The 70,323-nt window shown below is 43.6% G+C and overlaps 5 protein-coding genes and 1 long non-coding RNA gene across 11 annotated transcripts in view; 4 read left to right on the top strand and 2 right to left on the bottom strand.

Moving 5' to 3' along the window:
• Positions 1-8,467, top strand: part of LOC109873238 (neurexin-2) — a 451,394-nt gene extending 442,927 nt beyond the window's left edge. For all 3 annotated transcript variants that reach the window (XM_031807879.1, XM_031807878.1, XM_031807880.1), the window contains 2 exons: positions 1,318-1,402; positions 5,566-8,467. In XM_031807879.1, the coding sequence (XP_031663739.1) occupies positions 1,318-1,402; positions 5,566-6,392 (912 nt within the window). In that variant the 3' untranslated portion in view covers positions 6,393-8,467. The remainder of the gene's footprint in view (positions 1-1,317; positions 1,403-5,565) is intronic.
• Positions 8,468-17,729: 9,262 nt separating this feature from the next.
• On the top strand, positions 17,730-44,964 carry LOC109873374 (pecanex 3). Its single transcript, XM_020465023.2, has 33 exons — positions 17,730-19,759; positions 20,308-20,516; positions 20,713-20,818; positions 21,000-21,039; positions 21,176-21,271; positions 21,426-23,165; positions 23,448-23,577; positions 25,183-25,352; positions 25,588-25,645; positions 25,732-25,882; positions 28,914-29,071; positions 29,322-29,475; positions 29,659-29,691; positions 29,812-29,983; positions 30,089-30,199; positions 30,308-30,509; positions 33,644-33,749; positions 34,633-34,725; positions 34,844-34,994; positions 35,106-35,250; positions 35,408-35,585; positions 36,929-37,037; positions 37,310-37,439; positions 37,846-37,904; positions 37,999-38,214; positions 38,357-38,610; positions 38,718-38,948; positions 39,091-39,197; positions 39,323-39,470; positions 40,062-40,567; positions 40,770-40,945; positions 41,118-41,527; positions 43,162-44,964. The coding sequence occupies exons 1-33, from the start codon at positions 19,607-19,609 to the stop codon at positions 43,318-43,320; spliced, it is 6,861 nt and encodes a 2,286-aa protein (XP_020320612.1). The 5' UTR covers positions 17,730-19,606; the 3' UTR covers positions 43,321-44,964.
• A 1,705-nt stretch (positions 44,965-46,669) lies between these two features.
• zgc:165604 (immunoglobulin domain-containing protein) lies at positions 46,670-49,522 on the bottom strand. 2 transcript variants are annotated; one of them, XM_020464822.2, is made up of 6 exons: positions 49,355-49,522; positions 48,355-48,509; positions 48,048-48,246; positions 47,718-47,873; positions 47,291-47,401; positions 46,670-47,120 (listed from the first exon to the last, which is right to left on the bottom strand). In XM_020464822.2, exons 1-6 carry the CDS (start codon positions 49,416-49,418, stop codon positions 46,924-46,926), a joined length of 882 nt encoding a protein of 293 aa, XP_020320411.1. In that variant the 5' UTR covers positions 49,419-49,522; the 3' UTR covers positions 46,670-46,923. The 2 variants fall into 2 exon arrangements, with proteins under 2 accessions (XP_020320411.1, XP_020320410.1); XM_020464821.2 differs by having other exon boundaries at positions 47,291-47,413; positions 49,355-49,519.
• Positions 49,523-49,572: 50 nt separating this feature from the next.
• On the top strand, positions 49,573-53,589 carry LOC109873212 (protein FAM161A). 3 transcript variants are annotated; one of them, XM_031808454.1, is made up of 4 exons: positions 49,573-51,528; positions 51,690-52,661; positions 52,776-52,925; positions 53,346-53,589. In XM_031808454.1, the coding sequence occupies exons 1-4, from the start codon at positions 51,404-51,406 to the stop codon at positions 53,377-53,379; spliced, it is 1,281 nt and encodes a 426-aa protein (XP_031664314.1). In that variant the 5' UTR covers positions 49,573-51,403; the 3' UTR covers positions 53,380-53,589. The 3 variants fall into 3 exon arrangements, 2 of the variants coding, with proteins under 2 accessions (XP_031664314.1, XP_031664315.1); XR_004206040.1 differs by having other exon boundaries at positions 49,574-51,528; positions 52,776-53,096; XM_031808455.1 differs by having other exon boundaries at positions 49,577-50,229.
• A 6,992-nt stretch (positions 53,590-60,581) lies between these two features.
• LOC109872986 (equilibrative nucleoside transporter 2) lies at positions 60,582-66,967 on the bottom strand. Its single transcript, XM_020464440.2, has 13 exons — positions 66,838-66,967; positions 65,690-65,737; positions 63,608-63,689; positions 63,223-63,410; positions 62,958-63,097; positions 62,659-62,793; positions 62,250-62,347; positions 62,062-62,143; positions 61,663-61,826; positions 61,465-61,570; positions 61,287-61,372; positions 60,957-61,156; positions 60,582-60,782 (listed from the first exon to the last, which is right to left on the bottom strand). The coding sequence occupies exons 2-13, from the start codon at positions 65,719-65,721 to the stop codon at positions 60,671-60,673; spliced, it is 1,425 nt and encodes a 474-aa protein (XP_020320029.1). The 5' UTR covers positions 65,722-65,737; positions 66,838-66,967; the 3' UTR covers positions 60,582-60,670.
• LOC109872987 (uncharacterized) lies at positions 63,654-64,472 on the top strand. The gene is made up of 3 exons (XR_002252539.2): positions 63,654-63,767; positions 64,162-64,180; positions 64,423-64,472. It is a non-coding gene; the product is annotated as an uncharacterized LOC109872987 (long non-coding RNA).
• Positions 66,968-70,323: the final 3,356 nt, after the last annotated feature.

The raw sequence follows: 70,323 nt of genomic DNA, 5'->3' as shown, positions 1-70,323 counted from the left end.
ACATAGACCCTCCATTTTAGGGGACCAGAAGTATTGCTACAAATTCACTTATAATGTGTATTAAAGTAGTCATAAGTTTAGTATTTCGTCCCGTATTCTGAGCACGCAATGACTACATCAAGCTTGTAACTCTACAAACTTGTTGGTTGCAGTTTCTGTTTGTTTTGTTCGTGTTTCAGATTGTTTTCTGCCCAATAGAAATGAATGGTAAATAATGTCTTTTGTCATGTTGGAGTCACTTGTATTGTAAATGAGAATATAATATGTTTTCTATACACTTCTACATTCATGTGGATGCTACCATGGTTATAGGTAGTCATGAATGAATTGTGCATAATGATGAGGGAGAAAGTTACAGATGCACAAATATCGTACCCCCAAGACATGCTAACCTCTCACCATTATAATAACAGGGGAGGTTATAATTTTTTTTTTGGGGGGGGGGTATGATATTTATGCCTCTGTAACTTTCTCACTCCTTATTCACGATTCATTCAGGATTAGCCGTACAAATGGTAGCATCCACATGAATATAGAAGTGTTTATAAACATATTTTTTTCTTATTTACAATAAAAGTGACTCCAAAATGACACATGACATTATTTACCATGAATTTATTTTGGGCACAAAATAATTTGAAACACAAATCAAAACAAACAGCCAATGCATCCATTCACAAGCTTTATGTAGTTATTGCGTGCTATGAATATGGGACCAAATACTAAACGTTTTACTACTTTAATACACATATCAGTGAATTTGTCCAAATACCTTTGGTCCCATTTGGCTATGTACAAAAGGAGTTTGATAAAGATGAAGATGAAGATACCCTCATAAAATCTGACAGTCTGCGCTTTAACCTCATAGTCATTGTATCATTTCAAAACAGCAACAACAAAAAATGTCACTGTCCCAATACTTTTTGGAGCTCACTGTATATGATATTTATGTAGCTTCTGTATATGTCTGGGATATAAATGTATTGTCTAGGTACAGAAGGTAGTAGGAAAGAAAAAAAAATGGATGATTCTGTTTGAGCACAATCATTGCATCATGAAACTAGCACTGTGAAATTGAACCCTGGCCCATAATGAACTGTTTTTCTAATATTGACCTGGTGGAAACAGCAAGGAGTGCAATACTCCAGCCTGAGTTTTCCTGAACTATTCTCAAGTAATGAAGTCACTTGCAATGCTTTATTTTGCGGGGGTTTACTTTGTGTTATTGTTTTATTAATGTTCGACGTTGACAACGAAAGAGACTGAATACTGTATAGATAACAAAGCGCCAACGTTGTGTCCTCTTCTTCTCCTCAGTCTCAGAACTCAGATGACATCTTGGTGGCTTCTGCTGAGTGTCCCAGTGATGACGAGGACCTGGAGGAGTGTGAGCCTGGAACAGGTGAGTCTGACTGTCAGCCCTGGCCTGGGGTTCAGTGTCATACCAAGGCCCTAGGAGGGAATAGGACCTCCTAGGATCACCTACTGTCTTCCTACACTAGGGACCAATAGGCTAGTTTTAATGAGCTCATGGATAAAACCGAATGTAGCCTTGGTCTAGCCCTATCGCTACTTTCAAAGTTGTAATTTTGTCTGTTCTCATCGCTCGTCTTTTCCTCGGCTACTACCTCTGCTTTGAACTCGCTGTTAGGGGCGATTTCACTACTGCCACTAGCTAGTAAGATCTTATCTCAAGATGAGAAGATCTCATGCTATCCTTGTCCCATAAACAAAATAAGAAACAAACGGGGGGGGGGGGGGGGATAGCTGAGGCCATCATGTAGGTCTACATTTGGTTGTCGGAGGCAGTGTTCATCATATCAAGCTCATAGAAGGTTCTGGTGTTTGTGGATGACTGATCTTCCTATTCCTACAGCTATCACTGCTTCTGCTCCATATTTCACTACTGCCTGCCTGGCCCTGGCCAGTGTCAAAGACAAGCTGCAAAGACACAAATGTCCTGGCAGAGTCTGAAAGGCCATTATGGTGAAGGTCAGGAGTAGGGTTGGACAGATCTGTGGCACACCTGGCTCTGAGACAGACAGAGGCACATTTCTTCTTCTACGTTCTAGTCTTTCGCTCGCCAAATCGTGCAAAATGCTGCAGGGCTTCATTGTAGTCACATTCATTACTAGGGTTACTCATGAAATGTATTACGTGAACAGTTGAAGTCGGAAGTTTACATGCACTTAGGTTGGAGTCATTACAACTCGTTTTTCAACCACTCCACACATTTCTTGTTAACAAACTATCGTTTTGGCAAGTCGGTTAGGACATCTACTTTGTGCATGACACAAGTCATTTTTCCAACAGTTGTTTACAGACAGGTTATTTCACTTATAAGTCACTCTATCACAATTCCAGTGGGTCAGAAGTTTACATACACTAAGTCGACTGTACCTTTAAATAGCTTTGAAAATTCCAGAAAATGATGTCATGCTTTAGGCTTTAGGCTGATTGACATCATTTGAGTCAATTGGAGGTGTACCTGTGGATGTATTTCAAGGCCTACCTTCAAACTCAGTGTCTCTTTGCTTGACATCATGGGAAAATCAAAATAAATCAGCCAAGACCTCAGAAAAAAATTGGAGACCTCCACAAGTCTGGTTCATCCTTGGGAGACATTTCCAAATGCCTGAAGGTACCACGTTCATCTGTACGGAAGTATAAACACCATGGGACCACGCAGCCGTCATACCGCTCAGGAAGGAGACGCGTTCTGTCTCCTAGAGATGAATGTACTTTGGTGTGAAAAGTGCAAATCAATCCCAGAACAACAGCAAAGGACCTTGTGAAAATGCTGGAGGAAACCGGTACAAAAGTATCTATATCCACAGTAAAACAAGTCCTATATTGACATAACCTGAAAGGCCGCTCAGCAAGGAAGAAGCCACTGCTCCAAAACCGCCATATAAAAGCCAGACTATGGTTTGCAACTGCACAGGGGACAATGATCGTCCACTGGTCTGATGAAACAAAAATATAACTTTTTGGCCATAATGACCATCATTTTGTTTGGAGGAAAAAGGGGGATGCTTGCAAGCCAAAGAGCACCATCACAACCATGAAGAATGGGGGTGGCAGCATCATGTTGTGGGGGTGCTTTGCTGCAGGAGGGACTGGTGCACTTCACAAAATAGATGGCATCATGAAGCAGGAAAATTATGTGGATGTATTGAAGCAACATCTCAAGACATCAGTCATAAAATAATGTATATGTTGAAAGATAATCATAACATAATTCCACTCTGAAACCTTATAATTGTATGAAATTGATTAGAATCATAAAATTATGTTATGATGTGTGTAGTTTTAGTCAGAATTAGATTAAACAATGTATCTGTATAGTGGAAAATCACAGACTATCTGAGCAAGGCGTAGCTTAGGATTTGAACTTGTATGTGTGTGCCTGTAACGGCCGTTGGCGGTGGAAGAAGGTGAGGACCAATGCGCAGCGTGGTAAGTGTCCATATTTTTTATAAAGTAATAGAACACTGAACAAAAACAACAAAGTGAACGAACTAAACCAAAACAGTTATGTCTGGTGCAGATACAAACACTCAACAGAAAACAATCACCCACGAAACACAGGTGGGAAAAGGCTACCGAAGTATGATTCTCAATCAGAGACAACTAACGACACCTGCCTCTGATTGAGAACCATACCAGGCCAAACACAAAACACAACATAGAAAAACGAACATAGACTACCCACCCAACTCACGCCCTGACCATACTAAAACAAAGACATAACAAAAGAAGTAAGGTCAGAACGTGACAGTGCCGAAGAAATGGCATAGGGAGTACTTTTCAAGGTTACCCTAATCTCAGGGGAATGGAATTGTCGGCTGGGTAGTGATACACCGTGGTGAGAACTATGGAGAAGGATAAAACTCACCTACTGTTTGTGTGGAAGTATGTGCGCAGCTATAAAATTGATTTCTTTGTATAATGGACTTTAGAACGTTCTCTGAATAAACTGTACTAATCTTTTGCATAAGCTGAGTCTTTGCCTAATTATTACACACATAGTCTTTCAAACCTCTGGGATTGGTCAAAGCTATTGATTGATAGTTATTATCATTGGGATTGAAAATTCCCATGACAATCAGTTAAAGCTTGATTGCAAATGGGTCTTCCAAATGGACAATGACCCAAAGCATACTTCCAAAGTTGTGTCAAAATGGCTTAAGGACTACAAAGTCAAGGTATTGAAGTGGCCATCACAAAGTCCTGACCTCAATCCTGTAGATAATTTGTAGGCAGAACTGAAAATTGTGTGCGAGCAAGGAGGCTACCCAAAACGTTTGACCCAAGTTAAACAATTTAAAGGCAATGCTACCAAATACTAATTGAGTGTATGTAAACTTATGACCCACTGGGAATGTGATAAAAGAAATCAAATCTGAAATAAATCATTCTCTCTACTATTATTCTGGCATTTCACATTCTTTAAAATAAAGTGGTGATCCTAACTGACCTAAGACAGGGAATTTTTACTCTGATTAAATGTCCGGAAATGTATTTGGCTAAGGTGTATGCAAACTTCCGACTTCAACTGTACGAAACAAGAGGCTGCTGAAGGGAGGACGGCTCATAATAATGGCTGGAACAGAACAAATGAAATGGCATCAAACGCCTGGAAAAACATGTGTTTGATGTATTTGATACCATTCCAGGTATTCCGCTCCAGCCATTACCACGAGCCTGTCATCCCCAATTAAGGTGCCACCAACCTCCTGTGATGTACGAAGGGGTCGTATTTTCTTACTCGCCTGTGTGATAAAAGGCTTGTTTTCATGCAAATGTTTCAAGAGTTTCAAAAGCGACATTAGATCATGATAGACGATTGGCCTTACTTGTCGCTAGTTTGCCCTATAAGATGTCACAATTTATCCAGACAAATGGTCATTGTCATGAGCCTTCTTTCTCCACCTATCCTCTTGCCCCTCCCTGACACTCCCTTTTATCAATGACACTGTCAATAGAGGTGAATCGGGCCCTTGTCTTGTTTTCGTTGTCTTCCTAACCTTGATATTTGTCTCAATTTATTTTTGTCATTTTGTTGAGGTGGCTTGAGGAGGTGTGGTTATGTTCCTATCAACATCAAGGATGTTCAACCTCAGTAAACTAGCAAATATTGTTACTGGCATGCACACACCCATCTGCAACTGCAAATCAAATTATCAAGGATGAATGTCAATGTTATGCAGCTGTTTTTGAATTTCTTTTTCTCTTCATGCAAAAATCATGTGGCAATATGTTGATGTACGTAAGTGACCTTATCCCATGGTTTGCTGTCTTTTTTTTTTTTTATTAAGAGATGTCCAGAAATGTGATCTTGTAAGCAAATCCATATTATAGATAATACTGTATACTTAAATATCTTCCATATTAATTATCTTGCCCCTACATGGCGTAATATTACATGATTTAGAACATTGTAGCTATATAATGAGCACATTGTGTTTGTAATGTAATGAGCACAATTGTTCATTATTCGTGTCTGGGGTCTCCTAATGCTCCTCTAATGTGTGTCTCCTGCCCTCTCTTTTTCTTTTCTAGGAGGTGAATTAGTGTTGCCTATAATAACAGTGGATTCCCTTGAGCCCCCATCCATCGCCACCCGTTACCCTGCTATCCCCCCTCCTCCCACCTCCCTGTCCCCACTTGAGACCACCAAAGTGTCCCTGATGCTGTCCAACCCTCACCCTCCCTGCCCCCCGGATCAGGAGGACTGCGGTGACCCTGTGGAGGTCTCGGCCTTCGGTTCTGGGGAGATGACGGAATCAGATGATGAGGACTTTTACAAAAACTCCCCTCTGGTCACTGATAGGACAGTCCTGCATCCTCCTCCTCCCCCTGCCGTCGGTGAGGGCGGGGCACAGAAACCCCACAATCCCCGCCCCCTTCCTTATGCTCCCACCACCAACCCTGACCAGCTCCACATCCCTGCGGGCAAAATGAACACCCGTGACCAGGTGCTTCTGCCCCCTGCCCCTCCGTCATCCCGGTATACACCTGGACTAACTTACCCCCCCAATTTCCCCCATGTGCCCACAGCCGACCCTACAGCCCCCGGTGAGAAGGTCATGCACCCCGGCCTGGTGGATAGGATCGGAGAGTCCAGTAGCACCACAGGGATGGTGGTTGGCATTGTGGCAGCTGCTGCCCTCTGCATTCTCATCCTCCTCTACGCCATGTACAAGTACCGCAACCGTGATGAGGGCTCCTACCAGACGGACCAGGGACACAACTTCATCAGCAACCCAGTTTCCGAGGGCAACGGGGCCATGGTCAAGCTAGAGAAGACACCAAGCACAACCACGGCTGCAGTAGCTAAGACAGTAACCAAGGGCAAGAAGAACAAAGACAAAGAGTATTATGTCTAAGAGAGGGATGGATAGAGAAGGAGAGAACGAGAGAGATAGGCTAGAGCAGGGTTTCCCAACTCCAGTCCTCGAATACCCCAGAGAAGCACACCTGATTCAACTTGTCAACTAATCATCAAGCCCTCAATCAGTTGAATCAGGTGAGTTTCTCCAGGGCAGCAACAAAGATGTGTGCTGTTGGGGGTACTCTGGGACTGTTGGGGTACACTGGGATAGAGGAAAATCATGGAAAGGGGGTTCTCACAAAGAATTTCACTTCCACATTATCCTCTAGTTAAATATCCAAAGTGTAGGGTGTAATTGTTACATTTGTGGTACACAAAAAAAAAGAAAATCCAATTTGCGATCAGTATTTCCACAATTCCTGTTCAATTATGCTTTGAGAATTTGTATCACATACCAAATATTGTATTGGATAACATACCATTTCATACAGGATAAGAAGCATATCCATTTTGCTGTGTTTGTATATAGCACCAATATCTATCAACTGTATGGTTATGGTTCCCAGTGAAAACTCAGTTTAAACCATTGTACTATAGAACCAGGTTTGCATGAATGTCAGTTCATCATGCTCTATCTCAAGTCCCTATGTCTTTGTAATGAAGTCAGCGGTATCAGTGTGTACTGAAAGGTCATTATGGTAGATAAGGACAGAGCAACCCAGTAGAGTTTACTAGATTAAACTAAAGCCATACCCATATTTGGAGATTGGGTGACCCACCTTCTCTGCAGACTAGCCTACCCAATTTTGTGTTATCCCACGTAAAACGGCTTTCAACTCTGTCTATCTCTCTGGTTGTCCATGGTGCTATGTTAATGGTCCAATATCATTGAACCATGTTTCCTCTTGGGAAAATACAGGTTTTCAAAGGGAATACACCAGTTCACAGCAGAATTTAGCCAACAAACCCATACCATTGGATGGATGAGATGAGCTGGATTCTCTCATCTCTGTGTGAGAAGAGATCACCAAACCGACAGTGTCATTCATTCCATCCAGGAACAAGTTCCTCAAGCTTAACAAATCTCAAAAAGCAAAACGCTACTGTAGCAAAGACATTGCTCTGTAAACATATTTGTATGTATAGATGTCTTGGGTTTGAAAAAGCATTGCTTCTGTGTTTGTTGGAGTAGACGGGGGGGGGGGGGGGGGACAGACAGACATGAAAAAGATACTACATGTGAGAGATGTTCTGCCCCCACGGTTACCACTGTCAACACTCCAGCCAGATCCCCCTATGAGGAAAGTAGAGACAGTGAATATGAAAGGGAGCTGCAGGACACAGTCACTTTTGAATAACTTTTTCTGGTTGTTCCTGTGGGAGGGGGGGGGGACATGTCCAAGCTTGTGTCAAGAGGCTGGCTTTCGCTTTCCTTCTTCAAAATTGGCACACACAAAAAAAACTGGAAAGGCACAAACAGTAGAAAAATCTCTTTGAGAGATAAATACTGTGTTACCTTTGAAAGCAAACCAAACATGTATTCTGGTTTTTCTACCCATGAATAAAAGACTGTTCTGTGAGATGAACTATTGAAGGTTTGTGAATTGTATAGCTACTTCTCAGATACTTCTGTGTTTCTCTTGTTACCATTCCTGCAGTTCCGTTTAAAAAAAAAAAGTTTCCTTTTAATCCGATACAGATGAAAGGGAGCATTTTGTCTATGATGAGACACCATTGGGCTGACTACAGAGACACATTATAAGTATTTTATTTTTTTCAATGTTGAATAACATGACATTTCCATTAAGGACAGGTTAGTGATTGTATGTAAACGTATCAAGAGAAAACACAAAGGATGATGTGCACTCTTTTGATTCATTTCTTCATTTCATGTACATTGAAAAACCTGGCTATCTTTGTCTGTTGCCATTCTCTCTGTTGTATCATGTTTACATTTTCAATTCCTGTAATTTCATCTTGGTTTTTTTATGACGTGCCATTTAACATAAACTTCTCAGAGTATATCCCTGTCCTAACTCAATGATATTGTAAAGTGTTCCTGTGAAATTAACCTTAATATGTGTACAGTACATTGACAGAGGGGAAATACAATTGGTTATATACTTCGTATACTCCTGTGTTGTGTGGCTTTTTTATGGGTGCAAAAGGCCTCATCAAATGAATGGGTGGCACTTGAACTACTACACACAGCCAGTGGCGTCATTAGGCCGGGGCTTCCGGGGCTTCAACCCTGGATGTTTTTGGTCCAGTCCTGAACCTTTATATGGTCCAAAATTGTTATTTCATTTTTTGTTACATTTCAGTGTGATAAGTTTGCATAAACACACATCAATTGCGCTATTCAGGATCAAAAATAAAACAGAATGACACATTTTAATAACAAAAATAAACAATCCAATATACTGCACTAGGAAGAAGCCCCTGGAGTGACAGGGGTGATTGGTGGAGATTTCACAAAGCAGTGGACCACTCACATCCCTTGACCCCTCCCCTACAGCACCAGATAGATGTCAATGTCATCACTCAGCAAAATGCCTGTTACTCAGTCAGAGTCTGCATCATCTTTCTTTCGACAGAGGCAAAGAAATGCAAGCAGGTTGAGGATGCAGTGAATGGGGTGGAAAGGGCAAAACAGCTAGAAAGGCAAAGTGCATCAGCAGAGTTAGCCACAGGTTTGTGCAGGGTTGGTGGTAGCTAACTAGCTAGTCTCCCTCAGTATAAGGGTTGGCTAATGCTGATATGCTAGCGTTAGCGCTCGGCATCCTAAAGCCAGTCAGAGTTAATTAACAGTATATTTAGTGAATGGGCAAGCTTGGGATGTTTGATATAAGTCATGATATTAGGAAAAGTGTTTATTTCCAGTGAGCGTATTTAAATGGGTTTAGTTTCTGTAGCTAGCTTGGCTGGCTAGTTCGGTAGCTACTGGCTGGCTAGCTAGCTGAGACCGAAGAGATGAGACATTTTTTCTACCTGAAGCACATATCTTCTGACAGTGACACAGTGCCCCCCTGTGGACTGAAGCTGAAATGTAATACAACATTATATTTAACCCTGTTTAAAATGAGCAATGTTGAGGTGGTAGAACTGGCTAAATGAAATGAGTCGTAGAGGTCTTCCATTCGACAGTTAAACATGCTTGGCTTATGTTGGATATTTCCATATAAGGCCATGTAACTATTTGTAAAGAACCTGCCCATCATTAAATTGGTGAAATTATTTAATTGAACTTTTATTTTTATTACCCTTTTTATTCACCTAGGAAATTACTTTTTCTATTGTTGTTGCATTGTCGAGAGGTTAACCTGCAAGTAAGAATTTCCTTGCATTGTGTACTTCATGTATATCATGTGTGGGGGAGGGCAGCCAGAAAGAGAGGGAAAAAGATGGCCAGCTTGAAGGTGAACAAAACATTGTAAATACATAGGCCCTTAATCTATGTGTTCACAAATGTTATGTAGTCTAAAAAGCTCACATTGGCTGGTAGAACTGATTGAATTAAATGAATCATGGGGCCTCCCGGGTGGCGCAGTGGTTACGGGCTCTGTACTGCAGCGCCAGCTGTGCCACCAGAGACTCTGGGTTTGCGCCCAGACTTTGTCGTAACCGGTCGCGACCGGAGGTCCGTGGGGCGACACACAATTAGCGTCGTCCGGGTTAGGGAGGGCTTGGCCGTTAGGGATGTCCTTGTCTCATCGCGCACCAGCGACTCCTGTGGCGGGCCAGGCGCAGTGCGCACTAACCAAGGTTGCCAGGTGTTTCCTCCGACACATTGGTGCGGCTGGCTTCCGGGTTGGATACGCACTGTGTTAAGAAGCAGTGCGGCTTGGTTGGGTTGTGTATCGGAGGACGCATGACTTTCGTCTCAACCTTCGTCTCTCCCGAGCCCGTACGGGAGTTGTAGCGATGAGACAAGATAGTAGCTACCACGGAATTGGGGAGAAAAAGGGGTAAAAAAAATTATAAAATATTCAATGAATCATAGAGGTCTTATGAATTATTTCATTCTACAGGTCTGTTTTTGGCTCATGTCACTTTATATTCATATAACCTAGGGGCTATGTACTGTAGCTTCTTATCTGTCATGTTTGGAGTGGTGCTGCGCTGTTATGTGGACACTTGAATTTTTCTTTACAGTTGAGTTCCCTTGTCGTGTCAGTTTTTAAGTGACTTACAAGAGTAATTGCCCCTAAAAAACAACTTCTCATTTAGAAAAGAGACTATGTGGCATCAATATGAGTCAGAAACATTTATTCTACTGTCAAAATTGACTACAAAGTGTAAATAGGATCATTTTGATTATAAAGTTAGTCTTGTACGAAACTCAATTTTTTGAGACTTGTGGTCATAACTGCATCACAATGTAAATGAAGGTTGGGTTTGTTTCAAACCTGCCCACAGCTGGCAGCACACGAGTAATCATAAATTCGGAGTGCAGCTGTACGCTACCCAATCGTAATACATGTGGTAAATATGGGTTGGCTTTGGATATCCCTAGGGCCCTAGTTAGGGCCCATCGGTAAATTACACAATGTACATGGGACAATATATTAAAATTCCAATAGCTTAAAACCTCAAACCAACGATAAACTGTGGAAATGAATTTACAAATATTGAATGCATTTAATGAGAAAACTTAAAGGTGTCCAACATGAAAATAGTGTCTAATTTGCATTGTGTAATTTATTGTATAGCCCGGAGATAGGCTATCCAAAGTCTAAGTCAGGTCCCACACACCAGCCGACTGAAGCTAATTGGCGAAGTAATTTGGCTAAATCTTCCCAGTGGCTAAAGTACTTAAGTAAAAATACATTAAAGTACTACTTACTTACTACTTAAAGTAGTTTTTCCTTCACTACATTCCTAAAGAAAATAATGTACTTTTTACTCCATACATTTTCCCTGACACCCAAAAGTACTTGTTACATTTTAAATGCTTAGCAGGACAGAAAATTGTCCAATTCACACACTTCCCTGGTCATCCTTAATGCCTCTGATCTGGCGGACTCACAAAACACAAATGCTTTGTTTGTAAATTATGTCTGAGTGTTGGATTGTGTCCCTGGCTATCCATACATTTAAAAACAAGAAAATTGTGCCGTCTGCTTTGCTTAATAAAAGGAATTTTTAATTATTTGTACTTTTGATACTTGAGTATATTTTAGCAATGACATTACTTTTGATACTTATATTTAAAATCAAATACTTTTTGACTTTTACTCAAGTAGTATTTTACTGGGTTACTTTTACTTGAGGCCTTTTCTATTAAGGTATCTTTACTTTTACTCAAGTATGAAAATTGGGTACTTTTTTCACCACTGACTCTTCTCACCTGTGAACAGACTCATGAAACACCCACATCAAACCATACCCTGAAACCAACTCACATCTGAATTCAGTCATAGCCCCTAGCATTTCTTCATGAACCAAATCTAAAACAAGGCCACATCAGGAAGTGCAATCACCCTGTAAAACTAACAACATTGCACTTCTACCTTTTAGATGAGCCAAGGGGGAGGACAGATGAGAACAGCAGGCCAGTGGAACAGGCCAGTGGAGCATTTAGAACAGCAGCAGCCAGGGGCAAATGGTAGGGAAGAGGATCATTTAGATGACTCAGACACTGGCCCAAAACGAGTTCAGCTACCCCAGTATCCCCTTGACTGTTTTGGATTGCAAAACTAAAGAGACACTCCAGACAAGACACAGAGACAGCAACAGAAGAGTAGGATATGATGGAGCGAGATACACCAGTCAGACGCAAAGAGAGCAACAAAATAATAGATGATGGAGAGAGACACCAGACAAGACACAGAATGCAGAATGCAGAGGAGGGGTGAGCATGCAGACTGTATCACTTAAAGCTGCTTAATAGATTCAAATCACTGCACTGTGTGTGTGCGTGCGCGTGCGTATGTGTGTGTTTGTTTTTTACTATCCTTATGGAGAACAAATGGGGACATTTCGCCATTCCCCACAAGGAAAAGGGCTATTTTAGGCTTAGGGGTTAGGTTTAGGGTTAGGGTTACAATTATGGTTCGGGTTAAGGTTAGGTTAAGGGTTAGGGTTAGGGATAGGGTTAGGAAAAATAGGATTTTTAATGGGAATCAATTGTTTGGTCCCCACAAAAGTGTGTGTGAGAGAGGGAGAGAAAGAGAGGGTGTTTGGCTGATAAAAAAGGGCTTTATATAAATAAATACAATTTGATTGGGTACTGTGGGATTATTTAATCAGTTTGGCTCATTGGACAGGTCAGAGTCTATGTTTGAAGTTGTTCAGTGTTTTTTTTGCAATACACTAGATGTACTGTATGTGTTCCAGAGAAGAGAGTAGAAAGTGTTCCAGAGTAGAGAGACCCAAAGTAGCAACTGTAATTGAGTACTGGCAATGTGGGAAGGTTCAAGTTACCTGAACAATATCTAATCTCTCAATGTTCTAATCTCTCAATGATTATCTCAAAGTACACTGAATTCATGCTGTTAAATAATAATACAAATTGCCAGAGGGAAATGCCCCCGGACCCCCCTACTGGTTTTTGGCTAAGCCCCCACCCAGTGTCTTCAAATCCTACAAACACCCCCTGCACACAGCCACCATAATGACAGCATAAACATGACTTGGCATCTTCAGGGATACCTTCAAATGTCATGTGCATTCATTTAGTGGTAGGTATGCAATCTAATTTGTCTATCCAACTAGCTAAACTGAACTGTCACATGACAATGTAACATCCAGTGTCAAGTAAGTTGAGCCATTTCATAAACTTGCGTCAGCTTCTGGGTGACTAGCAGGTTAGTTCCAAGACTATTTTACCTTTGGAGGATGTCTTTCTATACAAACGAATACATGTACCACTGTGCAGATATAAGCCATAGCATCAGAGTTTCATCGCCTCTTCCACTGAATGGACTAAGGGCTGGGGTTAGGCCTATAGGGATGGAAGTGGGTTGCCTACTGCCGTGTCTGAATGCTTCAGAACTGTTATGTTTCGGAGTGGATCCATTTCACCTGCTTGTCAGGATGTAATTATAATGAACAAAATCAATCAGCACTAAATACTCACTGTACACCAGGACCAGTTGAGCCTGCTTCATGTCTGGATACTGTATTTATAAAGCTAGAGACACATCACAGCCAGTGGCATATTGGAATGGGAACAGTGCCATCTACAGTCCAAAGCTATAGGTTCATTGTCTCTGACTCGTTTCTCACGAGATCGCACATTTGCCAGTCTCCTCCAATCGTTTGTCTACTCCTTGAATTAAGACTTCTCAGTAAAGACAACCCCAGTTATCCCATTATCTATCTCTGCCTAATCAGTTATGATCAAATATAACCATTGATACCTCTTTTTTTTTGCTGCAACTGTGCAGACAGTACGTACAGACTACATTTCGGAGAACAACCAGATGACTTTACTGTCAATAATGGCATAAACCAACCAACATTGCACTTCTTAGCCTAGTAGACCTATTTCAAAGTTGAGTTTATTAGGATACCCATTAGCTACTGCACATGCTGCAGCTACTCTTCCTGGGGTCCACGTAAAACGTACAAATATATAACAAAGTGCAGAACAGTTATAGTCAAGAACAACATAAGTTATGACATTAAATAAAAATAAAAAATAAGAGTTATATATTGGAAAGACACCAAGAGACAACAAAAATACTATTTACACACTATTCATACTGTATATACATCCCTTGACTTATTCCACATTTTGTGTCACTGGCCTACAAACAATACCCCATAATGTCAAAGTGGAATTATGTTTTTAGACATTTTACTAATTAATTAAAAATGAAAAGCTGAAATGTCTTGAGTCAGTAAATATTTAGCTCCTTTGTTATGGCAAGCCTAAATAAGTTCAGCAGTAAAACTGTACTTAACAAGGAACATTATGAGTTGTGTGGACTCACTCTGTGTGCAAAAATGTTATTTTACTAGGCAAGTCAGTTAAGAACATATTCTTATTTTCAATGACGGCCTAGGAACAGTGGGTTAACTGCCTGTTCAGGGGCAGAACGACAGATTAGCACTTTGTCAGCTCAGGGGTTTGAACTTGCAACCTTCCAGTTACTAGTCCAACACTAATCACTAGGCTACGCTGAATGACTACCTCATCTCTGTACCCACACATACAATTATCTGTAAGGTCCCTCATTCGGGCAGTACATTTTTTTCTAAATGATTCAACCACAAAGACCAGGGAGGTTTTCCAATGCCTTGCAAAGAAGGGCCCCTATTGGTAGATGGGTAAAAAAGTATACATTGAATATCTATTTGAGCATGGTGATATTATTAATTACACTTTGGATGGTGTATCAATACACCCAGTCACTACAAAGATACGGGCATCCTTCCTAACTCAGTTGCAGGAGAGGAAGTTATCCACTTAGGGATTTCACCATGAGGACAATGGTGACTTTAAGAAAGTTTCAGTTTAATGGCTGTGATAGGAGAAAACTGAGGATGGATCAACAACATTGTAGTTACTCCACAATACTAACCTGCTGAGGACACTTGCTTCCATTCAGCCACAAGAGCATTAGTGAGGTCAGGCACTGATTTGGGGCGATTAGGCCTGGCTCGCAGTCCGCGTTTCAATTCATCCCAAAGGTGTTCGATGGAGCTGAAGTCATCTACACCAATCTCGACAAACCATTTCTGTATGGAATCTTGCTTTGTGCACAGGGGCATTGTCATGCTGAATCAGGATAGGGCCTTCCCAAAACTGTTGGCACAAAGTAGGAAGCACAGAATTGTCTAGAATGGCATTATCAGCCGTCGTTGCTCCTAGACGTTTTCACTTCACAATAACAGCACTTACAGTTAACCTGGGCAGCTCTAGCAGGGCAGGAATTTAACAAACTGGCTTGTTGAAAAGGTGGCATCCTATGACGGTGTCACATTGAAAGTCACTGAGCTCTTCAGTAAGGCCATTCTACTGCCAATGTTTGTCTATGGAGATTGCAAATAAAAAATATTCCAAAACATGCATCCATCCTGTTTGAAATGAGACACTAAAGTAAAACTGCAAAAAATGTGGCAAATAATTTTTTTGTCCTGAATACAAAGCACTATGTTTGGGGCAAATCCAATACAACACATCACAGAGTTTAACTCTTCATATTTTCAAGCATAGTGGTGGCTGCATCATGTTATGGGCATGCTTGTCATTGGCAAAGACAAGGGACTTATTTTTTTATATAAGGAAACAGAATAGAGCTAAGCACAGGCACTGATTTCCAACAGAAACTGGGAGACAAATTCACCTTTCAACAAGTATTTGGTATTTTATTAGGATCCCCATTAGCTGTTGCAAAAGCAGTAGCTGCGCTTCCTGGGGGTCCACACAAAACATTAAACATAATACAGAATGACATAACACAGAACATAAATAGACAAGAACAGCTCAAAGACAGAACTACATACAATAACCTAATCCACAAGGCCAAATATTCACTGGAGTTGCTTACCAAGATGACATTGAATGTTCCTGAGTGGCCTAGTTATAGTTTTGACTTAAAACTGCTTGAAAATCTATGGCAACGCTTGCAAATGATCATCAACCAACTTGACAGAGCTTAATGAATTGTGAAAAGAATAATGGGGAAATGTTTCACAATACAGGTGTGGAAAGTTCATAGAGACTTACCCATTTAGACTCAAAGCTTTAGTCAATGCCAAAGGTGCTTCTACAAAGTATGGACTCAGGGGTGAAAATACTTATGTAAATGAAATATTTCTGTATTTGCACAAATTTATAAAACAACAACAACAGTTTGTCATTATGGGGTATTGTGTGTAGATGGATGAAAAAAAAATGTTTAATACGTTTTGAATTCAGGCTGTAACACACTTTTTGTGGAATAAGTCAAGTGGTATGAATTATTTCTGAAGGCACTGTACATATTCATATTCTTATACAGCACAGTTAAAACAGATCTTTAGAAGAGGAGAGGCGCTGTGATACAATATGTTTTTTTTACATCTGTTTTTTAGGCTAAACTTGCTTTTTTGCATGTTGTTGATGTTCGTTCTTTGTGTGCAGTTAAGGGAAAGGCGTGCTGCTTTGTTTTGAGCCATCTGCAGCTTTGCTAGGTATTTCTTTGCTGCACCTGACCATATTACCGGACAGTAATCAAGATGGGACGAGATCAAAGCCTGAACAACTAGTACAGTTGATCTTTGTGTCAAAAGCGCAAAACATATTTTTATAACATACATACCTCGCCCTATCTTCACAACGACTTTGTCAATATGACTTGACCATGATAACTGACCATCCAGTGTTACTCTTAGGATTCAGCTTCTTCATCTTGGTCAATGGGCACACCTTTTATGCACAACTCCAGTTGAGGTTGAGGTCTAAGAGAATGCTTTGAACCAAATTCAAAGCTTTTGGTTTTAGATGTATTTCAGACCAGTTTATTGTTAATGACCTATTCTGACACTGACTGTAACTCCTTACCAAGACTCAGTGAGGTCACTGGCTGTAAGTGCTGTTGTGTAGAGTGTGCAATCATTAGCATACATAGTCATTTTAGCTTTTTGTAAGACAGATGGCAAATCATTTGTAAAAACAGGGAAGTGTAACGGCCCAAGGCAACTGCCCTGAGGGATACCGCACTGTACATGTCTGATGTTGGAGAAGCTTCCATTGAGGAACACTCTCTGGATTCTATTGGATAAGTGGAAACACTTTGTTGCTTTTATGAATTTTGTCTTGCTGCTTTTTGTTTTATGCTGCTCTGTCTGTATGCTACGTCTTGCTTGTCCTATGTTGCTCTGTCTGTATGCTATGACTTGCTTGTTCTATGTTGCTATTGTCTATATTGTATTTGTTTTTAATAACCTGCCCAGGGACTGCGGTTGAAAATTTGCCGGTTGGCTAAAACCGGCACTTTTACTGAAATGTTGATTAATGTGCACTGTCCCTGTAAAAATAAAAATAAACTCAAACTCAAACTCAAGTACTTCTCCAACCATGTGATGGAAAGTCATAATAAGCTTGTTTTTTCAATAACAAATTATGATCAATAACATCTAAGGCTGCACTGAAATCGAACAAAGCTAAACTTATGGTCAAAGAACAGCAGTCTCAGAAATTCCAGACCTAGGGCTAGAAAGAATGACTTGTAATTGTTTTGTGAATATCACATCAGAATTAATTTCCTCATGTGCCCAGTAATGTGAGAATAAAATTACAATAACATTTCCCCCCTAAAGTTCCAGAACTCCTAGACCTATACAAATATTCAAGGGGAAAAAACGGTATATTAACAAAAACTGTAAAAAAGTAATGTGTGGAAACTGTTTAGAAGCGCGTTAATAAAGATGCAGAGCGACATGATCATGTTATCAGCATCTGGCAAACAATCTTGGATTATCATGCGGTACTGATTGTCATAGCAATCAGTTTCTTTGCTGTCTTTTTTTATTTAATTTTGAGGCTTTGCTTTCTGTTCACCAATTGTAAAAGTTGTTGTGGAACTATAGCTAGCTACATATTAGAAGAATGACTAATGCAACACGACCAAAATGACACTGTGGAATGTCATTCTCTTCCTGTGTGGGTTTTTGCTTCCCGTGTGAATATGATTGTAGCAGCTAGCGAGCTAACGAATAGGAGCTTTTTAACGCTAGCTATCCAGCTAGCGAACACATGATAAGGGCAATGACGCAAATCTGTACAAACTGACAGTTTTTCTGAAACAAAAAGTAGATATCCACAGTGTCTTTCCAAAGAAGAAATGCCACCATCACCTGAAAACAATGATAGCCAACTGTGGTAACTAGCCAAATGTACTAGCTAACAACCCGCAGTGGTAAGGAAAAATCCGAGATTCTTTAGCTAGCTAACGACGTTACTGCTTTACACGGAAGAGAAGAGGCACAGCTGAGCAGCGTTGATTTACCTAAGGGAGTCGTCGATAAACAGTTGAATACTATATAGTTATCACGAGAGGTTACCAAGTTTTCTATCTAGCCAAACACTCCGTCTCAATTCTGATAGCTAATTTAGCGTGGGCTGTTTTATTTTGATGTGGCCTAACTAGCATGCTAATCGAGCGTCCATGATGTATTTGCTGCCAAATCTCTATGTTGGCCATTCTGTTTAATTCGACACATAATGCATTTGTTTATAAGTATTATCTCGAAATGACATGTTGATGTCTTGTTTTGGAAGCACAATGGTTGGCATATAGCTAACTGCTAACTATTTGGTTATAGCTAACGTTAGCATGTATCTAATGTTAAGTGTTTTCATTTGACAAATCAGCTAGGTAGCTTGCTATGTTTGTTGGTGGAGTGCATTGGTTGGCAAATAACGTCTGGAGGAAATTGTTGATAGCTAAAATAACATGTAGGCAGCTGCTAGCTAGCATTACATAGCCAGCTAACTTAGATAACAGTAAAATACGTGATATTGTGTCTATCAGTGAGTAGGTAACAAGCTAGTGGGAGTAGTGTTGGCCTTGACGCTAACGTTATTGCTACCAAGGGGTCATGAAAAATAGAATTCCTAGTTAGTTGGGTTATGAACTAAGCTCCCGAATGGTTAATGGGTAGCTAGCTAGCTTTCTGCATTGGCTGATTCAGATACTTTAGGGTAGTAGTATACATATATATCTATGGAGTATCATTGCAGATGGTTATTCTGATAATTTCTCAGGATTCATAAAGCTTCCGGTCTCGTGAGGTTGAGGACTCCGAAGTACATATCTAAAGAAATTAGTCCAACCTAGTTACGGCTCCATCTCTGAGTAGGAGCATTATTATGATTGCCTGTGACATTAGAGCGGTGCACAGCGTCTTCCTCTGAAGGATGTTATCAGGACCTACTCTTAATTTATTGACGTGTGACTCAAAATGCTGGAAATGTGTGAAGAAACCAACCAAAGCAGTTGTGATTTTTCTTCCAGATGAATGTTATTTAGTCAGTGGGTCACCACCAGTGTGCCAAAAAGTAATTCTCCAGATAAAGCAAGGATTACTTTTTTGCAAGAACTGCACAGCAAAGCAGCCCAGTCTGGAGCAAGAACATGCACAGCCTCCCTTGAGATACACTAAGGACTATACACCAGAAAGTGAAGCTGACTGTCTTCAACTGACTCATTAACTTTTCATCCTCAATGGAAGTGCCATTGTAGATACGTGAACGGGTGGCTACAACTGGACCGTCTGGAGCTCCAGCCTTAGAGGAAACCTTGGAACCCTGGGTTGGCTGCTCTGAGGGGGACAATGGGTTCCCAAGCTCTTCAGATACTGCGGCAGGGGGTGTGGGCTTCGCTCACAGGAGGCTGGTATGTGGACCCCCATCAGAGCACGTTCTCCAACTGCTTCCACCTGTACCTCTGGATATTTCTCCTGGCCTTCCCTTTCCTGCTTTACATGGTGAGTATTCATGGAGGGGACAATTTATGGTTTTGGTAGATAAAAAGGGTGGGAAAATTCATTTTGGGTGTCATGTTTGTCAGGCACTTTTTACATACACATTTATTAGTGCAGTATCCGCCACTATTCAGGTCAAACTAGTTTTTATCATAAGACAGGAGAAAAGGATGATGTTGGTAATAAAGTGGAACAGACTACCATTTTCCCCTCCCAATTCAAAACAGCATTCCTTCTCTTACTTTCTTGTTTAAGCTTTTGTGGTCAAACGTGTTAATATTTGCTCTAGTGAAGCTTGTTACCTGTAAACCAGACATGTTATGTCCTCTCAAGCTGTCATGTCCGTCATCTTTGAAGAGTGGTCTTCCTTGTCTGTAATGTGATGCCCAATTTGTTCATGTGCCTGCCTATCTAGGTGAACCATTTGTTATTTTACTGGTATTGAGAACAAGGTGTTGTTTCACTACCCTCATCATGGGCTAGCCTACTTTTATTCCCAGCTCTGGACTCAATCTTTCTTCTCCCCTCCCCTCTCTTGTCCTTCTGTCCAGTCTCTCCCCCCCAGCCTGGTTGTGGCAGGTGTGTACTGTGCTGTGGTGGCAGCCTTCTTCACTGTCATAAAGGCAGTGAACTTTCGCCTCCATGCCATGTTCGACCTGGGGGAGATAGTGGAGAAGAGGCAGGCCTCGCTCATAACTGACGCCCCACGGCTAGAAGAGGGGGATGATGGGTCCGGAGGCCACGACGGGAATCAGCATGGGTACGTACTGGTGGAGATTTCCAAATCCTAATGGAATCCTTTTTTTGTTGTTAAATCATGTCAAAACAAGATGTCATTCTATGTACATCTGAGTGAAGAGGCTCATTTGTGTTGATGCCTTGAGGGCTGTTATTTCACATGATTGTGGGCAGATTTTAGTGTTATGTTTTCTCATGTTGCTATGTTCCCCTCTCAGGGACAGCAATGTTGGTGTGGAGATGACTGTGTTCAGGAAGGTCAACTCAACACCTCCAGTTCGCTGCAGCTCCCAGCACTCTCTGTTTGGACTCAACCAGGTGTCGGTGAGGACTGCCTTGCATTTACACCGCACACATACATACTCTTTTAACATAGTTCCATGAAACAAACTGCACACTTCATGCACAGGAACATGAAATGATTGGGTTGTTTAATCCCATACAAATGATCTATATTCCTGTGATATTCATTCTTAATCCAACAAATGTTTTTGTTTCCCCTCAGGAGTTTTTGCCTCAGCTTGATGACAGTGGAGGCTCCAAGGGTATAGCATTAATCTAACTCCACTCTAACCGCAGTGTTGTGGTTGGTATAGTAGATCTGACTAAGAGTTGCTGTGTTTTTTTTTTAACCCAACATGGGCAACAGTGTAATTTAGGGACTGCTTCTTCTCTTCTCAGATATCAAGGATCTGATGCGAGAGCAAGGCAGCAACAACTTGATTGTCACGTCAGCACACCGAGAGATCCTCCGCCACAGCTCCCAGGACCCGATCCGTAAGCATAGCGTTACACTGGAAATAGACCTAGAATCTTTTGTCCATGTGCAAATGGTGATATAACGTTTATTTTTAATCCAACGCAAAACACGTTAGCTATGTTGATCTTTGCTTTGTCGTGTGTACTTAGTTTGGATTTTCACTTCTTTCAGATGTTGCCAACGTTGCCAACATGGTTCAGTCCTGCTTGGCTGCTGCTCTAGGAGGAGAGTTCCCTGGTCTAAGGGGAGTGGGAGCAGGGATGTCAGGGGGATTTGGTAGCTTACAACCTGGGGAGTGCATCTCCATCCCCCCCTCCCCTTCCAGTCAGGAAGACGGAGGAGAGAAGGGCCAGTTGGAAGAGATTGAGGGGATGCTGGAGCAGCTGTCCCAGCAGAGTCCTGACGAGGATGTGATTGTGATGGGAGCATACTCCCCCCTGGGCCCCTCTGCTGAGTCGGGGAGCCTGGGGGACACTCCCATCAGCCCTCTCATAAAGAGCAGTCTGAGTGAGGAGCTGAGTGAGAACCTGTTGGGGCTGGGCCTTGACCCCGTGGCCTTCGCCCCAGGAACAGAGCACCCAGGCAGCCGCAGTGGGGTGGCCTTGGCTGCTGTCTCCACAGACAGCTGCTTCAGTGGGGGTGGGGCGGCCACGGACCGCGAGACCCTCAGCACCGTCAGCAGCTACCGCAGTGAGAAGACTGACTCCACCCAGCTGGAGAGCCCTTCACTCAGCCTGCCACGGAACATAGACGCAGGGACACCGACCTCTGCCCTGGGCATCAGTACCCTAGAGCCAGCAGAGGAGCCAGTGCTGCAGGGGGGAAGTGATACTGACGACCTGTCGGACAGTGAACTGCTGCGCTCCCCCGCCAAAGAGTGCTCTCTGGGCCAGGAGCTTGATAGGACACTAGTGGAAGGGGAAGATTTGCCACCTGTCCACTCAGATATTGTACAGCCCCCTTCCCTCCAGGACTCCTCTCCCTCCAGTAGTGGGCACTCCGAGTCCTGTGATCTGGACAGGAGGGTTCCCCCCCTCCCCCCTCCGAGGCAGGCCAGCTCGGTGCCGTCAGGGCTGGCCCTGGGTCTAGTGTGTTCCGAGCCTGCGTTGCCCATCTCCTCCACCCCATTCCTGCACTCTGAGCAGTCCTCTCTGCAGGCCCAGCAGGTGGTGCGCCCCAAAGACTTGAAGCTGCTGCGGACCGGTGGCAGTAGTGTGGGCCACCGGCCTGGCCGCAGGAAAGCCCCTCGTAAGCGAGGTGGAGCGGGAAGCAGCAGCTTTGACTGCGGCTCCTACAGGCGGCACCATGGGCAGCACAGAGACTACATCCCAGTGCGCAGCCGGCTGGGGGCTAAGGCCTACAGCGAGAGCCTTTTTGAGGACTCCAGTGACGAGGACGACGGCAGTGACATGAGCGCCGGCTCAAGTCTGGGCTCCCAGAGACGCTACAGCTCTGACGACGACGACGATGACGACTCGAGCTCCTCTACCTCCTGCTACTCCCCTGACCTCGCTAACGCTGGCATTACGAACCCGCCCCCCTCCTCCACCCAGCTGCCCAACCCCAGGGAAGGAGAGTTGTCTGAGACAGCTGGCCCATCCCACTCCCAAAGGGCTCAGAGGTCAGCTAGCACGGCTAGTGCTAAAACTCACGCCAGGGTGCTCAGTATGGACGGGGCCGGTGGGGGCCACACCAACACTGTGGCCCTGCCCTCCACCATGCTGACCTCCTCCACCCCCGCTCCACGACCCCTCACCGTCTCCAAGTCAGACCTGGAGGCCCGGACCAGCCACACAGACGGCTTCCCTGGAACTCACCACCATCGCCTGGACTCTCTGGGAGGCTCCTGGGCTGGCAACCAGACGGGCTGGAGGACTGGGGAACTGGTGGAGGAGGGAGCTGTGGGGGGAGGTGAGACATACTATTCTCTCTAACTTTGGGCCTTCATTCATAACGTGTGCTGATCTAGGATCAGATCGCCCCTGTCCATTTCATTATAATAAAAAAGGCAAAACTGATTCTAGATCAGCAAACCTTACTTTTAAATTCAAGTTGGAAAGCTCTGAAATGTGTAACTGTTTCATTGAAATTTGGATTGTTTGCTATATTTACTCCATTAATCAGGGTCAGGTATTTCTAGAATTCAATCTGAATTGAACGTCCTTGTACTAATGTGAATATCTGCTACCCCAGCTCTGGCCCCAGAGGAGGGGGGCAAGCGGGACTCGATGAGCAGTGTGAAGAGGACCCAGGCCATCCGCAGGCGACACAATGCGGGGAGCAACCCCACACCACCTCCCTCTACCATGGGCTCCCCACCCAGGTTGGTCCAGTCAAACACTTCCACACCAGTGTGCTTGCTATACAGTTGAAGTCGGAAGTTTACATACACCTTAGCCAACTACATTTAAACTCAGTTTTTCACAATTCCTGACATTTAATCCTAGTAAAAATTCCCTGTCTTAGGTCAGTTAGGATCACCACTTTATTTTAAGAATGTAAAATGTTAGAATAATTGTAGAGAGAATCATTTATTTCAGCTTTTATTTCTTTCATCACATTCCCAGTGGGTCAGAAGTTTACATACACTCAATTAGTATTTGGTAGTATTGCCTTTCAGTTTTTTTACTTGGGTCAAACATTTCAGGTAGCCTTCCACAAGCCTCCCGCAATAAGCTGGGTGAATTTTTACCCCATTCCTCCTGACAGAGCTGGTGTAACTGAGTCAGGTTTGTATGCCTCCTTGCTCGCACATGCTTTTTCAGTTCTGTCCACATATTTTCTATAGGATTGAGGTCAGGGCTTTGTGATGGCCACTCCAATACCTTGACTTTGTTGTCCTTAAGCCATTTTGCCACAACTTTGGAAATATATGCCTGGGGTCATTCTCTATTTGGAAGACCCATTTGCGACCAAGCTTTAACTTCCTGACTGATGTCTTGAGATGTTGCTTCAATATATCCACATCATTTTCCTGCCTCATGATACTATCAATTTTGTGAAGTGCACCAGTCCCTCCTGCAGCAAAGCACCCCCACAACATGATGCTGCCACCACTGTGCTTCACGGTTGGGATGGTGTTCTTCGGCTTGTAAGGATCCCCTTTTTTCCTCCAAACATAACGATGGTCATTATGGCCAAACAGTTCTATTTTTGTTTCATCAGACCAGAGGACATTTCTCCAAAAAGTACTGTCTTTGTCTCCATGTGCAGTTGTTTACTGTAAGTCTGGCTTTTTTAGGGTGGTTTTGGAGCAGTGGCTACTTCCTTGCTGAGCGGCCTTTCAGGTTACGTCGATATAGGACTCGTTTTACTGTGGATATAGGTCCTTTGCTGTTCTGGGATTGATTTGCACTTTTTGCACCAAAGCACATTCATCCATAGGAGACAGAACGCGTCTCCTTCCTGAGCGGTATGACGGCTACGTGGTCCCATGGTGTTTATACTTGCGTACTACTAACCAGACTTGTGGAGGTCTACAATTTTTTTCTGAAGTGTTGGCTGATTTTGTTTGATTTTCCCATGATGTCAAGCATAGAGGCACTGCGTTTGAAGGTAGGCCTTGAAATACATCCACGTGTATACCTCCAATTGACTCAAATGATGTCAATTTGCCTATCAGAAGCTTCTCAAGCCATGACATAATTTTTAATTTAGTGTATGTAAACTTCTGACCCATTGGAATTGTGATACAGTGAATTTTCTGTCTGTAAACAATTGAAAAATTACTTGTCATGCGCAAAGTAGATGTCTTAACCAACTTGCCAGAACTATAGTTTGTTAACAAGACATTTGTGGGGTGATTGAAAAACTAATTTTAATGACGACAATCTAAGTGAATGTAAACTTCCGACTTCGACTGCATCTCTTATGCCAGTCACCTCTGTATGTACATGCTCTGTAAAGCCCAGCTCCTGTCTTCCTGTAGTCTCCAGGACCTCCAGCGTGCCCGTACCTCCTCACACTCGCGGACCCGGACCCTGCCCTCTGCCTTACAGTTTGCCACCTCACTACTGCTGCCCCGTGGGGGGGTCCACGAGGCCTCTACCTTTGACGACACCACAGAGGGGGCTGTGCACTACTTTTATGACGAGGGTGGTGAGTGTGTGTGTGGTGATGCTAGGCTGAGGCTCGCTTTAGAACCTTGGAGGGGGGGCGGGGTGCCCTCTCTTAAATTAACCTATCCTGAAGAGAGCAAGAAATAAGCCCCATTGTTCATAGGCTTTACTGAGACATTCATGTATTTAAATTTGCAATGCAAATGGTTCTGTCCTAGTTTACAATGTAGTTGTAGTCTCCATTCATTGTTGTTGCTGTGCTGATGTTTTTCCAGGTGTGAAGAGATCGTACACATTTGGACCTGCTGGAGGCGGTTATGAGGACCCAGTGGCGTACGTGTCTCTCTCTGATGCGCTTTAGGCTCTTTGCCCGAAACTGATTTTGATATGTCTGACCCCTTTCCCTCTTCTCCTCTCAGGGAGCGGGAACGACAGTCCCAATCCTCCAGCTTCACTTCCACTGATGTCCAGGAGGGGGCCCCGGTGCTCACCATGCTCCAGCCCAGGCCCGTGGTTCTGCAGGGCATGCAGGTACGCAGGGTGCCCCTGGAGATGTCAGAGATGCCAGAGGTGAGGGGAAATGCCATTCGAATTCCTATTTCAACAGCTTTGTTCTGAAGCTGTGTCCATACCCATTGGATACAGTGATCACAATATAGTGGCTATATCCAGGAAAGCCAAAGTTCCAACAGCTGGGCCTAAAATAGTATATAAGAGATCATACAAAAGATTTTGCTGTGACTCTTATGTGGATGATGTTAAAAATATTTGTTGGTCTGATGTGATTAATGAGGATCATCCAGACACCACAGTTGATGAATTTATGACATTGCTTCTTCTAATTATTGATAAACATGCACCTGAAAGAAACTGAGTGTTAGAACTGTTAAGGCTCCATGGAATGATGAGGAATTGAAAAACTGTATGGCTGAAAGAGATGGGGCAACAGGAGTGGCTAATAAGTCTGTCTGCACATCTGAGTGGCTGACTTACTGTAAATTGACAAATGTGACTTAACTCAACAAAAAGAAGATTAAACTGTATTATGAAGCCAAGATCAATGATGGAAAACAACTTTGGAGTACTTTAAATGAAATTATGGGCAGTAAGACAAATTTAACTTCATCTTTCATCGAATCAGATGGCTGATTCATCACACAACCATTTGATGTTGCCAGTTATTTTAATTATTACGTCATTGGTAAAGTGGGCAAACTTAGGCAGGAAATGCCAACAACGAACAGTGAGCCATCATACTCATGTATATATAAAATCAAATAATAATGAAAGAAGCATTTCAAGATTTAATTTTGTAAAGTTAGTGTGGGAGAGGTGGGAAAATGGTTATCGATCAATAATGACAAACCTCCTGGCATTGACAACTTAGATGGAAAGCTACTGAGGATGGTAGCTGACTCTATACCCACTCCTGCCTGTCATATCTTTAATCTGAGCCTAGAGGAAAGTCTTTGTCCTCAGGCCTGGAGGGAAGCCAAAGTCATTCCGCTACCCAAGAGTGGTAAAGCTGCCTTTACTGGTTCTAACAGCAGACCAATCAGCTTGCTGCCAGCTCTTAGTAAACCTTTGGGAAAAATTGTGTTTGACCAAATACAATGCTACTTCTCTGTAAAAACAAAATAACAACAGACTTTCATCATGCTTATAGAGAAGGGCACTCAACATATACTCCACTGACACAAATGACTGATGATTGGCTGAAAGAAATTGATAATTAGATTGTGGGAGCTGTACTCTTAGATTTCAGTGCAGCCTTTGATTTTATTGACCATAACACATCCATTGTCAACAACAGGTTATGGCTTTTCAACCTCTGACATATCGTGGATTCAGAGCAATCTATCTAATACAAGGGCTTTCTTTAATGGAAGCCAATGGAAACCAATGTCCTGCATCTGGCATTAAACAAAGCATGTGTGTCCATGTATGCTGATGATTCAACCATACACGCATCAGCAACCACAGCTAATGAAGTCACTGAAACCCTTAACAAAGTCTGTTTTGGAATGGGTGGCTAGTCGTAAACTGGTCCTGAACATCTCTAAAACTTGTATTTGGTACAAATCTTTCCCTAAGTTCTAGACCTCAGCTGAATCTGGTCATGAATGGTGTGGCTGTCGAACAAGTTGAGACAAAATTACTTGTGTTACCTTAGATTGTAAACTGTCGTGGTCAAAACATAGATTCAATGGTTGTAAAGATGGGGAGAGGCCTGTCCGTAATAAAGAGATGCTCTGCTTTTTTGACACCACAATCCACAAAGCAAGTCCTGCAGGCTCTAGTTTTATCTTAGCTTGATTATTGTCCAGTCATGTGGTCAAGTGCTGCAAAGAAAGTTCTAGTTAAGCTGCGGCTGGCCCAGAACAGAGCGGGATGTCTTGCTTTTCATTGTGATCAGAGGGCTGATATAAATACTATGCATGCCAGTCTCTCTTGGCTAAGAGTTGAGGAAAGATTGACTGCGTCACTTCTTGTTTTTATAAGAAACAATGGGTTGGAAATTCCAAATAGTTTGTCGAGTCAACTTCTACACAGCACTGACACACACACACACTTACACCAACATTTCACAGTCCCCAGGTCCAGAACAAATGTAAGGAAACGCAGCGTATTATACAGAGCCATGAGTGCATAGAACTCCCTGCCATCTTATTTATTTATTTCACCTTTATTTAACCAGGTAGGCTAGTTGAGAACACCTTTATTTAACCAGGTAGGCTAGTTGAGAACAAGTTCTCATTTGCAACTGCGACCTGGCCAAGATAAAGCATAGCAGTGTGAACAGACAACACAGAGTTACACATGGAGTAAACAATAAACAAGTCAATAACACAGTAGGAAAAAAAGGGGGAGTCTATATACATTGTGTGCAAAAGGCATGAGGGGGTAGGCGAATAATTACAATTTTGCAGATTAACACTGGAGTGATAAATGATCAGATGGTCATGTACAGGTAGAGATATTGGTGTGCAAAAGAGCAGAACAGTAAATAAATAAAAACAGTATGGGGATGAGGTAGGTAAAAATGGGTGGGCTATTTACCGATAGACTATGTACAGCTGCAGCGATCGGTTAGCTGCTCAGATAGCAGATGTTTGAAGTTGGTGAGGGAGATAAGTCTCCAACTTCAGCGATTTTTGCAATTCGTTCCAGTCACAGGCAGCAGAGAACTGGAGTTATATAGTGCATGTGAACAGCAAACCTGGTTTAATTTTTTCTTTTTTTTCTTTTTATAAAGCGACACCTCACGGCACAACGCTTCTCCCCTGTGCGACCTACTTGTTGTGTGTTTGTACTGACATGTATGTGTATCTGATCGATGCACACACACACACTACATGTTAACGTTTTTAAATGTATGTAAATTGTAAAGTATTTTGTCTAGTGTTTTTTTTCCGTTATGTACGACCCCAGTAAGACTGGCGCCGGCTAATGGGGATCCTAATCAATCAAATCAAAGTCATGTGTTTCAGACAAATTAACCCCTGGACATTTTCTTGCATATTCCTGTAAATGTGGCTTTATTTATTCATTTTTTTTAATACGCATGATGTTTGACTTGAATCCCCCTCTCTGTCTCCAGTTTGACCTGGACCATGAGTCCCTGCATGAGTCCCATGAGAACACGCTGATGATCGAGGAGAAGGCCAAGCCCAAACAGTACTACCGTTTCTGGGTGCTGCCAGGGAAGTGGCTGAGGGTACGCTACGACCGCCTGGCCCTGCTGGCGCTACTGGACAGGTGAGACACAGCAGCGAGCTAGTTTATCGCAGTGGTAATATGATCCAATGTTTGTCATCTGTACTGAGGAGGAAGCCAAGGTTTCCTTAAGAGGTTATTTTCTATACTGTGGAGTGACAGTGTTAGGGTTACTGCTTTTCCCAAAAATATAGCATTTTCTGGGAAACCTGGGCATTTTTGTAACGTTACTGGAATTTTGCAACCCTGGATAGTAAATGACCTCCTATCCTCCATTGTGCCTGTCCTGTAGGAACCGTGGTGTAGGAGAGAATGTGTTTGCGGTGATGCTGGCCAGCATGGTGGCCTTCCTGGGGTTCCTGCTGCTCCTGGAGGGCTTCTTCAGGGACATCTGGGTCTTCCAGTTCTGCCTGGTCATCGCCAGCTGTCAGTACTCACTACTGAAGGTACGCGACACAAGTCATAAGGATTCAATAAAGTTCTATTCAATTCCTATATTCCCTTTTTATTAAAACAGTTATACAGTAAAAAAAAAATCAACTGCCGACACGTTTGTGGAAACGCAATAGACCAGTGTTAACTTGCAGTAAACTAATGTTCACGCTTGAAATGACTCTCTCCTTCCTCAGAGTGTTCAACCAGATGCAGCCTCCCCAATGCATGTAAGTGGATGATGTCATTCACAACCATCTGTCTTGGTCATTATCAAGTTGGTAACCTATCTATCGTTGATTCTTGTTTTTGATGGCACACCCTGATGACTGTCTGGTCTAACCCGTCAGGGCCATAACTGGGTCATCGTGTACAGTCGGCCCGTCTACTTCTGCCTGTGCTGTGCTCTCATCTGGGTGTTAGACTTGACGGGGCGCTCAGGCCACCTGCAGCCCTTCTCACTCTATGGCGTCACCTTCTTCTCCGCTCACTTCCTGCTCTGTGCCAGGGACGTGCTCATAGGTCAGTCAGTGTTGGCAACTTCTAGCTGTGTGGTTTTATGTCTTTTGTATCGTGTTGCGACCAACCAACTCAAGGCCTTTTTCCTTTCTCTTTCTTCCCCCACAGTGTTTGCCTTGTGTTTCCCCGTCATTTTCCTTTTTGGGCTTCTACCTCAGGTCAATACCTTCCTCATGTGTCTGCTGGAGCAGGTCGACATGCACATTTTTGGGGGAACAGGTAAGACAGGTCCAAACAGTAAGATGCCACTGTAATTCACAAAGTCAATTCTCAGTTTTTTTGTTGAGTGATGCTTGTTGACCCTGTGTGTGTGGTTTCTCTCCACAGCCACCACCAGCCCCCTGTCGTCGCTTTACAGCCTGTTACGCAGTGTGTTGGTGGCCTCGTTGCTCTATGGATTCTGCCTCGGGGCTATCAATGCGCCCTGGGAACATCCCCATGTGCCAGTGCTGTTTTCAGTGTTCTGTGGTCTGCTCCTGGCCCTCTCCTACCACCTGAGCCGCCAAAGCAGTGACCCTGTCATCCTGTGGTCAGTATACCTCTACTCTTTAGTGTTGCATGTCATACCGAAACCTCTGTACTTTTTCGCAACTACAACATACGGTCCGGTATTAGAATTATGTATTCATATATATTGTTTTTAAAATAAATACACTGCCGTTCAAAAGTTTGGGGTCACTTAGAAATGTCCTTGTTTTTGAAAAGAAAAGCACATGTTTTGTCCATTTTTAAAATAACATCAAATTGATCAGAAATACAGTGCAGACATTGTTAACGTTGTAAATGACTATTTTAGCTGGAAACGGCTGCATTTTAATGGAATATCTACATAGGCGTACAGAGGCCCATTATCGGCAACCATCACTCCTGTGTTCCAATGGCACGTTGTCAGCTAATCCAAGTTTATCATTTTAAAAGACTCAGTGATCATTAGAAAACCCTTTTGCAATTATATTAGCACAGCTGAAAACTGTTGTCCTGATTAAATAAGCAATAAAACTGTCCTTCTTTAGACAAGTTGAGTATCTGGAGCATTTGGGGGTTTGATTACAGGCTCAAAATCGCCAGAAACAAATAACTTTATTCTGAAACTCCATGCAAGAAAAAGCCAAGAAACTGAAGATCTCGTACAACGCTGTGTACTACTCCCTTCATAGAACAGCACAAACTGACAAATAACTTTCTTCAGAAACTCGTCAGTCTATTCTTGTTCTGAGAAATGAAGGCTATTCCATGCGAGAAATTGACAAGAAACTGAAGATCACGTACAACGCTGTGTACTACTCCCTTCACAGAACAGTGGAAACTGGCTCTAACCAGAATAGAAAGAGGAGTGGGAGGGCCCGGTGCACAACTGAGCAAGAGGACAAGTACAGTAGAGTGTCTAATTTGAGAAACAGATGCCTCACAAGTGCTCAACTGGCAGCTTCATGAAATAGTACTCGCAAAACACTAGTTTCAACGTCAACAGTGAAGAGGAAGAGGCGACTCCGGGATGCTGGCCTTCTAGGCAGAGTTGCAAAGAAAAGCCATATCTCAGACTGGCCAATAAAAATAAAAGATTTAGATGGGCAAAAGAACAGACACAAGACAGAGGAACTCGGCCTAGAAGGCCAGCATCCCGTCATTTTAATCCATAGAGACGTGAAGGAGAAGCTCGTCGGATGTTGATCTCTTCTCGGCTGTTGTCTGTTGACAAGAGACTTGTACTTGTTTAAATGTTAAAAAATATATATATATATATGATTTGATTTTGCCACTTGACTGTTGAGTCAAATTTCTGCCCCGCTAGAGCTGCCCTGGTCAACTGTGCTGTTATTGTGAAGTGGGAACGTGTAGGAGCAACAACAGCTCAGCCGCGAAGTGGGAGACCACTCAAGCTCACAAAACTGCACAGCCGAGTGCTAGAAATGCGCAGTTTGTAAAAATCGTCTGTCCTCGGTTGCAACACTCACTACCGAGTTCCAAACTGCCTCTGGAAGCAATGTCAGCATAATAATTGTTCGTCAAGAGCTTCGTGAAATGGGTTTCCATGGCCGAGCAGCCGCACACAAGCCTAAGATCATCATGCGCAAGGAAAAGTGTCAGTTGGAGTGGTGTAAAGCTCTCTACCATTGGACTCAGGAGCGGTGGAAACGCGTTCTCTGGAGTGATGATTCACGCTTCACCGTCTGATGGCTGAATCTGGGTTTGGCGGATGACAGGAGAACGCTACCTGCCCGAATGCATAGTGGCATCTGTAAAGTTTGGTGAAGGAGCAATAATGGTCTGGGGCTGTTTTTCATGATTTGGGCTAGGCCCCTTACATGCTGACCACAGCATGTGCGAGCGTTGCAAATAAATGTACACATGCATGTTATTCAATCATTGCACCCACACTGCTCGTGCACCTCAAGCAAGCGTCTGTCTAGCCAAGCGCTAAAATAGAAATTGGTTCTATTTGTGACGCTCAACACGCTGCAAGTCCGGCCTCTCCCATCTCCTCATTGGTTGGTAGGAGCATATACCCACGTGGGGAATTGAAAAATGAACTTAGGTCCACACTCCGGTTGGTTTTAGTAATGCTGTAAAGTTGGTTGCCAACCGCCATATAAAGTCCAAAGAAGTAAAAGAAGCCTGACGGAAGGAGGAGATATGTCGAGAAACTAATTTGGTTTACTGTTTTATCTGTGGATTAATTGTCGTGGTAAAGGACCTTGTGCATTTCAGGTAAAATAACAACCCAATGTTTATATACCAGGACAAATTAGCGAGCAACAGCAAGCTAGCTAGCTAAATTGCCATTAAATGTTTAAGACTTTTTGACCTGTCCTCAAATTAATATAATTGGTTTCAGAGATTGTTTTGATAGTTCAACCTGCGTGTCCTGATCACTTCTGGTGTGGGCGAACAAAATCACACGTACATCCGGTCAGCATATAAGTTTACAATGCTATTCTATCTGTACTGTTAGTTCCTCTATTTCCTTTTTTTTTAAGATAAACTATGTTGACCTAACTACTTTTTGTTTAAAAGATGAGTGTTGAATTGCATGTCCTCCAAAGGCACATTTTTAAGAAAGTGTCCCATACAACAAGGGGGTCTGCTGTACCTATGTTTTTACCCAAGTTGATTTTAAGACATAAACAGAATGCATCAGGGATTGGTTGTTTCATTTGATTTGTGTTAATTTTGGAGTTGAATCTCCTTTTCAAAAAAGTAACCAGAACTGACCATCTCACAGTGCATCCCCGCTTTCTTTCTTTCGTGTTTTTCTTTTTTTCTTGGTGTGGTATCGTTTTATCATCGTGATACTAAACCTGTTATCGGTATCGAAGACAACATTCTGGTATCGTGACAACACTACTTTTTACTGCTCTCTGTCTGGTCAATGGACAGCTCATTAGTATCTCTGTGATGAATAAGATCACATTTTATTTGTCACATACACATGGTTAGCAGATGTTAATGCGAGTCTAGCGAAATGCTTGTGCTTCTAGTTCCGACAATGATCTAGATGACAATGATATATATATATATATATATACACACACACACACACACACACCTACCTACTGGTACCTTGAAACTCACTAATATTCCCTGATCCTAGCTACTGTCCTAAGATCAACTCTACCCTGTCACTCATATCATACATTACACTGTATGTGGTTTTCTCTCTAGGTCTCTGGTCCGCTCTAAGTTCTTTCCCGAGCTGGAGAGCCGGACCCCGGAGGAGCCTCCTCTGGAGATCAAAGACCCCCTGCCCGGGAAACTACGCGACTCTGTGGTAAGATCAAGGATGCGTCCCAAATGGCACGTCATTCACTGTATAGTGCACTACTTTTGACCAAGGCCCATAGTGCACTACTTTTTAACCAGAGCCCTATCAAATCAAATTGTATTTGTCACATGCGCCCGAATACAACACCTTGCAGTGAAATGCTTACTGACAAGCCCTTAACCAACAACGCAGTTTTAAGAAAAAATACATAAAGAAAAATAAGAAATAAAAGTAATAAATAATTAAAGGGCAGCAGTAAAATAACAATAGTGAGGCTATACACAAGAGGTTACACTATGTAGGGAATAGGGTGCTATTTGGAACTCAACCCAGGCATTATGTGAGTGACACAGACTGACCAGATGAACGCTATTATCACTTATTGATGGCACTTGTTAAATCCACTTCAATCAGTGTAGATGAAGGGGAGCTGACAGGTTAAAGAAGGATTTTTAAGCCTTGAGACAATTGAGACATGGATTGTGTATGTGTGCCATTGAGGGTGAATGGGCAAGACAAAAGATTTAAGTGCCTTTGAACGGGGTATGGTAGTAGATGCGAGTGTGTCAAGAACTGCAACGCTGCAGGGTTTTTCACACCACATATACACCCGTGTGTATCAAGAATGGTCCACCACCCAAAGGACATCCAGCCAACTTGACACAACTGTGGGAAACATCCCTGTGGAAGGCTTTCGACACCTTGTATAGTCCAATGCGCCGACGAATTGAGGCTGTTCCGAGAGGGCAAAGGGTTGCAACTCAATATTAGGAAGATGTTCCTAATGTTTTGTCCGCTCAGGATAGATAAATGTTTGAATGCGGTTGTTGGTCTGTTGGTCTGAGGTTTTAAAACCCTCGTCATCTCTCTCTGTCTGGGTTTTTTACAGAGAGAGATTTTTCACTCGGACCTGGTCATGTGTCCCCTCATGGCTGTCATCACGTTTGCCATCAGTGCCAGCACCGTGTTCATCGCTCTGCAGGTCAGTCAACTCACCTGGTCGACTGTAGATGGACGATATGACGTTTCAATATCTAGAGAGAAACCCTTCTGGTTTTCTATGACACTCCCCAGTGAAACCTTGTCTCCCTCCCCTCCAGCCTGCTCTAAGTTACATCCTGTACATGGTGGCTGGGGTGGTGGGCTTCCTCACACACTACCTGCTGCCTCAGCTCCGCAAGCAGCTGCCCTGGTTCTGCCTGGCCCACCCCGTGCTCCGTTCTCGAGAGTACAGCCAGTTCGAGGTCCGCGGTAAGTAGCAACCCGCCGCCCCCTAAACGCACACGTTCCCACACCCTGAAGAATTGTGTCGAGGCAGGAGGTTTGTCCTTGATTTGTTTTGCCATGCCCTGTCCATCCCAGATGCCGCCCAGTTGATGTGGTTCGAGAAGCTGTATGCGTGGCTGCAGTGTGTGGAGAAGTACGTTATCTATCCGGCTGTAGTGCTCAACTCCCTCACTACAGAGGCGCAGCGCGTCAGCCTGAAACCCAAGGAGCTTGACATCTAGTAAGCAGCTCAAGCCTTCCCCTTTTACCAACCTCACCACACATTCCTCTCCCTCATCCCATCTATCCGTCCAGTCAGAGTTTATTGAGACTACGCTTTGTATTTGCCAAATGAATGTGTTTTGATGTCCCCCTCCTCTCTCTCCCCCCTCCTCCAGTGGCCGTGCTCTCTTCATCTCTCTGGCGGGGATGAAGCTGCTGCGCTCGTCTTTCTGTGCCCCGTCTCTGCAGTACGTCACGCTGTCCTTCACCGCCCTCTTCTTCCTCTTCGACTACCCACACTTCTCAGAGACCTTCCTGCTCGACTACTTCTTCATGTCCATCCTTTTCAGCAAGGTACAGAATACTCCTCCCTGGGACTTGGTTTTGCACAAATTCAACCAAATGAAAGTACCTACACATACTTAGCTGTATGTATACTGAACAAAAATATAAATGCAACATGTGACATTTAAAAATGTTTTACTGAGTTAGTCCATATAAGGAAATCAGTCAATTAAAATAAATTAATTTGGCCCTAATCTATGGATTTCACATCACTGGGCAGGGTTGCAGCTATGGGTGGGCCTGGTAGGGCATAGGCCCACACACTTGGCTGCCAGGCCCACCCAATCAGAATCAGTTTTTCCCCACAAAAGGCATTTATAACACACACAAATACTCCTCAGCACCCCCCCTCAGATGATCCCACAGGTGAAGAAGCCGGTTGTGGAGGTCCTGGGCTGACGTGGTTACACGTGGTCTGCGGTTGTGAGGCCGGTTGGGCGTACTGCCATATTTTCTAAAACAACGGAGGCAGCTTATGGTAGAGAAATGTACCTAAAATTCTCTGGCAACAGCTCTGGTGGACATTCCTGCAGTCAGCGTGTCAATTGTACGGCCCCTGAAAACTTGAAGCATCTGTGGCATTGTGACAAAACTACACATTTTAAAGTGGCCTTTTATTGTCCCCAGCACAAGGCGCACCTGTGTAATTATCATGCTGTTTAATCAGCTTCTTGATATGCCACACCTGTCAGGTGGATGGATTTTCTTGGCAAATGAGAAATGCTTAATAACATGGATATAAAACAAACATTTGTGCACAACATTTGAGAGAAATAAGCTTTTCGTGCATATGGAAAATGTCATATTTTTATTTCAGCTCATGAAACAAACACTTGGGACAAACACTTTACATGTCATATAAAATATCAACTGATATTTTTGTTCAGCGTAGTTGTATACTCTGACCCTTAAAGGCAAATGTCATCATTTTCCCACGTCATAATCATCAGCATCACCCCACTATCGACACACACTGTATGTTAAAATGGAGTGTTTCTATGTTTTTTTTTTTTTATGTAAACAGATAGAGGAAGAATAGTGTTTCCAGTGATGACATCAACCAATGAACAGGCAATGCCTACTAACACTTGGTTAAAATCACATGATGCACACCGATGTCATTTGAAAAACGTATCTTCTACTCTTGTTTTTTTAATGCAAAACATAGAAACGTGCCATTTTCATATACGGTATGTTGATGTTAGGGTGGTGCTGGAGATTGATGCATATGACGTTGAACATGTTGGAAATGTCCCTTTTTTAAGTAATCTCTGGCTACGCAAGAACGTTACATTGAGAAATGACTCGGGTGTTTGATCGCTCACATTAGAATGGATGGTTTCTCATTACAGCTCTGGGACCTGCTCTACAAGCTGCGTTTTGTCCTCACCTACATCGCTCCCTGGCAGATCACCTGGGGCTCTGCCTTCCACGCCTTCGCCCAGCCCTTCGCTGTGCCCCGTATCCCTGTACACTGGCTCTGTGATCAGCAGAAAACTGTTGGTTAGACTCCATCCTTGTTAAACAAAGTTCTTTCTGCACTCCTTGTTTTTTATTTTATTTATTTATTTCACCTTTATTTAACCAGGTAGGCAAGTTGAGAACAAGTCCTCATTTACAATGTTTCTCATTTGCCCGTGAGAAAAAGTGTTTAAACAACACTAAATGCTGTGCGCATTGGATGTCCTTGTGTGTTAGTGTTGTCTGTTAGAGCTCCTTAACCTAACTCTCAGACTCAGCCATGCTGTTTGTCCAGGCCGTGTTCTCGGCTCTCTTCTCCACCCCTCTTAACCCTGTCCTGGGCAGTGCTGTGTTCGTCACCTCCTACACCAGGCCCGTCAAGTTCTGGGAGAGAGACTACAAGTGAGTTATTTACTTTCCAGGAGCCCGAGAGATGTAGAGATGGGCATTGTTCAGACCAGGTGGGTGTGATCACTAGGAACCAAACAGAAACAAACGGGAATGAAACCGGGATGGACCTACCTAAATGCGTCCAATAGCAACTCTTGTTTTCGTGGGCAAAATGTTTTCTGCATAGAGTAAACTGTTTCCATTGAAAAATGTTTTGGACTAATGATTTTACACCCCGTGCCTCTAGCAGTTGCTTGTTGCCGTTCAGAGGTCAATGTTAAAACCGGATTAAGGAGATTATTGCTCGATGCCGTGAAAGCTAGCAGACTGCGTTACCATTTTACACAAGTCACCACACTTTTACAGCAGCTTCTTGAGCCTCTGTGTCGCCTGGTTAACGTAATGTCTGTCTTTCCAGCACCAAGAGGGTTGATCACTCCAACACGCGACTGGCCACCCAGCTGGACCGCAACCCAGGTCAGCTGCCGCAGTCTTCCTTCCCCTCATCTAATGCGAGTCATCATTCTTTAAAACGACTCTGCTCTCATGCCTGTGGTCTCCTCTCTTCCAGGTGCTGACGACAACAACCTGAACTCCATCTTCTATGAGCACCTGACGCGCTCTCTGCAGCACAGCCTGTGTGGGGACCTGCTGTTGGGACGCTGGGGAAACTACACCACAGGAGACTGCTTTATTCTGGCCTCCGACTACCTCAACGCCCTGGTGCACGTCATCGAGATCGGCAACGGCCTGGTCACCTTCCAGCTGAGGGGGCTGGAGTTCAGGGGTGAGGAGGAGGGGAGAGGGTTTGGGCTAGAATGAGCTTTTGTGGTAGTAGGTTTTAATGGTGAGGCGGACAAGTTCAAAATACTATCTTTTCTCTCTCTGCCATTTTCCCTCATCCCTCTCTCCTGGTGTCTCTCCCCCAGGTACCTACTGCCAGCAGCGGGAGGTGGAGGCCATCACCGAAGGGGTGGAGGAGGACGAGGGCTGCTGCTGCTGTGAGCCAGGCCACCTGCCCCACATGCTCTCCTTCAATGCGGCGTTCGGCCAGCGCTGGCTGGCCTGGGAGGTGGCCGCCACCAAGTACGTCCTGGAGGGCTACAGCATCAGCGACAACAACGCCGCCTCCATGCTGCAGGTGTTCGACCTGCGCAAGATCCTCATCACCTACTACGTCAAGGTTTGTGATCCATCCTGAACACACAGTGAACTGTAAAATGAGATACAATAACATGTCATTTGAACAGTTGATGGCCCGGTCTGTAACCAGTGTTTCCTCTCCCGTAGAGCATCATCTTCTACGTGAGTCGCTCTCCTAAACTGGAGGAGTGGCTGGCCAATGAGACGGTCCAGGAGGCGCTGCGACCCTGCCTGGGCCCAGCCTACGTGGACAGTGACCCAACCTTCAACCTGAACATAGACGAGGACTACGACCACAGGGCCTCTGGCGTCACCCCCACTGCCTTCTGTATGGTCTACCTGGACTGGATCCAGTACTGCAACAGCAGACGCCCAACGGTTAGTGTTACTCTTGTGTAGCTGTCAATTCACGTAAAAAAAAATATATATATATATATTTTTTTTTTTAAACCAGAACTTTCCATAGCAATGTCGTTAGTGTTATCAGCCGACTAGCTTAATGAAATGCTTTGTGTTATAGCCAGTGGAGGACAGCGAGAGGGATTCTCCGCTGATCACCCTGTGTTTTGGCCTCTGCATCCTGGGGAGACGGGCTCTGGGCACAGCCTCCCACAGCATGTCAGCCAGGTAAGTCCCAGGGCCGGATGGTCTGTTCTGTCTGTTCGCTAACTGCAGGGAGCGTGTGATATGCCTCTAATGTGATGGAGTATAACCGACGGTGACTATCCGTACATTTGTACCCCGCCTGTCAGCTTGGAGCCTTTCCTGTACGGCCTCCACGCCCTCTTCAAGGGGGACTTCCGCATCACCTCTCCCAGGGACGAGTGGGTGTTTGCTGACATGGACCTGTTGAACAGGGTGGTGGCCCCCGGGGTGCGCATGTCCCTCAAACTGCACCAGGTAAGACCTATCATATGGGCGTGACTCATTACAGACAGTATGGTGGTCAATGTAATGTCATTGCCCACGCTAAAGGGTGCGTTCGTAAATTCACTCTGGAGTGTCAAGCGTGCGCTCTGGGCTGTTCGTAGAATTTAAAAGTGTTGTCCGTTTGTAAATTCAGAGCGTTTCCCTCTCACGACAGCAGTCAAGCACTCGGGGTAAATGGCTAAAGTTGGCTAGCTTGCTTGCTAGCTACTTCCAGACACAAATGAGAGAACACCTCACTCTGACCCTTTTACTCACCCTAGCTGAGCTGGTTAGGCTGTTTTTGTTATCCCAAGGGGTTAATGACTGCAACTGTGTTACTGGCAACAATTGTATTCTGTTTTTTTTGGGGGCAATTTACTTTACTGACACCAGGTTGTTTTGTAAATTTCGCAACCTTTCTGAGCTCGGGCACACTCAAACCAGAGTGCTCTGAACTCGGAGTAGATTGCCAGAGCGAATTTACAAGCTTTTAGAAACACTGTGGTGACCAGAGCTGAGACTAAGAAGCTTAATGATGACATCGCTCACACTAAAAAAGTTTCCCCCCCCCCCCCCCAACAGGACCACTTCACGTCCCCAGACGAGTACGAGGACCCGGTGGTTCTGTACGACGCCATCACTGCCAACGAGGAGAAGATGCTGATCAGCCACGAGGGCGACCCGGTGTGGCGCAGCGCCATCCTGGCCAACATGCCGTCACTGCTGGCCCTGCGCCACGTCATGGACGACGGCAGCGACGAGTACAAGATCATCATGCTCAACAAGCGGTTCCTCAGCTTCAGGGTCATCAAGGTGAACAGGGAGTGTGTGCGCGGGCTGTGGGCGGGCCAGCAGCAGGAGCTGGTGTTCCTGCGGAACCGGAATCCGGAGCGCGGCAGCATACAGAATGCCAAGCAGGCCCTGAGGAACATGATCAACTCGTCATGTGACCAGCCCATCGGCTACCCCATCTACGTGTCGCCCCTCACCACCTCCTACGCAGGGGGGCACACCCAGCTCCGCTCCGTCTGGGGGGGGCCTGTTAGCCCCCATAACATCTACACCTGGCTCATCAGCAGCTGGGACAGGTACACTTACATTACACAGCCTGCAGTAGCCATGGTAGGGCTGATACACACACACACACACACACACACGCAGGTATCCCTGAGAAGTTCTCATACTATCACGCACATGCCATACACAGATGTTCTCCCGCTCTCTCTCGCACACGCCCACTGACCGTGTGCGATAAGACGGTTGGACTTTAACTCTGTCTCCCCCCTGCAGGTTACAGAAGGGTTGTGGGGCTGGCTGCAACAGTGGAGGGAACATCGAGGACTCGGACTGCGGCGGCGGCTCCACCTCCATCTCCAACAACCCAGCGGCTCACACCACCCAGAGCACCCCGGCCTCCAGCCTGCCCCTGCCCCAGCCCCACTTCACCTCCATCCACCCCCCCATGGGTGAGCCCAGGACCCCGCCACTCACTACAGCCTCGGATGTCCACTGTTTAACTGCTGCTAGCTATTATAACAATGTCAATACTGTCAGTATGCTGATAACGCAGCCATGGAACAGTTTGTGTAATGATTGCGTTCTGTAATGTGTATGAAATGCCTCTCGTTGTCACCGTAGGAACTGACAACCCTGTGGGCCCCACCCCCACCTGGCCCCACCACCCTCAGCCCCTCCCCTTGGCCCTGCTCAGCCAGTCAGAGGGCAGGATGGACGCTGGGCTGGTCACCTCCCTCCACCGGACCTCGTCCATCCAGGGCCTCCTGGGCCAGCACCTGTCCAGCTCCCAGCTGTCCTTCAGTAGCTCTGTGGCCATGCCTTCCCTGCCCGGCCCAGAGCGCTTCTGCCCAGGCAGCTTCCAGGAGGGGGTGCACAGAGGGTCCGGACGGACAGGACATGGCCTGGGGCAGGGCAGCGGGCTGCACTATGAGGGCCTCTACGGGAAGTGGAGCCTGTCTGGCAGGAAGGGCTTCAACGGGCCAGCCTCCGCTGAGAGCGACAGCGGGGGGTCTCCATGCATACGGACACAGGTGAGGATAGTAAAACAACGTAGTGTGTGTGTGTGTGGGAGCTAGAGCATAGCGTGACTGTCTTTATGAACTAGGGCCGTTCCCGGCTAAAAAGCTCATTGATGGGTTGAAATGTTCAAATGTGTATTTTTCCATATATATAGACACCATATGTGTGTTAATAAAATCAACTATATGTAGACTACTGAGCTTGTCTGATGCTTTAAGCACACTGTGATTTAATGACTCGAGGGAGCCAGAGATCAACCTTACCAGAATAAAAAAAATCAACTGTTCCCGACCCTCTTCCTTCCGCTGCTGCTGGCTTTGGCAGATTCTACTGTTAGACTCCTGCTGCTATGCTCCTAATAGGCTACACCAGGGGGTCTGCAACCTTTTGCATTTGGAGTGCCAATTTATCTTACCCTTTGTACTGATCTGTGTGCCAGATGCACATTTTCATTTTATTTACATTATAGTCTTTGTATCTCAAAATCATTTTAATGTGGTTAATCAGAATTCAAAAAAAGAATTTCTATTGCCAATGCCAACTATGTCAAAATAGCCTACATAAAGCCAACAAATAAAAACATTGCAGCCTGCAGGTAGAAAATGTCCTGATAAAATGAATATCCTATAAATCACATTGGCTATGCAAGGCCTGTCTACAAGGAACTTGAAACATTGTATCAACTATTAACTTGGGCCTGAAGCTGGAACTAGCAAACTTGCAACATGTAACATATTCTGGGCCTTCCGTTTCCGCTCCAGTGAGCTCCGGACAGACACACAGCTGTAGGCTATTTGTGCCAGGTTTAAGAAGGAATCAGGTACACCTATTTTATAATGTTTCTGCCTGATTTTTTTTCTTTTTCTCCTCCTTTCATGCTGAGTGGTTATCGAAAGAGAGCTGGGAAGATATTTCAAATCAAGGTTGTGGAACATTGAGGAACTATTTTCATTCTCAACAGATGTAAAAACAGACTTTGTCTCTGATTGTCTTTGTCAAGTAAACAATCAGAAACACTATGAGATCCCCAAACGGGCACATTTCGGCCTACTTCTATGTATAATCAGGTGCTCGTCCTTCCTCAACATTGACAGGAGCGCTACAAACAAATGACAATTCGTAAATTGACAACCTCTTAAATGGAAGGAAATCAACCGAAATGTGTTCCTCACAAGTGTAGCCTAGGTCTACTCCGACAATGAGACCGGTAAAAGACTAATAATAATGATGCGTTGAATGCATTAACCGAAATGACCGTAACCAGACAAACATTGTAGATTAGAAATTATGGGAATTAACAGTAAATGAACTACTGGTTATACTGTTGTGCCACCCCCGTGGCCTCTGCAATGGATTAGTCCACTGAGACAGGTGTCAATCAGACAGGTGTCTTGTGCCATAAAAATGTTTTTAATATACATTTTAGACTGCTCGGCTAAGAAAAAAATCTTGGTCGACCGGCAGACAAACCGACCAGTCTTTTTTAAAAAACGGGGTCAGCCCTATCATGAACACATGAGAATAATGTCGCTGCAGTACATAACCTCCTCCAGAACGATGGTATGGTTTTGCGATTTGATTTAATTATGGTAATTTGTTGCAGTGGAAACTGAGGCTATTTACGTCTTGTCACTCTGTGTTCCAGTCTACTCCACCTGCATCCCGGCTTGAGGCCAGCCCAACCCAGGACCCACTGGGAGTTACCCAGTCCGCGGAGACCACGACCCTCACTGCAGGGGAGCCCCCCAGCCCCGCCCCTCGGGAGGAGTCCACAGAGCTGCCTTTACTTGAGCACCTGGATTGAGTCTGCACTGGAGAACACATGAGAACCCCTGCAGACAACGCACACCACCACCACGGCCAGTTCTAGAGTGGGCCTGACCGGCTCAGACTGGACTCATTCCAGCTTCCCGGAGTCATTCCAAAGAGAACTGGACTCTGAGGTTCGCTACATCTCTGGCAGATCACAACCTCTCAACATGGTTCATTTGTAAATGTTTTCCAGCCTTTGCAATACTGGATGGATCTGGGAGGTTTTAAGTACATTCATCTGCTCCTCATCGAGCCACCGTAAGGATGCATGTAAAAACAAAATGTATGCACCAACCCCCCCCCCCCCTTCCCAAAAAAAACCATTCACCATGTCCCCTCCTAGGACTTGAAACAGGAGCTCTCGCCCGATACACCCTCAGAGTTTCTGTGGACAACCTTTTGGCCACAACTATGGTAACTCTAGCAGGCCAAAAAGCCAGTGCAATTGTAAGGGATGTTGTGTAATGTTTAGTTAGTTTTTTGAAATTCTATATAGGGGAAGGGGAAAAACCCCTCGTTTCTCCTCTCCTTCACCTGAGATCCACCAGCAGCAGCAGCAACAGCATAATGAATCCAAAAAGGGAATGCCAATATCCTATGTTGCTGTATGTACAGGTGAAGCCAGAGTTACTACCATAACAAGCCTTGTTCTTTAATCCCCATTCCTGCTCCAACCTGCTGCTTCACTGTAGAAATAATTCACTGTGGGGAAATCCACTGTGAAACTGCATGGGTCACATCATATGACCAGTCAATATCAACACCCCACCTCCCCCAGCATACCACCCACATTCCAACAGCGCCTCCCTGTAGAAACACCCTCATGTCGTTCAGGTGTTTCTGACGCATCAACAATCTCAAGCGTTCTGTCAAGGAGCTTGTTTCAGGGATAAGACTCCCGCCTACTCCCACCTTTTCCAACATGCGGTGCTTTTTCCCGGCAGAGTTTACAATCCAGTCAGGCCTGGACACAAGCTCTGAATTTGGGGAGGTCTAGGGAGATATGACTCTGGACAAAGATGGTGCCCATTGTACAGGACGGGAGGAGATTGTTCAGACCACACGATTCTAAACTGGGATTGTTCTTTCTAAAGCCTTTTTAGATTTTTGTTTCCTATTTTCGGGGTGAGTGGAATGTCTTTATCTTTCTTTTTACTTTACTTGAAGAATCACAACCTCCTCGGTGGCTATAGGCTAGCCCGCGGAGTTGCCCTAGTGACCGACCACACTCGGCCCTGACCTGATCCAATCAGCTGTGGACTAGACGGTGGGAGGGGCTCTGACAGAGGCCCTTCTGCTTTCCTTGCCTCCAGCTACAGTGCCAGCTCCTCTTACTAGTAAACTGCTTCTGCACCTCCTGCTACTACTACTATACCTACAACTACTGTTTGTTACACTTACCTCCAGCGTTTTAGTTGGAAACAAACCAAGTTGAATAAATATTCCAAACAAAGATGGCATATTTATTATTGACCACACCTGGAGACTGTTAAAAGGGTTTGTCTATTTGACATGCTGGCGTGATAGAAATACGGCGATCGAAATAGCCTCTTGTTTAATCGTCACCTCTGCCCCACGTGTTTTGGCGTCGCCGCTGTACACTTTCACCAAGGGTTCCCCTTTCTTTATTGGCCGTGTAATGTAACTGGAACTGTTCCCCGAGGAGTCACTTTAAGACGTTTGCTTTTGCCACCCTGCTTTTTTAACGGGCGAGTGAAGCGCTTGACGCACTTCAGACTAGAGACCCGCTCCCGTGATCTCTCTAACCAGAGCACATATCAGACGAGCTGGCCGTCTCCCACCCTTCTGGTCTGTCCCGAGAGTTACAGAGCCTTTACAGCACTACAGTAATCCATGTGGCAGTACCTTGGTCTGTCTGGGCATGTATTTATATCAATGGTAGAGCTATCTGGAATAACCTTTTGTACCATAGTGTAAAGCTGGTCCTAGAAGACTGCCTTGTATGCTCGTTTTCGCCCCTAGCCGTCTTAGCTCTCACTTTAGTTAGCGGACTGTCTACTAAAATTTCTCTGGGAATCTGTTCTTACAGGGTAAGAACTAATAGGTGGAAAACTGCATTCTCATTGGTAACGAATAGGAATGATCTACTCCTTATTGTGTCTCAAAGGGAAGAGACAGAAGGGTGGAGTTAAGCGCTAGGTGGTTAGATGGTATCTACATAAGTTAGACTGGGTAATTTATGCAGTAGCAAATTTAATTTAGTCTGAATCTTGGGAGTCTGTGCCTCACGGTTGAATTCATGGGTCACTACTCAAAGTGCCAGTCAATGTGATGCCCCCACTACAGAAACAGCAGTGGTTTGAAGTGGGTTACTGCCCCTTTGTTCTTCTTTCATTCTGCTTGAGCTACAGGTCTCTTCATTTTCTAAAACCATCCTTTTGGTTTCATCCTCCACTTTTTGAGGACTTGGGCTTATGTAAAATTGAGTCTTTGTTTGTCAGATCATTGAATCTTAACGCCGTGGCTGTCTTTGGGTATTGTTGAGGAGGAGCAGACAGGAGCTGGCGCCTACCAGATGTTAAAACCCAGTATCTAGCTAATTGATCGGCCCTTGTTAACGTGTGTCCTCCCTAGGCTCGGGAAAATCAGAGACATTGTAAGCGGGGGCCCTTTTTTTTTGTTTTTCTTTCCCCTTATTCTCAGTGTAATATCCAAAGCAACAGGGAGTACTTTTCTTACTGGGAGAAAGGAAAGCACAAGTTACTGGACAGAACTGGGTGTCTATAATAAAAGGGATTCCTTAATCTCTGCCATTTATGTACAGCATGTTTTGTATATAAATATATATATTTAAAAATATATATATAAATCTATTTTATTATTATTGGATTTCTGGTTCTTTTTCATGGAAGACACTATGTTAAGTCTTAGGGGAGGTTCTCTCTTGTGTTTTCCCCTCAGAAGAGAGATCCGTCTCCCGAGTGGAAGGGCGCTCTTCACATTCAATCATGCAGTTTGGGAAGAATCGATTAATACTTCTTTTGCACAAATGTTGTATAATAGTACACCATCCCATGTAAAACATCCCATGTTTTTTATTGTAATTATTTTAGTTATTTGGGGGGGGGGGGGTTTATTTAAAAACTGTATTCCAATATATTAAAAGTTCTGTACAGTTTTCTGTGACCCCCCCCCCCCCCCCCCTCTATTTAAATTAAAGCTTTTTGTGTCATCCTTTGCTAATTAAATGCAATGAGTGCTTTCATTTTACCTTTCCCCTGTCTTATTTTCTCTATCAGCCTTTGTCAGGCAATGTTATCATCATTTGAAAATTGATTCAGAACAGCAGAACACCTGTCTTGAACAGAAACCAGAGCATATCCCAGTCAAACATTTTATTAGCAAAAAAGGTTACAGTTTATCAAGTATTCTATGGGAGAAATATTTCAATAGTGGGAACCAATGTCTATCTGCAGGGCACGGTTAGGTAACTCTCTTCATTCTCCAATGGACACTCATTCTTAACACATTTTATGAAACAAATGTTCAATTGAAAGAGTTGTAGAGTGAGAGTTGAATCTTTTTTTTTTTTGTAGAAGCCATCCGGGTGTTTTGTCTTCCTTGGACGGAGGGATCAAACAAAGGAGCGTTTGATCAGAGAGGGAGTGTACCTTATCTCGTTATAACACTCCTCTTCCTTCCCCTCCGTCCACTTCCTCTTCTGGCCAGAGCGATGAAGCCACAGTACCAGCACCAGCAGGGCCAGCAGCACCAGGGCCATGGACAGGGTCAACAACACCCCCTGGAGGATCCCTGGGGAGCTGGCTGGAGCTGCCGAGAGGGAGCGTGGTACTCAGATTCTAAACCCAGCACTTCCAACACAGTTAAAGTAACTCCGACCTGTTTTGTCAACATTTTCAAAATCCTTATGTATGATATGATTGACAAGTATTGGGGGTGGGGTAGAGTGAGGGAGAACTGAAGACCAGGGAGGGACTCACGGCTGTAGATAGACAGATTGACGTAACAGTTCTGGGTCCCCAGGAGGTTGGTGACGGAGCAGCGGTACAGCCCAGAGTTCTGGGACGAGATGTTGACTATCTGGACAGAGCCTGATAGGTCCCCTGACATGGGGAACAACAGAAGTTACAGGACACAAACATTAGTTTGCATTTACAACAATAGTGTTATTAGTCCTGAAATAAAATGAAACCCATCACAATGGTGCGAATGACACACTTTTTCTGATTGCTGTGCTGTAGCTGAAGTGATCGTTAGATTAATCTCGTCCACCAGCCGGCTCTCTATGCGGCAGCAATTGAGCCTGGGAACGAGGTTACCATTAGACAAGCTCCACTGCACCTGCAGCATGTTGTTAATGTCTCTCGGGTTCTAGTCATGGGTTAGTTCGAGAATGGCTGCTCTTACCGTCCATGTTGATGGGTAGTGAGATTTCCTCTGGTTCCAATTTATCCCACCGCATCTCGGGAGTGGGCACCCCCTCAGCCACCATGCAGGACAGGGCAACGCTCCCCCCTGTATCAGTGACCCCATCCCACAGGCACAGGGGCAGCGAGGGTGGTGCTGAAAGAACAAAACACATATCGGGTACAGATTGTCAAAGTAACTCAGAACTCAACGTACAGCATGCTGACTCGATGTTAAATCACACACCGAATGAGATGCGGTTATCGTTGAGAATTGCGTTAAGGGAGTAATACGACATGGTTATAGTGATTTAGTATGTGCACCACCTACCCAGGACGTTAAGGGCCAGTTCCCCTATACCAGGGTCTCCAGTCTCTGGGGGGTTGCTCACCATGCAGCGGTAGGTGCCAGCATCTGAGATGCGTGTGTTGTTGAGGATGATGTCAGCACTCCAGGGGATGCCTAGGAAACCCACCCTGCCTGTCAGGGAGGGGTTCTCGATCACCTGGCCATGATCAAACACTATCACCTGAGGGACAGTGGGGGACACAAATCGGCATACTGAGACCTTTCTGACGTGCCAAGCAGAACGTTTCAACACCATCACCATATCTACTAATGGGGATACAAACTAGACCTGTGTGGGGGAGTCTGGGTCAGAGAAAGGTGCCAGGGTCCAGATGATGTTGAGTCTGGACAGGGGACTCATGGTGAAGAAGGAGCAGGGCAGGGTCACCGAGTCCCCCTGAACCACCTCCAGATTGGAGTGTCTCATGGTTACCCTCACTGCACCTGCACAGGGGATGGAGCATAGGTCAACACCTATCAATGGGCAAGGCAAGCACATTCCACTATTCAAATTCCTCTCACATTTACGAGGTGTCCTATGGTGAATACAAGGTAATACAGCAGCGTGAACGGCACACATTAGTACTTATTGGGTTTTTGGTGGTGTAGCAATGAACTATATACAAACTAATGACACAACAAATACCATTCTTTGTGTTTCTATCAAAAATGCTTCAAATGGTTTGACCCATGCATGCTCCTGACCCTGGCCTGGGCCTCCCTCCCTCCCCTGCTCTCATTACTGTAATAATGTGTCCTTCCCCACTACTGAGGCATCCCCCGGGCCCTTTGTATATGTGTGTGGGAAACTAGCATGGACATTGGGAACTAATTACAGCTGACAGCTCAGGCCAAGCAGCCAAACACGGCTCATCACTGAGAGGCAGAGATAGAACAATAGAGACATATTCTCTATGCAGTGAAAACCCCTATTGATATATATTTTTTTATATACATTTAGATTTGTCTAACTCAGCCATATCAAATACCTTCCATCTTCAGAAGCAGGCTATATCTTCTATTTCAGGTTTTTTTTTATAACCAGGAGTTTGTTCTTGTCAATTAGATACCATACATTTAAAAAAAATAAAAAATAAAAAATTACCATGATGTAATCATATAATAAAACATTTAAAATCCATAGTTTCAAATGATAATGGATCATCTCTGTAGCAAAATAATATGCTGCTGAGATGACATCATACACTGCAATCTTTTTGGCAGGCAGGCTACTGGTAAACAAAAAAATCTCCCTATGAGGTATATTATCTATATTTTGCTCAACTCACCATAATCCAGAAGGGTAGACAGCAGACACACAGCCTGGAGCAGCCACCCTCCAGCGCAGCCCATATCTAAGAAGAAATGTTGCCTACTCTCTGTCCATCACATAACAGCAGTATCAGTAGCAGTAGCCCACCCTTCTGCTCGTTACAAATGTGGAGGCATTGACTGGGCAAACATAATTCATCTATTGAGTGAACCCCCCCCCCACCACCCCACCTCGCTCGCTCTCTTTCTCTCTCTCACACACACACACAACTAAAAATGTGTCTAAAAACAGATTTACAACCACAATTCCTTAGGCTACCAGTTTCAGTCGAGAGAAATAGCACATATGCCATTTAGCAGATACTTTTATCAAAAGCAACTTCGTCATGGGCATACATTTTACATTTGGGTGGCCCTGGGAATTGAAGCCACAAGCCTAGCAATGCTAACATCATGCTCTTCCAACCAAGTCGCACAGAACCGCAATGACGTAGGCGACCAAGTACATGTATTGTCTTCAGAAAGTATTCACACCCGTTGACTTTTTCCACATTTTGTGCGTTACAGCCTGAATTTAAAATGGATCAAATTGCGATGTATTTTGTCACTGGACCACACACCAATGTTAAAGAGGAATTCTATTTTTCATTTTTTTTGTAAAGGACTGGGGAGTTTTTCAGGATAAAAAAAATGAACAGAATGGAGCTAAACATAGGCAAAATACTAGAGGAAAACCTTGTTCAGTCTGCTTTCCACCAGAAACTGGGAGATTAATTCAACTTTCAGCAGGTCAAATCTACACCGGAGTCGCTTACCAAGAAGACAGCGAATGTGTCCGAGTTACAATTTTGACTTAAATCCGCTTGAAAATCGATGGCAATACTTGAAAATGGTTGGTATCAATGATCAAACGCCAATTTGACAGAGCTTGAAGAATAATGGGCAGAAGACAGAAAAATGTACTGCTGTAATAGCTGCCAATGGTGATTTTAACATGTACTCAGAGGTGTGAATAATTATGTAAATGAATATTCAATACAAATTTTAAAAAGAATCTAAAAACATGGTTTCACTTTGTCATTATGGGGTGTTGTGTGTAGATGGGATTGTGTGTAATGTGGATTTTTAACATTTTGAAGTCAGGCTGTAACACAACAAAATGTGGAATACGTCAAGGGATATGAATCATTTCTGAAGGCACTGTAACATAAACAGACAAACAGATTAGGGGCAGACGACATTAATTGGAATTTGATGCAAATTGGAAAAAGTCCAATGCTTTCACCATTGACTGGAGGCTTTCACGGATATGTTCGATTTTACTGTAGAATTCTCTTGTAATGGTACAAATTATGTGATAGCTAAAAAGCAATTAAATCTTGTGTCCCTTGTGACATAACGAGTTCTTAAATTAATAACAGGCGGTGTTCCGTGTGTTCTATTTCTCAGAATTCTTGTTCCAAACGGGAGAATGGGGTCATAAGAAGTGGCCTCTGTTCTGGGAATAATTTTGTAAAAAATGTGGGGCGCACATCGTAATTCGGTCATTTTAAATGGTTGTATAAATTCGCCAGTTAACCAGAAGTGTAATCAATGCGCAGGGCCTCAAAATGTAAAGCCTAACAAATCGCATTTTGTGACTTTGAAGACCCGCAGCTTTGTTGATTGGAGCTGTTTGAAGGTAGGCGGCTTGGGCAGTTGGAGCGCAGTGCCCACCACCAACTCCATGTCGACTTCGTTTAACTAATTGGCATAAATGGCAGGTCCACATTATTAATGAATTCATCTGGCTATTGTTAATATATAACACTATCAATTGTCTGATACAGTGAATTAGAGAAATAGAGGGACAAATAGAGAAAATGTAACCAGGCAACTGGATCAATAATAAATCAACTTTATTGCATGGAAAACTATGGGATGGATTCAATCCGTATTACTGTAGATCCGTAATTTCTGATTGAGCCGACATGTGCAGCGTGTACCATGAATGCAGTCTCTGCGACTGCGGGACCATTGCCTTTAATTGTCAATCGCGCTAAAAAGCGGATATTCAGTGCTACGGAATGAATAGAGCCCATACTTTCTTCCAAGGTTTCAGAGCTCTCATGTTGTTGTTTTTTCAGCCTGTCTACATACCTTTGAAGTGCATTACAGTTGAAATTGTCACCACACCCTTGGACAGTAAATGGTGAGAAAGGTGTCCCATGATCACCATGCTTACATGTATGAATCACGATTGATGTGTCTTCTGCAACTTATTTAGGTGAGCTGAACTTGTGTAAACTGTGGGCTATTTAGGTGTGACTCAGCCAACAACACTGCAATGTATTTCATTTCCATCATCTCTAGTGAGGAAGGAGTAAGGAGCGGCAATGAAAAGGGGCACAAAGAGTCAGCGACCTCGGTGACATGTGAGAATGAGGAGGACATGGATGAAGGGTTTACAGGGACTCTGCTACCTGCGAGAGATGCTCCTTCGTGGATGTGGGAGGGCTTCTCCATAGATGACTACAACCCAAAACCCCAACCCCAAGGTCCCCAACCAAAGATCATCACACCCAAACTGAAGGAAGATAAGAGATGCCTACCCAAAGTGACCGTGCCGCAGCCTTTCAAGATGACCCTGCGTGAGGAGAGCGAGGGGCAGCTTAGGAAGGCCTGGGAGGAGACTGCCAACAAGCCCACAGCCACGCTGCCTCGATTCAAAGCGAACCCTGTTCCCAAGAGCAACCAGTTGCCCTTGTATGATAAGATCGTAGAGGAGTGTGAGAGGCAGAGAAAGGTTCTCTATGAGAAACGGAGAGATCTCATGCTGGCCATGCAACAGCCCTTTAACTTGGGGTCAAAGGTTGCACATGGTTCTGCCAAGAGGATGGCTGTAGCTGAGGGTGATGGAGATGGAACAGCAGCCAAGGAGGGAGACGAGGGACCAAAGCCGGAGAGTTCAGTTCCTGTCCGCTCCTATAAGGACATACTGAAAAGATGTGCCCAGCTGGCTACTCGTCATCCCCCTCCAATGAGAGTGGAGAAGAAGCTCACTTTCCAACCCGTTATCAACCGGACTATACCTGACTTTGGGAGGTTGCACCACAGGTTTGAGGACCGTCTCAGGAGTGTCAGACAGGGAATGCATTCCACTGTGCCACAGCCTTTTAGTTTCCAGGTGAACGCTGGAGGGGATCAGACTGTCAGTACGTCTAAGGAAACTCAAAAGCATGGCAAGAAGGACCCATGCCCCGTGGTGAAGTGGGAGCTAGCTAGAATTCTGGCCAGCTCACAAAGACTTACCAAGTCTGCACTGCTACGAGAGGAGGCTGCGAAGTATGTGCAGAGTATACTGAATTTCAGTTCTTAATTTGATGCAAATGTTGTTGTTTTTTTAAACTGTGGCAGGTTTCTATTTAGACTCATGAATACATCTTCTGCTGTTTACAGGAAGAGACTAGTAACGAGAGAGAAGAGACTGAGAGCAGAGCAGCAGAAGTCAGAAGCTGGCTGTAGTCTTCAGAAAAAAGTGGCCAAGTGGCTCAATGCCCAGAAACAGCGCAGTACTGCCAGGGCACAGCGGCAACAACAGAACTACAGGTATACCTCTTAAGACCATGGAGGGGAGCTCTCAGAATATTACTACTCAGCCCTCCCTTTGTGTAACTTAGGAAGGAGATGAAGGTGCGTAGTGCTGAGTATCAATCTGAGCTGGCAGACATGATGGAGAGAGTGAACAGTAGACCACTGCTGCTCCAGCGCCACTGGCAGGTCAGAGTTTAGCATAGAGTTGCAACTCAGCTGATATCCCTACTTTACCAGTACACACTATTCAGCCACAGTGAAGTACTTCTAAGGTCAGGTGCCTACAACCATAGCAGCGGGAAGTAGCCCCCTGAAAAATCATCATAATAAAATAGATATTAATAAAAAATAACATCTTCACAAAAGTAGCGCACTTAGGCCTTGTGGGGAGTGGGGATAACATCATAGTGTAATTGTGTTGTGTCCTGTCCAAAGACCCGGAGAGAGGCAGACAAGCGTTTCTCCCTGATCCTGGAGCGGGCTGGGCTGGACGAAGCTCTGCTGTGGAGCAAGGCTATGCTCCAGGAACAGGGCCAGCGTTTACAGCTGGAGGCCACAGAGGAAGCCTAGGAGGGCACTGATACTGATCTCCATGAGGAGCTTGCAGACTCCTCTGAGGGACGAACCCTGACAAAGACATGTTTTTACTAGTGTATTAAATTACAAGTGTTTGATCACATTCAAATTGTATGTTGCATCTCTCTACCATCTTATATCAGTGCATTCTTTGAGAAGTCACACTGTTGATATGCAACTGTTCAGGGAAGTCAGGAACCAATACACGCAGTCAGTCAGGAAAGCAAAGGCTAGCTTTTTCAAACAGAAATTTGCATCCTGTAGCTCTATATCCAAACATTTTTGGGACACTGTAAAGTCCATGGAGAATAAGAGCACCTACTCCCAGCTGCCCACTGCACTGAGGCTAGGTAACACGGTCACCACCAATAAATCCATGATAATCAAACATTTCAGTTAGCATTTATCTATGGCTGGCCATGCTTTCCTCCTGGCTACCACAACCCCAGCCAACAGCTCCGCACCCCCCACAGCTACTTGCCCGAGCCTCCCCAGCTTCTCCTTCACCCAAATCCAGATAGCAGATGTTCTGAAAGAGCTGCAAAACCTGGACCCATACAAATCAGCTGGGCTAGACAATCTGGACCCTCTCTTTCTAAAACGATCCTCCTCCATTGTTGCAACCCCTATTACCAGTCTGTTCAACCTCTCTTTCGTATCATCCGAGATCCCTAAAGATTGGAAATCCCCCTCTTGAAAGGAGGTGACACTCTAGACCCAAACTGTTATAGACCTATATCCATCCTGCCCTGCCTTTCTAAAGTCTTTGAAAGCCAAGTTAATAAACAGATCACTAACCATTTCGAATCCCACCGTACCTTCTCCGCTGTGCAATCCGGTTTCCGAGCTGGTCATGGGTGCACCTCAGCCACGCTCAAGGTACTAAATGGGTGGCAGGGTAGCCTAGTGTTTAGAGCGTTGGACTAGTAACCGGAAGGTTGCACATTCAAATCCCCGAGCTGACAAGGTACAAATCCACAAATCTGTCGTTCTGCCCCTGAACAGTTCCTAGGCCATCATTGAAAATAAGAATTTGTTCTTAACTTGCCTTGCCTTATTAAATAAAGGTAAAATAAAAATAAATATCATAACTGCCATCGATAAAAGACAATACTGTGCAGCTGTCTTCATCGACCTGGCCAAGGCATTGGACTCTGTCAATCACCGTATTTTTATCGGCAGACTCAATAGCCTTGGTTTCTCAAATGACTGCCTCACCTGGTTCACCAACTACTTCGCAGACAGAGTTCAGTGTGTCAAATCGGAGGGCCTGTTCTCCGGACCTCTGGCAGTCTCTATGGGGGTACCACAGTGTTCAATTCTCAGGCCAACTCTTTTCTCTGTATATATCAACGATGTGGCTCTTGCTGCGGGTGATTCCCTGATCCACCTCTACGCAGACGACACCATTCTTTATACATCTGGCCCTTCTTTGGACACTGTGTTAACTAACCTCCAAACAAGCTTCAATGCCATACAACACTCCTTCCGTGGCCTCCAACTGCTCTTATACGCTAGTAAAACCAAATGCATGCATTTTCAACCGTTCGCTTCCCGCACTGCCTGCCCGACTAGCATCACTACTCTGGACGGTTCTGACCTAGAATATGTGGACAACAAATACCTAGGTGTCTGGCTAGACTGTAAACTCTCCTTCCAGACTCATATCAAACATACCAATCCAAAATCAAATCTAGAATCGGGTATCTATTTCACAACAAAGCCACAACAAACTGACTATCCTACCGATCCTTGACTTCGGCAATGTCATCTACAAAATAGCTTCCAATACTCTACTCAGCAAACTGGATGCAGTCTATCACAGTGCCATCCTTTTTGTTACCAAAGCCCCTTAAACCACCCACCACTGCGACCTGTATGCTCTAGTCGGCTGGCCCTCGCTACATATTCGTCGCCAGACCCACTGGCTCCAGGTCATCTATAAGTCTATGCTAGGTAAAGCTCTGCCTTATCTCAGCTCACTGGTCATAATAAGACCCACCCATAGCACACACGCCAGCAGGTATATCTTACTGATCATCCCCAAAGCCAACACCTCCTTGGCCGCCTTTCCTTCCAGTTCTCTGCTGCCAGTGACTGGAACGAATTGCAAAAATCGCTGATGCTGGAGACATATTTCCCTCACTAACTTTACACATCAGCTGTCTGAGCAGCTAACCGATCGCTGCAGCTGTACATAGTCCATCTGTAAATAGCCCACCCAATCTACCTACCTCATCCCCATATTGTTTCTATTTACTTTTCTGCTCACTTGCACACCAGTATCACTACTTGCACATCATCATCTGCTCATCTATCACTCCAGTGTTAATCTGCTAAATTGTAATTACTTCGCTACTATGGCCTATTTATTGCCATACCTCCTCACGCCATTTGCACACACTGTATATACTTTCTTTTTTTCCTATTGTGTTATTGACTGTATGCTTGTTTATTCCATGTGTAACTCTGTGTTGTTGTTTGTGTTGCACTGCTTTGCTTTATCTTGGCCAGGTTGCAGTTGTAAATGAGAACTTGTTTTCAACTAGCTTACCTGGTTAAATAAAGGTGAAATATATATATATTTTTAAATAAATTCACTGTCCTCTCCTCCTCTGTAAGGACAAGAATGTAATGGCTTCTAGGACAAGAGCTAATGGGGTTTGATAATAGCTACTATAATTGTACCCCCAGCTGCTTGCATTAGCTAACAGACATGGTAGAGAGATAGAGGTAGAAGCTTCTTTGTCTTTCTGGAAAGGTTTTTAATTTGTCTCCATGAAAGCTGAATTATTGTTTATAAAATGCAATAAGATAGTAAAAAAAAATTTAAAAAATCACAATACAGTATAAAAACAATATAAAAACTGTAATAAAAAGAAATACAATGGTAAAATACTTAAAATCTTAAATATTTCCAAAATAGAACAAGGTATCTATCAAAAAATGTTACACCAGTGACTGGGACACCACTGACAGTATCCCACATTGCATAGTTAGATTGACTTCCACATGTTTTAGGGCAATGTAGGTCTGTAGGTCTTTTTCTTCGTTTTAAATATACATATACAGTACCAGTCAAAAGTTTGGACACACCTACCCAAGGGTTTTTCTTTATTTTTGTACTATTTTCTACATTGTAGAATAATAGTGAAGACATCACAACTATGAAATAACACATATGGAATCATGTAATAACCAAAAAAGTGTTAAACAAATCAAAAATATATTTAATATTTTACATTCTTCAAAGTAGCCACCCTTTGCCTTGATGACAACGTTGCACACTCTTGGCATTCTCTTAACCAGCTTCATGAGGAATGCTTTTTCAACAGTCTTGAAGGAGTTCCCACATATGCTGAGCACTTGTTGGGTGCTTTTCCTTCACTCTGTGGTTCCAACTCATCCCAAAGTATCTCAACTGGGTTGAGGTCGGGTGATTGTGGAGGCCAGGTCTGATGCAGCACTTTAATTCCTATATGTTCATCAACCAATTTAACTGTAACAAAGCAAAACACTTTGTCCGTTTCTAAGTATTTGTAAGGTTCTTATTTGCATGAAACAGGCAAAGATCCGTCTCAAAATTAATCAATAGCGTTTATTCCCGAGAGCTCTGAACATAATCACATGTACATTAGTTTATATATCACACATAGCGTCATGTCTTACAAAAATGTCCCTCCTCCTCCAGGATCATGACAAAGCTGCATTTCAATTCAATTCCAACACATACACATTGCTTATCTTCTGCTACCATATGTTACACAATCTACTGCACACCCAACGGTTTCTCCCCTCCCTGGTTGGGGACAAGACATCTTTCCTGTTGTTAGTTTCACTGTGATCACAAGTTGTCTGTTGACCCTTCCTCTTGGCCTATGTACCAACATATTCTTCAACAGACAACAGATAACTCTGTGAGTTATAACTCTACGCCAAATGTATACATTATTTGGTCATTATTGATAAAAAAAATCCTTCAACAGCACTCCATCACTCTCCTTGGTCGAATAGCCCCAACACAGCTTGGAGGTGTGTTTTGGGTCATTGTCCTGCTGAAAAACAACTGATAGTCCCACTAAGCGCAAACCAGAGGGGATGGCGTATTGCTACAGAATGCTGTGGTAGCCATGCTGGTTAAGTGTGCCTTGAATTCTAAATAAAGTACAGTGTCACCAGCAAAGCACCCCAACAACATCACACATCCTCCTCCATGCTTCACGGTGGGAATCACACAAATCATCCGTTCACCTTCTCTGCATCTTACAAAGACACAGCGGTTGGAACCAAGAATCTCAAATTTGGACTCATCAAAGGACAGATTTCCACCGGTCTAAGGTCCATTGCTTGTGTTTCTTGGCCCAAGCAAGTCTCTTCTTATTATTTGTGTCCTTTAGTAGTGGTTTCTTCACGCAGTCTCCTCTGAACAGTTGATGTTGAGATGTGTCTGTTACTTAAACTCTGTGAAGCATTTATTTGGGCTGCAATCTAAGGTGCAGTTAACTCTAATGACATTTTCCTCTGCAGCAGAGGTAACTCTGGGTCTTCCTTTCCTGTGGCGGTCCTCGTGAGAGCCAGTGTCATCATGGCTTTTGATGGTATTTTTTATTTATTTAACCTTTATTTAACCAGGAAGGGCTCATTGAGATTAAAATCTATTTTTCATGAGCGCCCTGGCCAAGATAGGCAGCACCAAGTCATTACAAAAAAAATTACAGACAGACAACATGAAAAACTACAAGTAATCTAGTAAAAACCATTGAATTCACAAGAGTATAAAACAGCGACTGCAGTTGAAGAAACTCAAAGTTCATGAAATTTTCCAGATTGACTGACCTTCATGTCTTAAAGTAATGATGGGCTGTCATTTCTCTTTGCTTATTCGAGCTGTTCTTGCCATAATATGGATTTGATATTTTACCAAATAGGGCAATCTTCTGTATACCCCCCTACCTTAACTGATTGGCTCAAACGCAATTAAGGAAATAAATTACACAAATTAACTTTTAACATGGCACACCTGTTAATTGACATGCATTCCAGGTGACTACCTCATGAAGCCGGTTGAGAGAATGCTAAGAGTGTCCATAGCTGTCATCATGGCAAAGGGTGGCTACTTTGAGAAATCTCAAATATAAAATAAATGTTTTGGTTACTACATAATTCCATATGTGTTATTTCATAGTTTTGATGTCTTCACTATTATTCTACAATGTAGAAAATAGTCAAAATAAAGAAAAACCTTGGAATGAATAGCTTTGTCCAAACTTTTGACTGGTACTGTACGTTTGCTTTGGCATTAATGAATATGTGTATAACCCATTTCTATTCAGCGAGTAACAATAAATACACTCTTAGAAAAAAATAGTTCCAAAAGGGTTATTTGGCTGTCCCCATAGGAGAACCCTTTTCGGCTCCTTGTAGAACCCTTTTCTTTTCACAGAGGGTTCCACATGGAACCCAGAAGGGTTCTGCCTGGAATCAAAAAGGCTTCTTCAAAGGGTTCTCCTATGGGGACAGATGAATAACCCTTTTAGGTTCAGGATAGCAGTCTCTTTGTATGTCACCAGACTTACTTTGGTTAGAGCGGTACAGTGGGGCAAAAAAGTATTTAGTCAGCCACCCATTGTGAAAGTTCTCCTACTTAAAAAGATGAGAGGCCTGTAATTTTCATCATAGGTACACTTCAACTATGACAGACAAAATGAGGAAAAAAAATCCAGAAAATCACATTGTCGGATTTTTTATGAATTTATTTGCAAATTATGGTGGAAAATAAGTATTTGGTCAATAACAAAAGTTTATCTCAATACTTTGTTATATACCCTTTGTTGGCAATGACAGAGGTCAAACGTTTTCTGTAAGTCTTCACGAGGTTTTCACACTGTTGCTGGTATTTTGGCCCATTCCTCCATGCAGATCACCTATAGAGTTGTGATGTTTTGGGGCTGTTGCTGGGCAACACAGACTTTCAACTCCCTCCAAAGATTTTCTATGGGGTTGAGATCTGGAGACTGGCTAGGCCACTCCAGGACCTTAAAATGCTTCTTACGAAGCCACTCCTTCGTTGCCCGGGCGGTGTGTTTGAGATCATTGTCATGCTGAAAGACCCAGCCATGTTTCATCTTCAATGCCCTTGCTGATGGAAGGAGGTTTTCACTCAAAATCTCACGATACATGGCCCCATTCATTCTTTCCTTTACACGGATCAGTCGTCCTGGTCCCTTTGCAAAAAATCAGCCCCAAAGCATGTTTCCACTCCCATGCTTCACAGTAGGTATGGTGTTCTTTGGATGCAACTCAGCATTCTTTGTCCTCCAAACACGACAAGTTGAGTTTTTACCAAAAAGATCTATTTTGGTTTCATCTGACCATATGACATTCTCCCAATCTTCTTCTGGATCATCCAAATGCTCTCTAGCAAACTTCAGACGGGCCTGGACACGCCTGGCACTGCAGGATTTGAGTCCCTGGCGGCGTAGTGTTACTGATGGTAGGCTTTGTTACTTTGGTCCCAGCTCTCTGCAGGTCATTCACTAGGTCCCCCCGTGATGGTTCTGGAATTTTGCTCACCGTTCTTGTGATAATTTTGACCCCACGGGGTGAGATCTTGCGTGGAGCCCCAGATCGAGGGAGATTATCAGTGGTCTTGTATGTCTTCCATTTCCTAATAATTGCTCCCACAGTTGATTTCTTCAAACCAAGCTGCTTACCTATTGCAGATTCAGTCTTCCCAGCTTGGTGCAGGTCTACAATTTTGTTTCTGGTGTCCTTTGACAGCTCTTTGGTCTTGGCCATAGTGGAGTTTGGAGTGTGACTCTTTGAGGTTGTGGACAGGTGTCTTTTATACTGATAACAAGTTCAAACAGGTGCCATTAATACAGGTAACGAGTGGAGGACAGAGGAGCCTCTTAAAGAAGAAGTTACAGGTCTGTGAGAGCCAGAAATCTTGCTGGTTTGTAGGTGACCAAATACTTATTTTCCACCATAATTTGCAAATAAATTCATAAAAAATCTGACAATGTGATTTTCAGGATTTTTTTTTCTCATTTTGTCTGTCATAGTTGAAGTGTACCTATGATGAAAATTACAGACCTCTCTCATCTTTTTAAGTGGGAGAGCTTGCACAATTGGTGGCTGACTAAATACTTTTTTGCCCCACTGTATGTAGAAGGTAGTGTTCCCTAAAGCAGGTTCCTCAGCAGGAAGGAGAGGGCTGCCCCTAGAGACAGACCCAGAGCCAGGAAGAAGGTCATCAAGGCACCTGCTGTCTCACAGTCTTTAGACCTCACCAGCCTGGGAAAGAGAACAGGGATCAGGTGGACAGCTCCAGATACTTGGGAACACGTTGCAAACTGCACCGATTGTTGCTGCAGTGTAATAACATGTTGCATTAAACAAAACAAGAAAAACGGTTAATGGAACAACCTGACAAAAGTGTTGAATAGATTCCGGGAAGATGTGACTCACTGAGGTGCGTAGGACATGCAGAGACAGATTAAGTATCCATTGGACACGGCGAATAATGTCATGATGGCAACGAAGGCAATGTCGTGGGAGAACAGGACTGGCAGGTACTGACGGTTGTCAGTCTTACACAGCATGATGAGAGGGATGAAGACCACGCGGGACACCACGAGCACAGGGAACAGACAGCTTTTTTTTGAGGGCTGTGGGACAGATAAAGACAGAGAGACCCTATTAGGCAGAGAAACATACTCTGAGTCATTGGAGCAGCAATTGAATGCAGTTATTGGTAGTAAAGACAGACAGACAGACAGACAGAAATGTCAGACTCACCCACTGAACCATAGAGGTGACACTGCGGCCAATCAGGTCCATGACGTTAAAGACGATGAAGCAGCAGACGCAGAGAAAGTATCGGTCTGAAACATACAGATGTAAGGCAGATGTCCAACCCCAACTGGACATTATAGTACTAGGCAATTATGTGTTGTTCTCCCAACTGTTTGCTCACCCCACTCCTTGTTTCCATACACACTCTTCACTTTTACTGTGACAGCGGGGAAAACCGACAGTGTGACAGCCAGCACACATGTCACACATAGGGCCATCACCCAAACCTGTACAACAGTAACAAAGTGTGAGAGAAATGTTTGAGAAAATGTTGATTTGAATGGAGATTGGAATGACAGTGGGATCCGGAACACGGCACCTTTTTGAAGACTGCCAGGACAGATGACCTGGTGTGACTGTCAGTCTGTTTCATCATGAACAGGGCTTCTTTGGTCCCACTGGCCTCAAAATCACCATTTGTTATTATGGGTTCATTGTTGTAGCCATTCAGGTCATCATTGGCCAAAGCTTCTTTTTCTTTGTCTTTGAAAAGAATCGAACAAATCGTCAGGCAACTGCACTGATTTGACCATGATAAAGACAGTGACAACCGGTTCAAGAATTATAGCGTTTTTGAAGACGTATCTGAAAACAAACAAACATATTAAGGAAAGTCACTGCACATAAATGAATGAACTATTAGTAATAATAGCTCTTCTATATGGTATAATGTATTTGTTATTAGTTAAGGATGGAATATAATGTTCCATAGACCTACCTGCACTTTCGAGAGGCTCGTTTGGGGTCGCCAGTTGGCCATGGTGACTTTGACTTTTCTCAAAGTAGAACTGGGCAAACTCCTAGAGCCCAACACAAAATCTTATGAGTACATTCCTCTGTAATGTCCAATGCAACTGTAGTAGAACTGACTCTTTCTCTCTTGTCATGGTCGGTGTAGCCACTCACCAGGTGTGGCAGTAGTAAGTAGCTGAGCAAAGTGAGCAGAGTCGCCACACAGGGGGTGATGAAGTATCCAAGAGCGGCACTGGCCTTGTCTGTTTTACCTACACAGAGAGAAAGAGAAACTCAGTACTAAATAGAATTAAAAGACACGTTCACGTAAAAACAGAGTCAAATCTATCCTGGCAGGTGGAGCTGAGATGTTTTCCCTGTGCCTTACTTGCAAACAGAGGTACGGCATTTTGCATAACATTGTGAGCAAATGCCATCAGCCAAGGACCTGATTTAGTGAGCCTGTTACTATATTAAGGAGGAGGAGGTCATGTTGATTTAGTGTGCTTGGGTGTGTCATTGTGTTCGTTGTTAGTGTGTGTCGTGAGTTGATATGGCGTGCGTAGGGAAGTGTAGTACTCACTGAGGATAGAGAGCAGACTGGCCAGGGCAGCGAAGATCCCTGCCAGTCCCTGACCACTCATGAACAACGTGCTGTACTTCGGGGGGAGCATTCCTACCAGCCCAAACAGACTGCCCTGAAGCACAGCTCCAAAAGCTAGAGGACGGAAGGAAGAGGGGATGTGTGAGTATTTCCACATAAAATCTGATTGGAACACATTTTCATCAGACAAAGTCAAAACAATGATACTACTACTTCTGATTCTGAACGATATAATACGTGATCCAGAGACACATGAGTGCAGGCGGGAACCAACTCACAGTTGATGAACCAGATAGTTGCCATGGTAATAGAGAAGAAGCTGTCGGGCTGCATGGGCACCTTGACCATAATGGCCGTGAGGAGGAAGAGGCAGAGGATGGAGACCAGACTGACAGCAATCCGGACCTTCTCTCTGATACTAACGCCACACAGGAAAAAGAAGGTTGGATTCGACCACGACACTAAACTAGACCTTCCATTCAAAAGGAGACAGGTGTGGAATCAAAAGTAAGACACATTAGAACCATGTGGTATGTTGCTCACCGCTGATACAGGAAAGAGTTGGCCAGGGTGAAGAGGAGCAGGGGAAGCTGGGCTAGAAGGGTCATAAAACTGGCAAACTCGTAGTCTTTAGTCACTGGGGTCGTTCCATTAGTAACTGGGGTCGTTCCATTAGCAACTGGGGTCGTTCCGTAACTTGACGGGGTCCCTTTGAGGCGGTCGTCGAAATACTTCAGCAGAAAAGAATGGGAGAACAGAGGTGACATTAGCTGAAGCCCCCTACTCATATCATACGGCAAACTAATATTAGACAGTATGTTTGCCTGAAAGTGTAATATTCAGTGAAAATGTTTATTGTTTGTGGTACCTAAATGTGTGTGTGTGTGTGAGTGTCTGGTTGTGATGAGGTAGAGGAGCTGTGTGGTACCTCAGTGGCGGTGATGAAGAAGTTCCATGGCAGCAGTGTCCCCAGTCCCAGGATAAAGATGATGATGGCCACAGCACAGCCTCTGTTAGGGGAGGGAAGACATCACTCACATCTCACGTAGCAACCACTCCTACATCCACTGGTAGCACTGCGTTTTAAGGTAGGTTACTGTTTCCACTGGTATTTACTTTGTATTTCATAGGAATGTATGTAGTAAGAATGGGTATTTTATGGTTTACTTACACAATTTGTATTTATTTTAGAAAAGTATTATATGCTGTCTTTTTAGTGTCTGTGAAGTCAAGTCCGTGTAATAATGGTCTTTGGTCCTGCTTTATCTCGAGACCTATGTATAAATTCTCAATGTTTTTATTACTCATACAGACTTCCCAGAGCTGAGATTTAGAATTGTACAGCTACATTGTCTGTTTTTATATTGCCTAAATGGTGCCTAGTGATGCTTAATGTATCCCAAAGAAACAAGTCATTTCTAGTTTTTGACTGTGTAATTACTGATATATCATGTAATTTCTTATCTGATTCCCATGGACCAGTGCTCAGATGAACGATATGGTATGTCACACCCTGATCTGTTTCACCCATCTTCGTGCATGTCTCCACCCCCGTCCTGGTGTCGCCCATCTTCCCCATTATCCCCAGTGCATTTATACCTGTGTTCTCTGTTCGTCTATTGCCAGTTCCTCTTGTCTCGTCAAGTCCACCAGCCCTAGTCTGTTTTCTAGCCTGTCTTGACCTTTTATGCATGCCTGTCCTCGACCTGCCGATTGCTTGACCCTTGTATTTGTGGACTTCAGGAAACAGCAGAGGGAACACCCCCCTATCCACATCGATGGAACAGTAGTGGAGAGGGTAGCAAGTTTTAAGTTCCTCGGCATACACATCACAGACAAACTGAATTGGTCCACTCACACAGACAGCATCATGAAGAAGGCGCAGCAGCGCCTCTTCAACCTCAGGAGGCTGAAGAAATTCGGCTTGTCACCAAAAGCACTCACAAACTTCTACAGATGCACAATCGAGAGCATCCTGGCGGGCTGTATCACCGCCTGGTACGGCAACTGCTCCGCCCTCAACCGTAAGGCTCTCCAGAGGGTAGTGAGGTCTGCACAACGCATCACCGGGGGCAAACTACCTGCCCTCCAGGACACCTACACCACCCGATATTACAGGAAGGCCATAAAGATCATCAAGGACATCAACCACCCGAGCCACTGCCTGTTCACCCCGCTATCATCCAGAAGGCGAGGTCAGTACAGGTGCATCAAAGCTGGGACCGAGAGACTGAAAAACAGCTTCTATCTCAAGGCCATCAGACTGTTAAACAGCCACCACTAACATTGAGTGGCTGCTGCCAACACACTGACACTGACACTGACTCAACTCCAGACACTTTAATAATGGGAATTGATGGGAAATTATGTAAATATATCACTAGCCACTTTAAACAATGCTACCTTATATAATGTTACTTACCCTACATTATTCATCTCATATGCATACGTATATACTGTACTCTATATCATCGACTGCATCCTTATGTAATACATGTATCACTAGCCACTTTAACTATGCCACTTTGTTTACATAATCATCTCATATGTATATACTGTACTCGATACCATCTACTGTATCTTGCCTATGCTGCTCTGTACCATCACTCATTCATATATCCGTATGTACATATTCTTTATCCCCTTACACTGTGTATAAGACAGTAGTTTTGGAATTGTTAGTTAGATTACTTGTTGGTTATTACTGCATTGTCGGAACTAGAAGCACAAGCATTTCGCTACACTCGCATTAACATCTGCTAACCATGTGTATGTGACAAATAAAATTTGATTTGATTTAATAAATATCAGAGACTGAACCATCTTTTTTTTTTTTTTTTTTTTTTTCACCTTTATTTAACCAGGTAGGCTAGTTGAGAACAAGTTCTCATTTGCAACTGGATCTCGCCCTGTGTCATTATATGGTAACTAAATGAAGAAGCACGTGAAAGCTGCTCCCTACACGTTTTTGTCTCAGATGATTCAACCAATAAAAAGTGAGTAAACTCACCGGTCCACAGGGGTATTCTTCTGGGTAGTCATCCTGATACACTTGAGTCTGTACACAAACATGGGACAGAGGATAGCTTCAGAACGTGTCACTCTTTTGTGTTGAAAAATAACCACAGCAAATCCCCCTGATTTGATTATAATCAGTCATTCTAATCAGTCATCAACCATATCCAGTCCCCTCCCACCATCATTTCTACAACATAATTTCCTTGTCTTGTTCCGGTATCACGGGTTAGACAAGGCTACTTTCTGAATGAACCATGTGGTAAAAAGAAAAGCTTTCCACGTGGCTTCTGAAACGAAGTATTCAATGGCAAACTTTGAGATTAAATTAGTATTATTATACAGGATGTTAGACCTATACAACATCTCAAAATGTACGGTTTTATTACTGACATGGAGAAAACCGTGTTCCATTACTTCGGCTAATACCGGTGTATTATACTATTGGCATTAACTTCAGGCCATCCTTAATAATTATAACGCTCTAGATCTAAATCAGAAATGAGATCCTTCCCGGTGGACTATAAACATCTTGGGGTAGCCCACACCTGTCGACACACACTCACCACCTACCTGCCTTATGCTTCAAATAGAAAATGTAGTTGATACATGGAATTATATTGAATTAAATCCTTGGTGTCGGCACCACGTTGAGGATATCACTCATACACGAACAACGAAGTAACAACAGTAGCTCTACGTACAGGCTGGCACGCTGCGCATGTCGCTCTTTTATGTACAAACCAATTGAATGGATGTTTGGCTTGTGTGCATTGTTTTTTTGCGGGCTATTCATTTGATTTATTCCAACAGTTAAAACATGCAACACATTCAACAACACAGCATCTTATTCAAAACTCAAGCAACAGGGCAGTAGTAGCTGAGTGAAGACATAAACTAGTCGGTCAGAGAAGAAGTGCCCCCGATGCGGCACTATTAAATTGGACAAATAAAGCACAATTCTTCTTAATTTCTGGATCACAATTTTTTTTCTCAGCGAATAAAAAAGTAGCCTATAGTTGGGCGCCTCAAGGCTATTTGAGCTTTTCTTCATAGGTTATATCACCATGCAAAAAACACATCCAAATGAAAAGAAATGCCAACAAAATAATAAAATCAACGTATGTTAAACATTAAACTCACCAGTTAGAGTCGAATTGTTTAGTAGCTGGTATCGTCCTTGCTATGCTGACAAAACGCGCTCAATGAAGTGAACGCTTTTCAAAATTTAGCGCGAAGTGTTCCCGGTCCCTGTACATGGAGCGCCAATTTTGAGGGCGCCTATTGGCTTGTGCAGTTTGTTGAGGGGTGGAATTGTACCCAATTGTCATACTTGAGTAAATGTAAAGATACACTAATAGGAAATTACTAAAGTAGAGGTGAAAGTAACTCAGTAAAATACTACTTGAGTAAAAGTCTAAAATGATTTGGATTTAAACATACTTAAGTATCAAAAGTAAATGTAATTGCTAAAATATACAAAATAAAAAGTAAGAGTATAAATCATTTCAAATTCCTTATAAACCAGAGGGCACAATTTTCTTGTTTGTTAAATGTAGTATTGATAGCCAGGGGCTATGGAGCCAGATACCTGCCAAAAGGTTGAACGTACATATCGGTAGGATTGTAAGAAAGTCCATAAGTAAAATGTTAGGATCAGAAAAGCAATGCGTGAAACATGGCTGTCAGCAGAGCCTTGTCTGGCAGCGAAAGTTTCTACTGACTACTGTTGAGATGTACAAACTATGGCATAAAGGGACGCCGAGCGGATAAGAAGCAATCTGTAATTAATGAGCGAGCTAGTCAACATAACTATTTGTTCAGCACTTTTGTAATGTACAGCAATAGAATTCAGAACATGGGCCGTTCTTACAGTATTCTCCCTGTACACCAAGTCAGAACCGTAGGATAAATAAAGGAGGCATATACGCACGCAGGCAATGAAAGCTCTTACAAAATGTGATGATCGTATTTCTATAAAACAGGCTATAGGCTACATTTCCATCACCAAGTCAGAACAGTAGGCTAAGTTATGAAGGGGAAAGGGACCAAATTATTAGGGTGAGGCACATATATGGATCCAGATACCTGCCAAAAGGTTGAACGTACATATTGTTAGGATCGTAAGAAAATCCAGATGCAAAAGGTTAGGATCGTAAGAAAAGCCATCTGTGAAACATGAAACGTAAATGTGAAATTTAAACTGTGAACATACAAACATGTTACGATTACTGACCATCATTTCAGGCTTGAACAAATCTTGTGTTACATTTCTGACATACAATAATACCTTTCAGAGTTTTGGCAGTTTCATCTCACCAACAAAAAAAACGGACACCGAACGGCCTGTGAGGAGTGCTACGAGAACAAGCATAACACAGTATAAAAACCGGAAGTCAGTAAAACAAGAAAGAGGTATCCTGCACGTTTTCAAGTTAAACATCTCCATTCTTTATTACTCAGTTGCGTTGACATCATATTTAGGTAGCTAATGTAATGGATTTGTTTTCCAGTGCAAGTCTAGATAGCACTAGCTGTATTATGCCTACAACAGTGAAGTTTCAGTCCGCTAAGTGTATCTACAGCATGGGCATATGGGTGACATGGACATCCCCATGCATGCACCTTATCAAAATATGACAAATGTAATATTGCACCCTCCCATTATCTGGGATCTGTCTGCAATCATAACCAGTAGTATATACCAGGAATAATGAATCATAACCAGTAGTATATACCAGGAATAATGAATCATAACCAGTAGTATATACCAGGAATAATGAATCATAACCAGTAGTATATACCAGGAATAATGAATCATAACCAGTAGTATATACCAGGAATAATGAATCATAACCAGTAGTATATACCAGGTATAATGAAACATAGACTAATAATAGATGTCTGGTTAATCTTTGAATTATTTATCACCACAGGAGTCTTTGCCACTAAAAATATTGATTTATTTATGTCATCACTCAAAATCTTACCAAAGCATATTCTGTAGGAGGGCTTAATATGAATTGAAAATGTTTTGACATGATTCATATGAATCGGGTCATGAACATATGGACTTTGAACTGAACATGGGAGAGGTTAAACCGAGGCTACGTCTGGCATAAGCGTATTCCCACACTTTACAATAACTCTGCGGCAGTGGTCTTAGGTAATATTCACATAGGTTATTCCCTCCATCACGACACTGCTGCCCAGTTGAAGAGCTTGTGATCTCCATGCAGCACCACAGCACCATGCGCCTTCGGAAAAGCGCCCCTCAGCTTCAGAAGATGCCCTTCTGGAGGCCTGCAGTCATAAAGCTTTACTGACTACAAGTCAAATAAAGTGCAGAGCATGCATGATGCACGCAACTCATCATTCCAGCATATTTGATCATTTAATTCATCCATTCAGTCATTTGTCTGAGTTGCAGTAACAACTAAATCAAAGAGAATATAGAACAGTTCATGTGTTTATTTATGTCTGTATTCAAATTAATTAAAATTCTCCAAAGTGTTATAGCCTGTCACTTTAATAACTCAATGTTAAATGTAGGCCTATCCAAAACAAAAAGTAGACCAACTTGTAGGGATTGCAATTTAGACTATCATTTTTGCCACTGGTGTCTTGCAGGATAATTTTTTAACACTATTTGTGTTTTCTAACAGTTTTTATTATAGGGCTCCCTTTAAAAACAGACCCTAGCTCACAGACCTCTAAATATGACCTCTAAATACATGTTTAACAAAATAGTTGAAGAAGCACGTGCAGTGGCTGATAGGGAAAACAGATCTGGCAATAAGAATAGGCTATAGATAGTCTTGACCATTTTGGACCCTTTGGCTATATTGCTCAGTTTTCGCCAAGAATTAATCAATATTTTGTTTTGTCTCATTTATTGATATGGATGTAGCCTCTGCGTGATGGGGTTGTGCAACGCAAATGGCTATAACAAGCCTACATTACGAGTGGAATTCACTAATACAACACTCAAAATGCCTAATTTAAGGCCTACAGTCCGTGCTCCCAAATACTGGAAAAAGTGTGATTCATTAGGTTACATGATTACCACAATAGCAACACCCGGATTTAAAAATAAATTATGCAATTATATTTTTGTACATTTACAAATCTAATTTAACGTTTACATTTATTGCATGGCTTTTCTTACGATCCTAACCATTTAAGAATGGATTTTCTTACGATAGGTTTGTTCAACCTTTTGGCAGCTATCTCGCTCCATACATTTTCTCCACGCACACTTGCAGTTTACTGTTGCCTGGGCTGTGGCTGTCTAAAATGTCTACTTCGTGCCACAGGTGAACACAGCTTTTGCGAGACAGACATGTTATCAACTGACACAAAAAACTGGTGAGAAAGTGCAGAAATTTGTTACTCGTCGTCTTTGACAAGCGGCTAAAGACAGTGACTTTGCTGGAGATAAAGACAATCAGATTAGAGATGCCATACTGAGCAAGTGTACGGAATATGGCGCTGAAACCTATAAGAGGAGGACCTTGGACTAACATTGGCACGGTCACGAGCTAGCCGCACAATGTGAAAGTACTGAAGTGCACATGTCCACAACGATAGCATGCCTTCTCTGATTGGTCTTTTCCTTCTGCAATTCTG

Source organism: Oncorhynchus kisutch, linkage group LG28 (assembly GCF_002021735.2).
Source record: "Oncorhynchus kisutch isolate 150728-3 linkage group LG28, Okis_V2, whole genome shotgun sequence".
Lineage (NCBI taxonomy): Eukaryota > Metazoa > Chordata > Actinopteri > Salmoniformes > Salmonidae > Oncorhynchus > Oncorhynchus kisutch.
Note: the sequence above shows the minus strand (reverse complement) of the source record. Positions and strands in the feature narration are given on the sequence as shown.

Excerpts from the sequence above, each read along its gene's own strand:
- LOC109873374 (XM_020465023.2), top strand. The coding sequence starts at position 19,607 with ATGGGTTCCCAAGCTCTTCAGATACTGCGGCAGGGGGTGTGGGCTTCG. Across the intron at positions 20,517-20,712 it reads CACGACGGGAATCAGCATGG|GGACAGCAATGTTGGTGTGG; the intron begins GTACGTACTGGT and ends TTCCCCTCTCAG. Across the intron at positions 38,215-38,356 it reads GAGGGGGCTGGAGTTCAGGG|GTACCTACTGCCAGCAGCGG; the intron begins GTGAGGAGGAGG and ends TCTCTCCCCCAG.
- zgc:165604 (XM_020464821.2), bottom strand. The coding sequence starts at position 49,418 with ATGGGCTGCGCTGGAGGGTGGCTGCTCCAGGCTGTGTGTCTGCTGTCT. Across the intron at positions 48,510-49,354 it reads GTCTACCCTTCTGGATTATG|GTGCAGTGAGGGTAACCATG; the intron begins GTGAGTTGAGCA and ends TCCCCTGTGCAG. Across the intron at positions 47,874-48,047 it reads ACTGGCCCTTAACGTCCTGG|CACCACCCTCGCTGCCCCTG; the intron begins GTAGGTGGTGCA and ends TTGTTCTTTCAG.
- LOC109873212 (XM_031808454.1), top strand. The coding sequence starts at position 51,404 with ATGAATAGAGCCCATACTTTCTTCCAAGGTTTCAGAGCTCTCATGTTG. Across the intron at positions 52,662-52,775 it reads CTACGAGAGGAGGCTGCGAA|GAAGAGACTAGTAACGAGAG; the intron begins GTATGTGCAGAG and ends TGCTGTTTACAG. Across the intron at positions 52,926-53,345 it reads CGGCAACAACAGAACTACAG|ACCCGGAGAGAGGCAGACAA; the intron begins GTATACCTCTTA and ends TCCTGTCCAAAG.
- LOC109872986 (XM_020464440.2), bottom strand. The coding sequence starts at position 65,721 with ATGACTACCCAGAAGAATACCCCTGTGGACCG. Across the intron at positions 63,098-63,222 it reads AACTCTTTCCTGTATCAGCG|TATCAGAGAGAAGGTCCGGA; the intron begins GTGAGCAACATA and ends GTGTGGCGTTAG. Across the intron at positions 61,157-61,286 it reads TCACCTCTATGGTTCAGTGG|CCCTCAAAAAAAAGCTGTCT; the intron begins GTGAGTCTGACA and ends TCTGTCCCACAG.